General features: G+C 45.5%; 1 protein-coding gene across 1 annotated transcript; it reads right to left on the reverse strand.

Annotated features, from left to right (window-relative positions):
• Positions 1-24947: 24947 nt before the first annotated feature.
• On the reverse strand, positions 24948-38073 carry LOC123116086 (probable LRR receptor-like protein kinase At1g51890). Its single transcript, XM_044537089.1, has 12 exons — positions 37998-38073; positions 37306-37846; positions 31900-32369; positions 29899-30037; positions 29741-29812; positions 29300-29377; positions 29022-29179; positions 28661-28923; positions 28399-28525; positions 26518-26586; positions 26221-26410; positions 24948-25716 (listed from the first exon to the last, which is right to left on the reverse strand). The coding sequence occupies exons 1-12, from the start codon at positions 38071-38073 to the stop codon at positions 25323-25325; spliced, it is 2577 nt and encodes an 858-aa protein (XP_044393024.1). The 3' UTR covers positions 24948-25322.
• Between the last annotated feature and the right edge of the window lie 34016 nt (positions 38074-72089).

The following is a 72089-nucleotide window of genomic DNA, read 5'->3' on the forward strand; positions in this document are numbered from 1 at the left end:
ATTTTGGGGGAGCTATGATCCTATTTTGTGCACTTTGTATTCAAATACAAATATTCTTATGTGTGCACAAATCATGGGGAGCTTCTCTAGTTTCTTTAGAACACCCCTTTGCGCTTTTCTTATCTTTTCTTGTGGCTCGTAGGATTATTGGTCTAGTTGCTTCAATTGGTATCTTTTGATTGCTTGTGTCTCTCTTTGTTATGTCTTTGTGGCATATCTTTCTGTTGCAATCTTTGGGCCTCAATATAGTTTGTGTTCCTCCAAGTATTTACCGCTGGATATGTGTATTGCATTCCACCCTCTTGTGAGGAAATACACAATTTATGGAGAACCACAATTTATATTGGTCTTCTTAGCTTTTCGCCCATTTTGGCAATCGATGCCAATGGGGGAGAAGTTTCAGAGAGTTTTGTGGAGAAGTTTAGAGATTTATCTCTTCTTGCTTTGGTTTTGTTCCTTAGCATTTGCATCTCATATGCATGCACTATTGGTTGTTGCATTGCATAGTGAAGCATAATTCCTTAAACTCTCTTGAAAGTGATTGTCAACAGTTACCAAAATGGGGGAGATTGAAAGAACATGCGGTGCCCCCATGTTTGGTTTTGGTAATTGATGACAATCTCTGTGGACTAATGGTTGCCTTGAGTTATATTTGAAGGTTTTTGTCCATAGGTTTTTCTTGAAGTCCATGTGTTGGTTTCAAGGAGTTTATGAGTTAACCAAGGTGCTATTTAGGAATTATCCAAAGATTGGTCATGTGAGTATTGAGCTTATTGCAAGCATGTCTTGAAGAAGAAGATTGTGTGATCATTCATGTTTACCTTCAAGACATCATCCAAATGAAGAGAGTTGGAAAGATTCAAGGTTGATCAAGACTAAGTCAAGAGTGAATCAAGTTGATCAACTCACAAAGCGTAGAAGATGTACCGAGAGGGATCAAGTGATCCCATGGTATGGTAAGCATTGTCCATTGCACTTTGTGTACTAACCCATGGTCTATGTTAGAGTTCTATGTGGGGTTAGGTACGCGTCCATGGGCTTGCTTCAAGGAGAAGATATCATACAACCCATGGAAAGAATGACATCAAGTGGTGATCGTCATCAAGATTGCCGTGTGCAAGTTCAAGTGGAGCATCATGAAGAGATCAAGTGCTTGAATCTTGCCATCCATTGTGGTGTCAATGGACTTGTGAAGATGTGCCTAAGAGTGGCTCGCCCATAGTGGACTATGGGGGAGAAATCATCTAGTCTTCATCGAGCCATCGCAATCAAGAAAGGTGGTCCAACTTGAGGGAGTCAAGATCCTCTTCATCTAGCTCAAGTGGACCATGTGAAAGGCAAAGGTTTGCCCTTGATAGGTTGTCTATTTTACCGGTCTCATGGTGGTAGTTGGGAGACCGGGTTATAGGATAATTTGTCGTACTATCAAGGGGGGCTCTCAAGTTGGTAGCTTGATCGTATCGTTAGTAAAGAGCTCAAACCATTGCATCCTTGCATCATGTTTCTTGGTTCTTGTTTGGTTATCTTTGTGAGTCTTAGAGCTTATGTTCATCTTGATGACAAGCTTGAGTTCATCGAAAACGGAGTTCGCATGCGTCTTCTATGATGTTTTCGGTGTTGGAGGTTTTACCGGTCTTATCCGAGGAAGGGTTCTCACCTTTTTCTTATGGGCCTTTTCTCATTTGCTTATTCTTGATATTTCTATCAATATTGTGTTAGCCCATGTTGTTAGCTTTCCAACAAACTTGGTTTCGTTGAATTCGGAGTCAGTTTGCAAAAGTTGTGGATGTTTTGGTAAAGGTTGCAGCGGTACTACCGCGACTAGAGCGGATGTAATTTTTTACTACCGCTCCAGAGCGGTACTACCGCGGCTCCTGAGCGGTAGTACCACTCCAGAGCAGTACTACTGCGGCTCCTAAGCGGTAGTACCGCTCCGGACCAAAATCCCATGTTTTGCTCAGCGGAAGTAGGCACGGAAGTATTTTTTTAGTACCGCTCGCAAGCAGTAGTACCGCTACCATTTGCTGTAGTACCGTGAGGTCAAGCGGTAGTACCGCTTTGGCGGTTCTTTACTGGCTTTTTGCCTCTTCGCTGTTGTTTTTCAAAGGGGTACTACCGCCCTAGCGGTAGTACCGCTCCTTGGAGCGGTAGTACCGCTCTGTGCAGGCTGTGAGCATAACGGTTGGATTTTTTCCCACCTATAAAAGGGGGTCTTCTTACCCATTTAACCTTATCCTTTGAGCTCGTGTTCTTCCCCCATTGTTGACCTTCTCCGAGCTTGCTATCTCTCAATCCCTCCATGGATTCTTGCTAGTTTTTGAGGGAAAAGAGAGAGGAGATCTAGATCCACGTTTCCACCAATCACTTTCTCCTCTATGTGAGGGGAACCCCTTGGATCTAGATCTTAGAGTTCTTGGTGTTCTCCTTCTTGTTCTTCCTCTCATTTTCCTCCCTAGCATTAGTTGCTTCGGTGGGATTTGGGAGAGAAGGACTTGGGCACTCCGTGTTCCCTTGCCATTGCATTTGGTGCATCGGTTTGAGTTCTCCACTGTGATACGTGGAAGTTTCAAGTTGAGAAGCTTATTACTCTTGGGTGCTTGGTGCCCTTGAGCTTGTTCCTCTTGGGTGCTTTGGCGCCCTAGACGGTTGGTGGTGCTTGGAGCTCAATCATTGTGGTGTAAAGCTCCGGGCAAGCGTCGGGGTCTCCAATTAGGTTGTGTAGATCGCCCCGAGAAATTTGACGGGTACCGGTGACCGCCCTCAAGGGTTGCCAAAGTGTACGGGTTCGGTGACCACCCCCAAGGGTCGCCATTTGTACGGGTTCGGTGACCTCCCTCAAGGGTCCCTTAGTGGAATCACGGCATCTTGCATTGTGCAAGGGCATGAGGAGATTACAGTGGCCCTAGTGGCTTCTTGGGGAGCATCGTGCCTCCACACCGCTCCAAACGGAGATTAGCATCCGCAAGGGTGTGAACTTCGGGATACATCGTCGTCTCCACGTGCATCGGTTATCTCTTACCCGAGCCCTTTACTTATGCACTTTACTTTGTGATAGCCATATTGTTCTTTGTCATATATCTTGCTATCACATAGTTACTTATCTTGCTTAGCATAAGTTGTTGGTGCACATAGGTGAGCCTAGTTGTTTTAGGTTTTGTGCTTGACAAATTAACCGCTAGGTTTATTCCGCATTTGTTCAAGCCTAAACCTTAATTATTTTAAAGCGCCTATTCACCCCCCTCTAGGCCACATCCACGATCTTTCAACGGGGGAGGGGGGAACCCCATAGACACAAGAATTGATCTCTTGATCTCTTAGCCGTGTGCGGTGCCCCCCTCCACCATAGTCCTCCTCGATAATATTATAGCGGTGCTTAGGCGAAGCCCTGTGACGGTAGAACATCAAGATCGTCACCACACCGTCGTGCTGATGGAACTCTCCCTCGACACTCGGCTGGATTGGAGTTCGAGTGACGTCATTGAGCTGAACGTGTGCTAGAACTCGGAGGTGCCATAGTTTCGGTGCTTGATCGGTCGGGCCGTGAAGACGTATGACTACATCAACCACGTTGTTCTAACGCTTCCGCTTTCGGTCTACGAGGGTACGTGGACATCACTCTCCCCTCTCGTTGCTATGCATCACCATGATCTTGCGTGTGCGTAGGAAAATTTTGAAATTACTATGTTCCCTAACAGTCTTTTGCTAGCCTTCACCTGGACTAAACGGGAATACTTCTTGTGCATCCAAACTCCATGAACCCCAAAGTTATTCCATATGAGTCCACCATACCTTCCTATATGCGGTATTTACCTGCTGTTCCAAGTAAATTTGTATGTGTCAAACTCCAAACCTTCAAATGAAATTCTGTTTTGTATGCTCGAGAAGCTCATGTATCAACTAGGGCTCTCTGCATCTTCCATGCTAGGTGGGTTATTCTCAAGGGGAGTGGACTCCGCACCTCATTCACGAGAAAATGGCTGGTAACCGGGATGCCCAGTCCCATGCTCAAATCAAATCAAAATAACTAAACAAAACTCACCCAGGATTGTTGCTAGTTGGAGGCACCCATTGTTTCGGGCAAGCCATGGATTGATGCTTGTTGGTGGTGGGGGAGTATAAAGTTTACCATTCTGTTTGGGAACCGCCTATAATGTGTGTAGCATGGAAGATATCGAGATCTCATAGTTGTTATGTTGACAGTGAAAGTATACCGCTCAAAATGTTATTCATCTCTATTTCAAATCGAGCTCTGGCACCTCTACAAATCCCTGCTTCCCTCTGCGAAGAGCCTATCTATTTACTTTTATGTTGAGTCATCACCCTCTTATTAAAAAGCACCCACTGGAGAGCACCGCTGTCATTTGCATGCATTACTGTTAGTTTATATTGGGTATGACTTGACTGGATCTCTTTTACCATGAATTACAATGTTTAGTCAGTCCTTAATCTTTAAAGGTGCTCTGCATTTATGTTTTGCGGTCTCAGAAAGGGTTAGCGAGATACCATCTTGTTATATCATATTATGATTATTTTGAGAAAGTGTTGTCATCCGAGATTTATTATTATTGCTCGCTAGTTGATTATGCCATTGATATGAGTAAACTGAGACCTGAGTGTTATTGTGAATATGGTTAGTTCATAATCTTTGCTGAAAACTTGAATGCTGGCTTTACATATTTACAATAACAAGAGCAAACAGAGTTTGTAAAAGTTTTTCTTTATCACTTTCAGTTTGTCAACTGAATTGCTTGAGGACAGGCAAAGGTTTAAGCTTGGGGGAGTTGATACGTCTCCGTCGTATCTACTTTTCCAAACACTTTTTCCCTTGTTTTGGACTCTAACTTGCATGATTTGAATGGAACTAACCCGGACTGACGTTGTTTTCAGCAGAACTGCCATGGTGTTATTTTTGTGCAGAAATAAAAGTTCTCGGAATGACATGAAAATCCACGGAGCAACTTTTCATAATTAATAAAAGATACTGGTGAAAGAATCAACGTCAGGGGTCCCACACCCTGTCCACGAGGGTGGGGGCGCGCCCCCTCCCCCTGGGCGCGCCCCCTGCCTCGTGGGCCCCCTGGACATCCACCGCAACTCCAACTCCATATATTTGCTTCCGCGGAGAAAAAAATCAGAGAGAAAGTTTTATCGTGTTTTACGATATAGAGCCACCGCCAAGCCCTAATCTCCCTCCGGAGGGCTGATCTGGAGTCCGTTTGGGGCTCCGGAGAGCGGGATTCGTCGCCGTCGTCATCATCAACCATCCTCCATCACCAATTTCATGATGCTCACTGTCGTGCGTGAGTAATTCCATCGTAGGCTTGCTGGACGGTGATGGGTTGGATGAAATTTACCATGTAATCAAGTTGGTTTTGTTAGGGTTTGATCCCTAGTATCCACTATGTTCTGAGATTGATGTTGCTATGACTTTGCTATGCTTAATACTTGTCACTAGGGCCCGAGTGCCATGATTTCAGATCTGAACCTATTTTGTTTTCATGAATATGTGTGAGTTCTTGATCCTATCTTGCAAGTCTATAGTCACCTATTATGTGTTATGATCCGACAACCCCGAAGTGATAATAATCGGGATACTTCTCGGTGATGACCGTAGTTTGAGGAGTTCATGTATTCACTATGTGTTAATGCTTTGGTATGGTACTCTATTAAAAGGAGACCTTAATGTCCCTTAGTTTCCACTAGGACCCCGCTGCCACGGGAGGGTAGGACAAAAGATGCCATGCAAGTTCTTTTCCATAAGCACGTATGACTATATTCAGAATACATGCCTACGTTACATTGATGAACTGAAGTTAGTTCTGTGTCACCCTATGTTATAACTATTACATGAGGAATCACATCTGACATAATTATCCATCACTGATTCAATGCCTACGAGCTTTTCACATATTGTGCTTTGCTTATTTACTTTACCGTTGCTACTGTTACAATTACTACAAAACTGCTACCGTTACTTTTGCCACTGTTACCATTACTTTCATACTACTTCGCTACTAAATACTTTGCTGCAGATACTAAGTTATCCAGGTGTGGTTAAATTGACAACTCAACTGCTAATACTTGAGAATATTCTTTGACTCCCCTTGTGTCGAATCAATAAATTTGGGTTGAATACTCTACACTCGAAAACAGTTGCGATCCCCTATACTTGTGGGTTATCAATGGACTAGCAAAAGAGCCCGTGTGTTGCAACGGGAGAAAAAACATAACGCATGCTCTTAACCCAACAACCATCACTCAAGACCACAATAGGTCCATCTCCTTTATTTTAGTGAGGCATCATATTTGTGTTGCCGCTTATCCTGCTTCTCACCCTCGCCGGCGATGGCCTCAGTGTTCACATAAATCAAAACGTGTTTGAATATGCTTAATCCTAAGGCGTCTCTCTCTCCCTCTCTCCTCCCTCTCCCTCTCTCTATCTCGCTTTCTCTCACTCTCACAACGAGAAATCTGTTATTTCTCGCTGTGACATTTTTCAGAGGTATACATGTGTTGTTATCGATGTTTTTCCCTATATGGTTATAGTGGGGTGTTTATTTGCAATTCAGATCGCCGCCAGTACAAAAAATTGGATTGTGCGCTATAAATTATAAGTTTACTTCCAAAACAATATTTTAAAAAATATTTAACAGGTAAAATTAACATCATATTTAGATTCCACACATTTTTCTAATCAAATTTCGTATATAACATGTTAAAATCAGAGTTACGGTCTAAAAGATATGGATAATTTAGAAAATCATTTGTTTGACTTAAATATCTTCCAAAATAATATTTAAAAATACTTAATAGGTAAAATTAATCTCATATTCATATTTTACATATTTTTCTAATCAAATTTCATATATAACATGTTCAAATCGGAGTTACGGTTTGAAAGATATGAATAATTTAGAAAAGCATTTGTTTGATTTAAATATGATGCGCGGATGAATTACCTAAAAGGTTAGGAGGGTTTTCAAAAAATGTAAAATAACGGTTCTGGTGTGACTTAAATCCGGACAGCGGGTTGATTTCAAGAAAACATAGGGGCTTTTGTGTAAAATAAGAAAAAAACGATTTGTTCTTACTAAAAACAGGACTGCAAGTTGAATTCTCTGAAACAGAAGGACTTCTCTGCAAAATCCATGACGGACGACCAGAAACTCAATTTTCTTTATTATTAGGTAAAGATTAGTTAAGGTTGTACAAATTTGCATACTTATGGTGATATTGACTCTTATTTTTCTAACTACTTCTCTAATGACAGGGGATGAAAAATGAATGCCACATTTGATAATATATAATCGCACTGGGCCGGGATCGGCCGGCCAAGTTCTGTATTATTAGTTGACGATGCAATTCGTTGGATCAAACTAATGCGATGGTAGGATTGGCCTGGAGCCCATAGAGACTCCTGGCTGGTTTTGGATTTGACCGAGTGTCCCTCAGCTCTATGGGCTTAGGGCAACGCAAGTGCGGATCACCAAATTGCCCTTTAAATGTTCAGACCAAATGGTTTAGATATTATTTGTCACGGAAATAATTAAAATTGTTTAGTCCGGATGTCTAAAATCCTACAAACAAGAACCGAACTAAGGGGCGTTTTGAAGGAATTCGGACGCCTGTCACACGTATCCAACAACGCAGACCCTTCCAAGAACACCGCCCTTCCCTCGGTCTCGAACCATCAATCCACTCTCCGCACTGCATTCATACCGGTCAAAATGGACATGACATGACATTGGCTGCCGCGTACCGTATTGGCGTTGATTGACCGGCGTGGCGTCCGAGAAACTAACTCTGGTCACTGGCCACATTGAAGCCACGTCGATTCGCCTTTCTCGACTATTTAAGCTGCCCGGTTACTGCTGAGAAATCCTACACCCTACCTTACCCCCTCGCCTCGCATCTCCACTCGTCCCCACACCGCGGTGATGGGCAAGTCCTACGGCAACAAGTGGCGCCTCTCTGGATCCAGGGAAGCTCCAGATCATGGCGCCGCCGCCCATGGAGTCTGGGCCTGTCGACGTCCACCGTTCCCTCCTCTATGAAGCTAGAGCCCATTTCGTCCATGACGAGGAGCATCAGCAGCCGCCCCTTCTGGTTGAGGCCGCACTGACAGACGAGGATTTGGGCAGAAGGTGGAGCCGCTGCTCGAGCAGTCCCGCTATTACCGCGGTCCGATGCCGCCCTCGCTACCGCTCTCGAGCAACCACAACGTTCAAATCGGATACTGCATCAAGGAGGAGCTGACGTCCCGGCCTCACAGCCATCTCCGCCGCGACAAGGAGGTGTCGTCACCAAAAATCGCCCCTTCGGTAGTCCAGGAGCGAGTGGCGCCTGGTCTCTATGAAGGAGGAGCCGCCCTCTGCGGCGATCGCCAACGCGCACGGCCGCCTTGCCGTCTTTCTGTTGGAAAATGTTGCATGGAAAACAAAAAAAATTCTACGCATACTCAAGATCTATCGTGGAGATGCATAGCAACGAGAGGGAAGAGTGTGTCTACATACCCTCATAGACCGTAAGTGAAAGCGTTTAACAACGCGGTTGATGTAGTCGAATTTCTTCGCGATCCAACCGATCAAGTACCGAACGTACGACACCTTTGCGTTCAGCACACATTCAGCTCTGTGACGTCCTCCGCCTTCTTGATCCAGCAAGACGACGAGGTAGTAGATGAGTTCCGGCAGCACGATGGCATGGTAACGATGATGGTGAAGCTATCTCCGCAGGACTTCGCCTAAGCACTTCGAAAATATGACCGAGGGTGTAAATGGTGGAGGGGGGCGCCACACACGGCTAATATAATGTTCTGGTGTGCTAGGCGCCCCCTCCAACATATATATAGGTGGGGAGTGGAGGGAGCAGCCAGGAGGCGCCCCCAAGTAGGCCGAATCCTACTTGGGGTCCTCCCACAAGTGGCGCCCCCTTACTTATTTGGAGTGTGGGAGGAAGGAAGGAGGAGGTGGCGCCCTCCCTTTCCCTTCTCTCCTCAGGAGGGAAAGGCAGGAGGGGCCACCCCCCTTTCCTTCCCATAGGGCCGGCCAGCCAAGGTAGGGGGCGCACCAGCCCCCTTGTGGGCTGGTTTGCCCCCCCCTTTGGCCCATAAGGCCCATACACTTGTCGGAGGTGCTCAGAACCCCTTCCCGTGACCCGATGAGTACCCGGTGTACTCCGAAAATATTTCGGTGTCCGAATACTATCGTTCTACATATCAATCTTTATCTCTCAACTATTTCGAGACTCCTCGTCATGTCCGTGATCTCATCCGGCACTCCGAACAACATTTGGTCACCAAATCATATAACTCATATAACACTATATCGTCAATGAACGTTAAGCGTGCGGACCCTACGGGTTCGAGAACTATGTAGACATGACTGAGACACCTCTCCGGTCAATAACCAATAGCGGGACCTGGATGCTCATATTGGCTCCTACATATTCTATGAAGATCTTTATCGGTCGAACCATTATGACAACATATGTAATTCCCTTTGTCCATCGGTTTGTTACTTGTCCGAGATTCGATCGTCGGTATGTTCATACCTAGTTCATTCTCATTACTGGCAAGTCTCTTTACTCATTCCGTAATACATCATCCTGCAACTAACTCATTAGTCACTTTGCTGGCAAGGCTTCTTATGATGTGTATTACCGAGAGGGACCAAAGATACCTCTTCGATACTCGGAGTGACAAATCTTAATCTCGATCTATGCCAACTCAACAAACACCTTCGGAGATACCTGTAGATCATCTTTACGATCACCCAGTTACATTGTGACGTTTAGTGCACACAAGGTATTTCTCCGGTATCCGGGAGTTGCATAATCTCATAGTCGGAGGAATATGTGACATTAAGAAAGCAATAGCAATAAACTGAACGATCAATATGCTAAGATAATAGAAGGATCTTGTCCATCACATCATTCTCCTAATGATGTGATCCCATTATCAACTCATGTCTATGGTTACGAAACCTTAACCATCTTTGATCAACAAGATAGTCTAGTAGAGGCTCACTAGGGACATGGTATTTGTTTATGTATCCACATGTATTTAAGTTTCCGGTCAATACATTTCGAGCATGAATAATAAACCCTTATGATGATTTAGGAAATATAATAATAACCATTTTATTATTGCCTCTAGGGCAATTTCCATCACTTCCATGGTGGGAGTGGTGGTCGCTCATCCTCCACCGCCACGACGCGCTAGGTGGTGTTCACGTGGTCGGATGTCGCCCTGGCCTAGGTCCTCCTTGACCTCGCAGAGGCCTACGCCACTGATCGGTCTAGGACTGCCGCGGAGATCTCTGCTTGTCATCATTGCTCGATAAGCGACCAGGTCCTCAAAGTTGGGCTTACCGAGTCCGAGCAATTGGTTTGGCTCAAATGCGAGCCGCGGCGCAAGCCGGCCTCGATTGCCGACAATTGCTGCAAGGCAGAGGCACCCCGAGTTTATGCATCACATAGAGCCAGCCCAACAGCTACGTCGCGAGCGCGTAGCGGGGGCCAATCATGGTTGCCGCGACACCTGGCGGGCCTTCCACCACAATAAGGATGACGACAGCTCGGACATCAGTGGTGACGGCGGCGCGGAAGACTATGAAGGTGCCGGCGGCCTCAGAAGCGATGCCTACGAGGTCACTGTCCGATACCTCGCGTAGTTTGCTTCTTTTAGTTTGGTAAAAAAATCCAGAGAGGGCTTTGGTGCGAGAGCTTTTCGTGAGGGGGTTTACAACATAACAAACAACACTCTCTCTCTCAGTAATCATTTCATAAACACCACGTCTGCGCAAGCAAGGACCTCGAGTTGGCTCCGAGCTGCTCGACCGACGTCACCCGCGGCGAGCGCGCGTGGCTAAGCTGGAAATGGGAAATGTAGCATGACGATGGTGTCTCAGACCCGCAGGACCTGGCCAGCTGGCCTGGCTCCAAGTATCCAAACGCGTGCAGCTGCTGACAGGATGAGCCGCTTGATGCGTGGAGCCTTTACCACAGGGATGTTCTCCATTTTCGAGCAGCTGATTTGCGCTCACCGTAGGCTGTGGCTGTCCAAGTGTCGAGGCGTAGAGCAACCCATGCATGCATCCCAGGAGGTCGAGCATCTCAAGGGCGGGGCTTCTGGCGACAGGGACGACCACACGCCGTGCTCCATTTCAACGCCACAGACGCCGAGCTCAAAAAGGTGGGGAAAGAAGGCGCCACGTAGGGCGGCCGTGCCGGGTAACTTCCACGTGCCAACGAAGAGGCGGGTGAGGGGTGGTGATGGCGAAGAGCGTGGACTGGAGGGGCACGTCGCGTGGCCACAAGCGGTTGACGAGGACGAGGTCTTGGACACGGCGGCCAGCACGGTGAGTTCAGCGTCGTTTCGTCAAACACCTTGAACGCAGGGGTAGGCGGCTAAGACAACGTGCGTCGGGAAAGGGCCAAGCTCTGATGATGCATCAGGTGCGTGGGCGGTGGGCGTCTGCTGCTAGCAGGGCATTGCCTGGGTGGGTGCCTATAAACTGGATGCGCGGCAGCAGACCACTACGGGGTACCGAGGTTCTTTGCCCCGACCCCGCCGGTAGTACAGACCACTACTCTGTTAGAGCAATTTTAACTGGCCGACCGAAATAAAAGATAATTTTATTCATATTTTATTCATTTGGGTCGTCCAGCAGGCACCCGACAGGCACGCCTAGTACGCCGCCTCCTCCTCCTCCGCCTTGCACCGCTCTTCCTCCTCGCTTTCACAGAGAACAGCCGCCAGCGCCGCCTGGTAGGCGGCCTCCTCCTCCCGGTCCTCGTCACGCATGACGAGGGGCGGCAGGGTGCCAGCCCGCACGTGTTGGACACCGAACCGGCGTTGCTCCTCGTGCTCGAGGGCAAACCAGAGCTCTCAATCAGGAGAGTCTGCTGCGTAGACAAGGTTGAGGCGCTACTCTGGCGTCAGCTGCTGCCGCTGGCGCCGCACCTCCTGCGCTTGCGCCTGTCTTGTCCGCAGCAGCGTCGGCACTGGGATCCGATCCGGATCCCAATGTCAGTCATGTGGCAGGCTGATGTCGGGGTACGGGAGGGGGATGCGGTGCTCCTACTGCCACCTCGCCTGGTGCACTTGGACGCTTATCCGCTGCCCCGTTGGGCGGGCAGACGCCAGCGGAGGCGGGGGGGGGGGGGGGGGGGCGCACGTGAAGAGCCCGGCTCCCGGCCTTCACTAGTGCAGAACCGGCCTTTAGTGCCGGTTCGCCGACCGGCACTAAAGAGTGGGGACTAAAGGTCCCCCCCTTTAGTACCGGTTCGTCACGAACCGGCGCTAAAGTGCAAACACGTGGCACGAGTCAGAGTCGGGTGCGTGTAGGACATTAGTACCGGTTGGTAACACCAATCGGTACTAAATGTTTGTTTGTTTTAAATTTTTGCTTTAATTTTGTGTTTTCAATTTGGTTTTATTTTCCATTTAATTCTTTTTTGTTTGCTGGTATTTCACGATACTACAAATTGTACACGTTATGCATATATATAAATAGATTTTCTCGTACGTAGAACCATATATATATATATATATATATATATATATATATATATAAATCATCGATATCGAATGTTTCACAGCCAACACAATTAACTATTCACACATATACACATGTATATATATATACAATTTCTCCTACATGTTGCCTTGGTGCCTTCGGAGCACGATGACAAGTGGTTCATGGGGGCGGTAGCGGGTAATAGTATTCTCCTTTGGGATCTATGACCTGGTCGAGCAAAAATCCGGCTATTTCCTCTTGAAGTGCTAGTATGCGGTCCGCTGGTAGGAGCTTATCCCGCACCTCTCTGAACTGTTAAGAAGGAGATCAATATGCATGTGTATTAGTTGTGTGACTAGATATCGATAATGGTGTGAATAGTGTTCTGACAAATGTACCCAGTCCTGTCTATCAGATATGCTCCTTTCGGACGCCATCATGCGAATGTTCTCGCAAACATAGAATGCACACAGATTATTCCCCGACGCCTGCTTCAGGGCCTTTACGAGAATGGAATTGAATCAGAAAATGATTAATCAAGCATGATAATTAATTAATGATGTTGAAACAAGAATTAAAGAGATGGTAGCTAGCTAGTACTACTTAATTACTTACCTTTGGTCGATGCCAAAACAATTTTTTTGCCCATTTGCCTGGAGTCACCTTGATGAACTTTGCCCATGCCCTGCCCGCCGGGAAAGAAAATTAATAAAGGGGCTATTAAATAGTTCATATCAGGAAATGACGAACTAATAATAGGCCGAGATATAGTTAATAATGATTGAAATTACCTGTTGACTATCCCCTTCACGATGGTGTAGTCTTTATCTTCTTTAAGTAGTGAGTCCAGTAATTCAACTCTTTCTTCCTCAACTTTAATGTCTAACAAGATCCAATGCCAACTGCATGCGCACACGTTTGCATGTCTTAATTAAGCCGGCAAAGAAAAATAGAATTTGTAGTACAAGACAGTGTGACTCACGGGAAGTTGTAAGAAAGTAGTATATCTTCATTGGTATTGAGGCGCTTCAAGAACTCTAGCATGCTTTCCTCTACATTTGCTTGATAAACTGAAAGCTTCCATATGTACTCATTAATGATATTTGGGTCAATGAACCCAATGCCATAGCGTCCAGATTTTTTCATTTCATACATCTTCATCCTGCATATAATACCACAGAAAAGAATATAGTGAGGATAATTAATGTAATGATTGATCACAATTATCACTACATAACTAGCTTGAGACTTAAATTACAGAAAGAAATCACTTACACACAATAGCAACTGACGATAGACTTGTCGAGTGCGTCTTGATTGTATAACTGAAATAGTTCTGAATACTCAACGGCCAGAGTTTTCTCATGGTAATAATGCTCATGCTTGACATTCACCATGAGGGACTCTCGATTGGAAATCTTGGTAATGTTCATGTACCATTGATGCAATTCATACATTCTCGTTGGGAGGTCCTTGACCTTGTCTGGATGGACCAAAGGTTGGCCCCGGACATATTTCCGTATTATTTCCGATTCTCTAAGCGGAGACATGGGCTCGATTTCAAGGAGTTGTCCAACAGAGATCTTGAGCATTTCAGCCTGCATTATATGCTCCTCCGTTATTACCACATCGCCCTGCTGGGGAACGCTAACGGTTTGCCCACAATAATATGTGGCGCGCGTACTCCTCTCATGTGTTGTTGGCACAACAAGCGGGGGGATCGCTTGCGCCGCCTGTTCTCCCAGTTGGGGAACGGTTTTCCCGCATTTTTTGCCAGTTGCTTGTTGGCTTGAGTTCGACCTCGCTTCCTTCTGTAGCCGTGCTCGATGTAGCTTCCTGATTTGATGCTCATAGTCTGAGTCAACAGGCTTGGGAGCTGGTGCTCTAGCCATACGAATAAAGTGGTCAATCGTTTTCTCAGGCACTTTCTCCTTTGGCGGCGGTGCCGGTTTCGGTCCAAATGGGCGTCCACTTGGGCCTGCACTATGGCTGCGTTTTGCTCCTCGGTCATGTCGTAAGGCCTCTGGGGAAGAAGAGCGAGGCTTGGACCATATTTATATCGCTTGTCTCCGCCTGTACTTCCTGAACTACCTCGACTCGTACCGCTACGCACCATAGCTGCAGCATGTCTCTTCTGCGATTGCTGAGACGGCGGAGACGGCTGACGTGGCTGAGTTGGACCAGAAGAAGTGGCCTGACGATGTGCCGGACTTGAAGCAGGAGGTGTGGCCTGACACGGTGCCGGACTTGAAACCGGAGAAGTGGCATGACGTTGTGCCGGACTTGAAACCGGAGGAGTCAGCTCACGCGTTCGGGGACTTGGAGGAGGTGGCGGACTTCGAGGAGGAGTCGGCTCACGCGTTCATGGACTTGGAGGAGCGGGAGTCTGCTGACTCGGTGGCGGACTTCGAGAAGGAGTCGGCAGACGACGCGGTGTCGGTGGACTTCGAAAAATGATGCAATCCTTTCTCCATAGGATGATATGATGTATGGCCTCTCCAAGTGTGCGCTCGTCTTCACCTCCACGAATGTCAAGCTGTAGCCCCGAATATGGGTCCACCACTTCATCAACCATGACACGAGCATAGCCCTCTGGAATGGGGATGCAATGGAAGGTTGCTTCGGGGGTAACTGGAAAAGCAACGCCATCTGCCACCTTCATGGATATGTTCTTCATTTTAGAGTGTAGCTCAGAGTTAGTGTTCTCTATGATTGCATCCACGGGGTATGTATCCAGCAGTGTGTCGCCCGGGGCAGAACCAACGCTGCTTCTCGGCATGGATGGGACGGTGCTATCCTATGCTGGACGATCATCCGCTTGCTGCTGCCGCTGGTGAGACCCCCTTTCCTGGCTAAGTGAGTCGATCTGCTGCTGCTGCTAGAATTTGAGTGTCAGGTCTGCATGCCTTGCTTCTAGGCCTTGAAGGCGTTCTGCGTCCTGCTTCCTCTGCTCCTCCTCCAGCTTCCTTTTCTTCTCCTCCTCCATCTTCCTTCTTGTACGGGTCCTGTAGTCCTCGTTCCATTCTGAAAAGCCCTCATACCAGGGAATAACGCCCTTGCCTCGTGTTCTTCCCGGGTGTTCAGGATTTCCCAGGGCGCGCGTAAGCTCGTAGTTCTCTTAGTTGGGCGTGAACACCCCTCTTCGAGCTTCTTCTATTGCGTCAATTATCTTTTGTTCGGCTCCTTTTAGATTTGCCTTCCATGAAACTTCGCCTGTCTTCGGGTCCAACGCCCCCCCCCCATGCACATAGAACCAAGTTCTGCACCTGGGGGGCCAGTTCCTAGTAACCGGAGTGACCCCTGCATCCTCCATCGCTTGCTCATACTTATCCCACTTAGGCAATCCCACCGCGTAGCCACCTGGACCCAGCCTATGGAACTGCGTCTTTTTTGCGGCATTTGCCTTGTTTTTCATCGACCGTTCCTTAGATAATTCTGAATCCTTGAAGGTCACGAAATCGTCCCAGTGTTCTCTTTGCTTCTCCAGTTTTCCCGTGAAATCTGGAGTCTTACTTTCATTAGCGAGGTAGTTGGCCCATACAGTTTTCTTGTGGGTGTTGAATGCAATTGCCATCTTCTTAAGAGCAGCGGCCTTAACTTTCTCCACATCTGCTTCAGTGAAATGATCTGGTAGGGTGAAATGTTCCATCAGAGATTTCAAAAGGTCTTTTTTGGCTCTGTCGTCGAGCCAAGTAACACCTGGACGTTTAGTCTTTGGCTCTTTCCATTCTTGAATGGAGATCGGGAGTTTGTCCTTCACAAGAACTCCGCACTGACGAGTCCACTTGTCTGCAACGTTCTTAGGCGTGAGGGGTTCGCCACTAAGTTTGGTGGATTCGATGTGGTACTTTACAACATCCTTCAACAACCTGCCCGGGCCTCGCTTTGTCTTGCTGCCTGTAGAAGCAGATTTGCTCGATCCGGAGGGCTGAAAGAAGAAAGATCAATTCGTTAATATATCTTCAATAAAAAAACATGTGATGATCACCATGATGCATGCTTATATAAATATATACCTCGCCGATAGTCTTTGTTATTTGAAGATCAGCATTGTCTGTGTCATCACAAACATTGTCTGTGTCATCATAATCATAATCATAGTTCATGACTTCATCAGCTCGGTCGTCGAGATCGAATATCTTTTCATCATCCTCTCCGGTATTGTTCAGATATTGGGAGCCATCATCTGCTTCATTCAGATCATCTAGCCTGTGAGGGTTGCGTATGATGTCGAACAATTCCTCTTCTCTCTCTCTGCCGGTATTGTCCGCCATAGCTTTTACTTTACTAATACAAAAGAAATATAAAACAATTTAGTATTCAAATTACAATGCATGGATGCAATCAATAAGGAAAAACTGAATCATATAGTACATAATATATATGCATAATCTCGATTAATATATAATGTCGAATACATCATCGTCTTGAATAATATATATAATCTCAAATACATCGTCTTGAATATTATATATCGAATACATCACTGGCTAGGTACCTAATAAAGATCGAGTACTATAGAAGAATCTAGGGCGCCACTCGCGGTTCTTGGGGCGCGGGCGGTGGACACCCAAAGAGAAGGAACCATCACAGGATCATATCTCCGGTCATCTGCCTAAAGAACCTGCCAAGTAGTGGAGAACCTGACGTCGTCCATAGCAGCCATGTAGCGATGGACGTGCTCGTCTTCCTCCCTGACACGGCGACGCATCACCTCCGGCGGGGTCGACTGCCTCTGCACCGAATGTGGTCCACGCGAACGCCACCAAAGGAGATCAGGGTCGACGATGGGACCCGAGGCCGGGTTCCTCAGCAAGCGGCGTGCCCCTCCAGGTAGCACCTCCCAGTGCCAGCCCGGTGGAGTCCAGTCCCGGACATGGATCCTTTGAAGCATGACGTGGTCACGAACGGGTCGGCGGCGAGGATGCGGGCCAGGCATATCGTCGAGAATAAATACTATATGCCTGCAAAAAGTAACATTAATCTAACATTCTATATATGCAAATTCTAACAATTTGACATTAATCTAATTCATCTAACTAAAACTAATTCTAAAATTTCTAACATTTCTGATTATATAACTAACATTTCTAATATTTCTATAACTAAAAAACAGAAAAATTGCTAACATTTCTATAAATATTTCTATAACTAAAAAAATATTTCTATATAACTAACAATTCTAAAAATATTTCTATAACTACAAAACAGAACAATTTCTAACATTTCTATAACTAAAAAATAGAAAAAATTCTATAACTAAAGTTCTATAATGTGTGTGTGTGTGTGTAGTGTGTACATGTGTGTGCGTGTGAACATGGCGGCTGGGGTGAGCTCACCGGCGAGGCGACGACGGGGCGGGGATGACGGGGCGACGGGACGGGGCAGCGACGACGGGACGGGCCGGCGACGGGGCGGGGCGCGGCGACGGGGCGGGGCACAGCGACGGGGCGGCCAGGGCGCGGCGACGGGGACGACGGGGACGGCCGGGGCGGCGACATCGACGGGGACGTCGACGAGGGCAGGGACGGCCGGGGTCGGCGACGAGCGGCGGGGACGGCCGGGGTCGGCGACGAGGGGCGGGGACGGCGTCGATCGGGGCAGGGCGGCGCGACGGAGAGGAAAGAAACACAGAGTGAAGTGAAATTTTTTCAACTGTTGTATATATAGGATGGACCTTTAGTACCGGTTGGTGCCACCAACCGGTACTAAAGGTCTGTTTTGGCCAGGCCAAGCGGCGGGAAGCGCCCCCCTTTAGTACCGGATCGTGGCACCAACCGGTACTAAAGACCCCCTCTTTAGTACGAGTTGCAGCCACCACCCGGTACTAAAGGGGGTGCGCTGGCGCAGTGCGGTGCGCAAGTTTAGTCCCACCTCGCTAGTCGAGGGGCTACCGCACTGGTTTATAAGCCCCAGTGCGGTAGCTCTCTCGAGCTCCTCTCCTAAGCAGGCCTACTGGGCCTACCTGTTCAGTGCTACCCTGTGGGCCTACTGGGCCTTTGCGGGCCTGCATCCTGGCCCAACAAAAGGTTGGGTTCCTAGTCGTATGCAGGCCGCTTTGGCCCAGTAGGCGGGCTTTTTTATTTTCTTAATTTTTTTCGCTTTATTTATTTTTGTTTTATTTATTTTTGAGTTGTATTTTCCTGTATTTAGAGTTTCTTTGTGAATATTTTTGCTTTAGGTACAAAAAATTACAAACTTTCTGTTAGTGCCGGTAGTTTTCAAATTTGAATAGTTTAAATTTTGAATTATTTGAAATTTGTGTGAATCACTATATTGTGAATAACTTAACTTTGAAAAAAGATTTTTCAGTGATTCTTTTTTTTATGTTTAATATTAGTGTGTTTTATCATTATATTCAATTTGGTAATACTTAGGTTATTTAAAAAATGAAATGCCTTGTTAACAGTTGAGTTTTCGTCGGAAACCCTGATACTTCGAAAGAGATTGTCCATTTGTACACGAAGTGCATCCAGTTTTTGCCGTAACCCTCTCTACTTTTTTGCACATGCTATTTGGATGAAATTATGATACCATGCCAAGTTTCAACCTTTTCTGAGTTCATTTGAAATGCTTTTCAATTTCATGGTCATTTAGCTGGGAAAAAAATCAGTAAATGCATGAAAAGAATTTGTTTGCACATAAAATTTCTTCGTGTTTCAAATGCCAAAACACATAACTACCCTAACTATTACAGAGATTCCCTCCTGGGTGTGAAACACAGAAAAAAGTGATGATAGTGAAGCCAATCACATCCCAGATCTTTGGGTGTGAAACTTTTTCTTCGCGTGTGTCCCTTTGCGCCATAGCCATGGAAAAGCTTCATCATTTAACTGGATGCTCGGGTCAATATTCACTGTGAATAGAGCAATTTCATCAAACTTTTCATAATCTTCTGACATGTCTGTCTTGTCATCCACTCCCACGATGTTTCTTTTTCCTGAAAGAACTATGTGGGGCTTTGGCTCGTTGTATGATCCATTCGCTTCCTTATATTTTCTTTTTCTCGGCCTGGTAGACATGTCTTTCACATAAAAAACCTGCGCCACATCATTGTCTAGGACGAATGGTTCGTCTGCATACGCAAGATTGTTGAGATCCACTGTTGTCATTCCGTACTGCGGGTCTTCCGTTACCCCGCCTCGTGTCATATTGACCCATTTGCACCGAAACAAAGGGACCTTCAAATCACCTCCATAGTTAAGTTCCCATATGTCCTCTATGTAACCATAATATGTTTCCTTTCCCGTGTTGGTTGTTGCATCAAAGCGGACACCACTGTTTTGGTTGGTGCTCTTCTTATCTTGGGCGATCGTGTAAAATGTATTTCCATTTATCTGGTACCCTTTGAAAGTCATTATATTCGAAGATGGTAACTGGGACAGCGAGTACATGTCATTTTGAATATCGCCATCATTCAGGGCACGTTTCTGCAACCAACCGGCGAAAGTCCTCGTTTGTTCGCATGTTAATCCAGTCGTCAGACTTCTCTGGGTGTTTGGAGTGTAGAAAATTCATGTGTTTCTCCATATACAGAGCCACCAAGGTGGAATTCTGTAGAACTGTGTAGTGTGCTTTAGTGAGAGAATGCCCGTCCATACATATTATTTGATCCCCTCCTAGCGTGCCTTTTCCATCCAGTCTGCCCTTATGCCGCGATTCAGGAACACCAATGGCTTAAGGTCAGGAATAAAGTCAATACAAAACTCGATGACCTCCTCATTTTCATGGCCCTTCGAGATGCTTCCTTCTGGCCTAGCACGGTTATGAACATATTTCTTCAAGACTCCCATGAACCTCTCAAAGGGGAACATATTGTGTAGAAATACAGGACCCAAAACATTAATCTCTTCGCAAAGGTGAACTAGGACGTGCGTCATGATGTTGAAGAAGGATGGTGGGAACACCAACTCGAAACTGACAAGACATTGCACCAAATCATTCTGTAACCTTGGTATGATTTCTGGATCGATTACCTTCTGAGAGATTGCATTGAGGAATGCACATAGCTTCACAATGGCTAATCGAACGTTTTCCGGTAGAAGCCCCCTCAATGCAACCGGAAGGAGTTGCGTCATAATCACGTGGCAGTCATGAGACTTTAGGTTCTGGAACTTTTTCTCTGCCATATTTATTAGTCCCTTTATATTCAACAAGAAGCCAGACGGTACCTTCATGCTGAGCAGGCATTCGAAGAAGATTTCCTTCTCTTCTTTGGTAAGAGCGTAGCTGGCCTGACCCTGATGTATGCCGTCTTTTCCGTGCATACGTTGCTGGTCCTCCCATGCCTCTGATGTATCTTTTGTCTTCCCATACACGCCCAAAAAGCCAAGCAGGGTCACGCAAAGATTCTTCGTCACGTGCATCACGTCGATTGCGGAGCGGACCTCTAGGTCTTTCCAATATGGCAGGTCCCAAAATATAGATTTCTTCTTCCATATGGGTGCGCATCCGTCAGCGTCCTTCGGAACAGGTTGTCCGCCAGGACCCTTTCCAAAGATTACCTTCAAATCCTTGACCATATCATGTACATCAGCACCAGTACGGTGGCGAGGCTTCGTCCGGTGATCCGCCTCACCTTTGAAATGCTTGCCTTTCTTTCTTACGGGATGCCTTCTCGGAAGAAATCGACGATGTCCCAGGTACACATTCTTCCTACAACTATCCAAATATATATTGTCGGTATCATCCAAACAGTGCGTGCATCCGCGGTATCCCTTATTTGTCTGTCCTGAATGGTTACTGAGAGCAGGCCAATCATTGATGATCACAAACAGCAACGCCTTTAGGTCAAATTCTTCCTGTCCGTGCTCATCCCACGCACGTACACCTGTTCCATTCCACAACTGTAACAGTTCTTCAACTAATGGCCTTAGGTACACATCAATGTCGTTGCCGGGTTGCTTAGGGCCTTGGATGAGCACTGACATCATAATGAATTTCCGCTTCATGCACAACCAAGGAGGAAGGTTATACAAACATAGAGTCACAGGCCACGTGCTATGGTTGCTGCTCTGCTCCCCAAAAGGATTAATGCCATCTGTGCTTAGACCAAACCATACGTTCCTTGGGTCACCTGCAAACTCCTCCCAGTACTTTCTCTCGATTTTTCTCCACTGCGAACCGTCAGCGGGTACTCTCAACTTTTCGTCTTTCTTATGGTCTTCTGCGTGCCACCGCATCGCCTTCGCATGCTCTTTGTTTTGAAACAAACGTTTCAACCGTGGTATTATAGGAGCATACCACATCACCTTGGCAGGAATCTTCTTCCTGGGGCGCTCGCCCTCGACATCACCAGGGTCATCGCAACTGATCTTATAACGCAATGCACCGCGTACCGGGCAAGTGTTCAAATCCTCGTACTCACCGCGATAGAGGATGCGGTCATTAGGGCATGCATGTATCTTCTGCACCTCTAACCCTAGAGGGCAGACAACCTTCTTTGCTTCATACGTACTCCCGGGCAATTCGTTGTCATTTGGAAGCATATTGTTTATCATTACCAGCAACTTTCCAAATCCCTTGTCAGATACACCATTCTCTGCCTTCCATTGCAGCAATTCAAGTGTGGTGTCCAACTTTTTTTTGTCACCTTCGCAATTCGGGTACAACAATTTCTTGTGATCCTCTAACATGCGCTGCAACTTCGTCCTCTCCAGATCAGTTGTGCAGTTTCTCTTTGCATCGGTAATGGCCCGACCTAGATCATCAGCAGGCTCATCTGATGCCTCTTCTTCAGCTTCTTCCCGCATTGCCGGCTCAACTTCTTCCCCTATTGTTGTATCATCGTATTCAGGGAACCCATGGCCAGGATAGCCGTCGTCGTCCTCTTCTTCTTCATTGTCTTCCATCATAACCCCTATTTCTCCGTGCTTGGTCCAAACGTTATAGTGGGGCATGAAACCGGACTCAAATAGGTGGACGTGAATGGTTCTTGACGTAGAGTAACTATGACCATTCTTACAGCCAACACATGGACAAGGCATAAAACCATCCGCCCGCTTGTTTGCCTCGGCGTCAAGCAGAAAAGTATGCACGCCATTAATGAACTCGGGAGAGCATCGGTCATCATACATCCATTGTCAACTCATCTTCATTACACAACACCGAATACACCAAATTAATACAAGTTCATACATAAAGTTCATACATAAAGTTCATACATAAAGTTCATATACATCACTTAATTAAATGCAACATACAAATAACTCTCTAGCTAAAGAATTTAAATGCAACAACAAATGCGATCAAGATCGCAACTAAGGTAACAATTGATCCAACAACATAATGATACCAAGCCACACTATCAATGGCATATTTTCTAATCTTTCTAATCTTCAACCTCATTTTCTCCATCTTGATCTTGTGATCATCGACGACATCGGCAACATGCAACTCCAATTCCATCTTCTCCCCCTCAATTCTTTTCAATTTTTCTTTCAAATACTCGTTTTCTCTTTGAACTAAATTTAACCTCTCGACAATAGGGTCGGTTGGAATTTCCGGTTCACATACCTCCTACATAAAAATTTCTATGTCAACTTGATGGGCATAATTTGTCATAAACACGAAATGCAACAACTAGTTTTAAAAGAGAATATACCACATCCGAATCATAACAAGGACGAGGGCTGACGGGGACGGATATCAAAACCATGGCACTATGTATAAGAAACAACGTACGGGTAAGATAATTATACGAGTAACTATATATCCAAATCACACAAACATCAATTTGGTAATGTAAAACATTCATGAACAAGAGCCTCACCACAAGGTGGTGCCGGCGACGGGATGGTGCGGGCGATCGACGGTGGTTACGACGGAGATTTAGAAGGCACTAAGTAAACCACACCTACATATGCAAACTAAGTGTTATTTTTGACCTCAAATTGCATATAAATCAAATACTAGCAAATATAATTCCTCCCAAATTAATCACTATACAAAGCATTGCAAGAGCTAATCTAGCAATGAGAGTTGAAAGGACAAAGTTGCTAACCTTTGTGATTATTTGAATGGATGGGGGCCTTCAAATCTTGACAAATTTTGGGCAAAATTTGTGAGGAGCTCGAGGAAGAGAGGGAAAGAACAGAGGAAGTGAGGGGAAATGAGAAGAACAGAGTGGCTCGGGTGGACGAAGGGTTTATGTACGTTGACCTTTAGTACCGGTTCGTGCCACGAACCGGTACTAAAGGTGTTGGACGGGCCCTAGACTGACAACACCCTGCCACCACTCTCTTTAGCACCGGTTCGTGAAACGAACCGGTGCTAAAGGTTAGCCACGAACCGGTACTAATGAGAACGACCGGCTAGCCGTTGGAACCGGCACTAATGGACACATTAGTGCCGGCTCAAAATCAAACCGGCACTAATGTGTCTCAGATTTGCCCCTTTTTCTACTAGTGCTTGCCTTATTCTTGCCGGTGAAGAAGCCCATGGTGGCTAGGTTGTCGCCGATGGGGGAGCAGAAGGGTGGCTAGATGGGGACGGGAGGCTGGAAGAGGATGAGGATGCCCCTCCCCCCCCCCCCCCCCCCCCCCCCCCCCCCCCGCCCCTGCATGCTCGGATTAAACAAGGCTGCGGCCACCATGTGAGACGCGGGAGGTAGCTGACCGGCCACCATGTGAGAACACGACGGACACCGAGAGAACACGATGCATTTCAGACCCAAATTTGGGCCGAAAATGGATCCCACGGAAGCGAAGAGGACGTGTTTTAGGAACGGATCGACGCGTTGAGCCAGCACTTTTTTTCCGCCGTGATCCAAACAGAAGGCGGCGGACCAAATAGGTCGCCGCGTTGGAGTTGCTCTTAATGCCTCAACTTGCTGAGCAAGCGATGAACTCTTGCCATTTTGATTTGCTGGTTATACTCCCGAGACCTCATAACTAAGCAAGTTGTGTCTCTTCATCGTTGTAAATATTTAATGAAAACTTAGTTCGAAGGTTGCCACAAAAAACAGATTCTCCGTTTTATGTTGAAGGTGCAGGTTCATTCGTAGTGATCTGAACCAAAGAAAACAGGTTGCTTCCTAGGTGGGTGCGTTGACATATTTAAACAATACTAAAAAATATTACTAGTAATATTGATGTTACTGTACAAGGGCTGTCAACAGAATGACAGCCTACAATAATATTTTTCAACCAATACAAATGCAACAACTTGTAGTCACAAAACTCAAAATGAACAAAATGCTACTTCCTCCGTCCGGAAATACTTGTCATCAAAATTAATAAAAGGAAATGTGTGTAGATGCATTTTAGTTTTAGATACATCTTTTTTTTATTCATTTTAATGAAAGTATTTTCGGATGGAGGGAGTACGTGCTCGCGAAAGCAGCAGATCAAAGCAAAAAACAGTACTGCATTTGAAAGGTAGCAACACTGAAGCAAGTTAATGGATCACCACATTCCCAACTGATTCGACTACTAACCAAGCCGTAGGTTGTTATATTACAATCATATATTGGGAATTAGCTCCACACCTGTTCACAGCTCACCCACCTTATTGCGTGCAAACATATGGTCAAATTTCACATATCACAACACAAGATAAATATTAGCTTGCCCTAGCATTACATATACTTCCTCCACCCGAAAATATTTGTCATCAAAATGAATAAAAGGTGATGTATCCAGATGTATAATAGTTCTAGATATATCCCTTTTTGTCCATTTTGATGACAAGTACTTTTGGACCGAGTGAGTAGTTCAGAATAAACCGTTGTAATAAAGACCTTGCAATCCCATAAAAAGAGACTAGAGACCCATCAACGATGTGAAGAAACACATCAGTGATTCATCTTGCCGATGGACCGAACGCCGACATCGGAGCAGCAGTTGTACTGGTGATGCTTCCCCTGGCACTACTGTCCTCACGACCTTCCTCCAACGCAAGGCTCTCTTTCAGCTGCGCCACAACGGTGGCCATTGTTGGCCTTCGGACAGCAGCATCCGCTGTGCACGCCATGGCGGTGTCGACCAGTTTCCACATGGAGTTGACATCATATTCACCTCCAAGATGGGCATCAGCCACGGTGGTGATGTTGCCAGTGGCAATCTTTTGCTTCACACGCTGAACGATGTGGCCATGGCCCGCCAATACTGGAGGCTCACCGGTTGCTACCTCAAGTAGAACAACCCCGAAGCTATACACATCGCTGCTCTCAGTGAGCCAGCCAGTGTGATAGTACCTGAAAAACAACAGGTTAACCTCATGGGTTGCAGGTCAACTGGGGATGTACATGCAGCCGTACTAAGTGTAGCACTGCTATATGGCTACGAAGAGGACACTTATTTATTACCTTTTAACTATAATACCCCCCCCCCCCCCCCCCCCCCCCCGAAAAAACCCACATCTTAGTAAACCTAATTTGGATTAAAGCAACAATGCCATCTGTGAGGAACAGGTACGTAATTTTATAATATAGTCCCTTCGTTTTTTTAGTTCGCATATGAGAATTGGTCAAAGTCAAACTTTGTAAAGTTTGACTCGCTTTGTAGGAAAAGATATCAACATTCACGATATGAAATTAACATTATCAAATGAATGATGAAATTAATTTTCATGACATATAACTTTAGTATTGTAGATGATGATATTTTTTTCTATAATGTTAGTCAAACTTTCTAAAGTTTGACTTTGACCAAATCTTATATGCAGACTAAAAAAAGGAGGAAGTAGAAAAAAGACATACTCGGGGTCCATGTATCCTGCTGTCCCAGCCGCATTAGTTGATATGTGGGTCTGCATGTCGCTAAGATAGGTCTTGCATAGTCCAAAATCAGCTATTTTAGCCTTTAGATTTTGACCTAGGAGAATGTTGTTGGTTTTCACATCCCGGTGGATTATTGGCAAGCTACATCCCTTATGAAGATAATCCAGGCCTACACATATCATAGCAAGTCCTTCAAAACTTGACTGAACAGAAGTGCAAACCATCTATAACACATTCACTTGAGAGAGCTATATATATCTTTCCATTACACTATACCTTGTGCTGCTTCGAGCATGACTCGTACACGTATCGCCCAGCTCAAGGGTTCACCAACACCATTTTTCCCTTCATACATGAGCATGGTAACAGTTAGAGCAGAATTGTATCAACAGTTTTACATGTCAATGTTCATATATTTATGCAATATTTCTTTGTTCGCAATTCCTTTACACAGTCTTCTGTGTAGGAAAATTGAATAAAATAGATGCATTAAGGTTGTAACTTTGTCAGCCAACAGTTAGCAAAATGGATTTGTTTTTGGATGAGAAAAAGCAATATAAGAAAACATTAGAGAATCTCTAACCGAACTCATAATAGGGCTTAACTTCTCAAAAGATCGCATCCAGCCGAACTCCTATTTGTGTTAAATCGATGTTCAAGATTCTTAGGAGAACCATCCAAGCTTTCAAATCTGAGTATTTGTCGCAACAACGTCGACAGGAGCTCTAACGTCCTCCGTCCGTCAACTGTTCAGCGAATAGCCTATGTGATTTTTTTTCTTTATTCAATGTTTTCTTTCATTTTTGCAATCAAATTCATCATTGAAGATTGCAATTAGTAGATGAAGAGGTTAAGGGATATGTTCTTCAACAACTCTTCATCCAAGCAAGAGGAAGAGGAGGATGATTTTGAGATGGCCATTGTCGGGACAGTTCACGAGGATATGAAGAGGCCAATACTAGGATGACAGTTTAGCCATTTGTATGTCAATCGTGATAGGGCAGAAGGCCATGCCAAACTTGTCAAGGATTACTTTGCGCCCAATGCAACATATCCAGAGAAATGTTTTCGGCGGAGATTTTGAATGCACTGAAGTCTATTCAACACCACTGAAAAAACTTGTTGAGGATCATGATCCCTTGTCTAAACTTAGAAGGAGTGCATCGGGAGAAATAAGTGTGAGTCAATTGATGAAGTGTGTCGTGGCTCTTCTACTGCTTCCTTTGGGTGTTCGGCCGACGCCATTGATGAGTATGTCCGCATTGAGGAAGATACAATCCTGGAGGTGGTTCGAAGATTCACACAAGCCGTGATTGAGGACGGCGGGCCGGAGTACTCAAGGGCACCTAGTGATGAAGACATGCATAGAGAGACTCCTGGGTTGATTAAAGAACGAGGATGGGTAGGGGTGCTTGGATCAATTGATTGCATGCACTGGACATGGAGGAATTGTCATGCGGAATGGAAAGGTCAGTACAATGGGCATTCCAAAAAATCCAGCCATCATTCTTGAGTCTGTTAGATCAGAGGACCAATGTAGTCACCATTCATTCTTTGGGTTGCATGACTGTCATAATGAACTGAATGCTTCAAGAAGCGAGGCAGCTTCAAGATGATCTTGTTGAGCGGTTGTGGACACTTTATAACCTTGATTGTTGTGCTTTTATCATGCTTTCTTTAGATTATTACTTCACTCGGACCCTATTGTGTGTTTGAATCTGAATAATTAAAATTCTAAACTTTTAATTTATAGTGTTCTTGAATTGCGTGAACCTAAATATCAAGTTTGGACTTAATATATGTGCATATCTAGTTGAAATAGAGTATGTAAACCAAAAGATAGAAGAATTAGCAAAGAAATTTTCTAGGGGCTTAAGCTCGGAACACTACTTTTTAACTCCTTAAATTTGAGGAGTTAAGAATTGAGGAGGCATTTGAGGGGCTAGATTATAGGTGTTTTGCTAGAGATACCCTTACTAGCTGTTACTGATGATTACAAGAACTTCAAAGGAATAGACAACCTCAAACGATTTTAGATAAATAAATTGAAGGCACTCAAGATATATATGCCTTAAGTTCAAACAATGCATATATATTTTGTATGGAATTTTAAGGCAGCAACAAATTTTCTACCACTTAGTTTGCTAACGGACAAACCTCTCAGATGATCACAAAGATTGCCCTCGGACATGTACTCATAAACAAGTGCCAAATGTTCCTTCTCGCAGCAGTAACCAACCAAAGAAACTAGATTCCTGTGATGCACCTTTGTCAAGCTATTGACCTATATATGTAACGAGACATAGCACAAAGGAAAAAATATCTTAGTTTGCGCATGTAAGCTTACTGTGATAGAAAATAGTTACTTGGCAAACTTTCATTTCAATTAAAAAAAATTATGAACCAGGGGAAGAAGTACCTCTGCTAAGAACTCGTCAAGACCATGCGACGATGATTCAGAACGAATCTTGACAGCAACTTCAGTATTGTCTTCTAAGCGGCCGTAGTATACGAGCCCAAAACCTCCTTTACCAATGGACCGTTGGAATTTATTTGTAAACTTCTCGAGCTCCCTGTATGTGAATCGTCGATTCTCGGTATTTTGCAGGTGATCACCCTGAATTTTTGTACTTCCAAGGGCACTCTCAAGTTCTTGCTCTCTAGGAGCATCCTGTACGGAAACTGGATGCCCAAATGCCAGTTATATTACAAAAATATTGAATATAGTAAACCTTAATAATCAATGGATGTAGTGTTATTAAAAGAAAAGAGCAACGCACATTTAGGCTTTCTCTTCCCTCTCCAGATAAAATATGAAAGAACAAGTACAACCACTACCAGCAAGGGAACCACTATTGAAATACTTATTATAACTGTTCTATTTTTTGATGGAGTCGAACTTATTGTTTTGTTGCACATATCTTCACCAGACTCGTACCTAAAAACAGTGAAATCACATCAGACAACCAATTCAGTGTTACTTTAGTACAACAAGCAATCTTAAGTAGTCAGCTTCCTAAAGATCACAAAAACTGAACCTGGGGAAGAAAATCCAAACCTTAAAACGAGCGATCCTGCATTCACTTTACAAAGGGAATATGGAATTGGTCCATTCAGAGTGTTGCCAGATAAATCTCTGCAGAAAGTGATATGTGCTAGTTTAGAAACTCAACAATGCTCTTAGTATCGTAAACATTGCAACTAAATCTATCCAAGAATTCCAAACAGAAGTCATCTTAAGTAGATCATGTTGGTTTTCTGCACTCATCACTATAGGTAGAAAGGGATCCAAATTCATGATAAATGGAAATGTCAGATAAGAGTTGTATGGATTGTCGATAAGGAAAATATTTGTGCACTTTTATACGCTTCCCCACCGTCCACTAATTATCTATCAGGATGGAGTGCTTAGTAGTGGAAACATGTTGGTTATGAAGAAGCCTAACTTTTCTGTAAGAAATATGTATATACATAGTTATACACATTATCTAATACTTACAGAAATTGGAGTTCTGTGAGAAGTGTGAAGTTATCAGATACCAACCCACTCATGTTATTATTGGACAAGTCTCTGCATGAAGATTAACATTCCAACATATGAGGGAAAGCTTGCATATTAGCACACGAAACATGAATAACCACCAAAATAATACTTACAGAGATATTATCCTCGTCGTGTTATCAGTTACATCGCTACACTTAACGCCATTCCACCGATATTTTGCTGGAAAACATGGATCACCCATCCAATTTTTCTTTACTCCATACTCTTGTTTGATAGCCATCATTGCTTCAACTACCATCGCAAAGTGAAAAAAAGGACTAAAATTTTGATCATCCATGTGAAGAATTGTTTGATCACCGAATACAAACAACGCAATTTGATGATGGTTCGTTAGGTCAACTACATCCAGATTTTATTTTATTTTACAAAACTCGGACACATGCATCAAGAAAGTATAGGTCTAGGAAAAAATTAAGATCCCCACAGAAACTTCGACAGAACATTTTGAGTGCCCCACCGCGCCTCATCGACTTTATGCACATTTCAGTGTGAACTAACAATATTGTTGCATGCTTTTCCAAGACGTTCGGATGGGGTCTCATTTTCCTATGTGCACTGGGTGCACAAACGAACACATGTCTTTCGTTACCACTTTGTCCTCACTCATGCGCATCCGCGAACAAACTTTTCGGCCACTCCTCATCAAATTACCCGAGGCCAATCATGCTTAACTTGGAGGTACTTTGGAGATTAGCTTCCAGAAAAGAAGGTGCATCTTGTTGATATCAGTGGTCCATCAAGGTCTAGATGTCACACCTGCCGTATCGGAAAGTGATATAGAAGCAAGTTTGGATAATGTTAGGCTACTCACTGGTCGTAATATAAAAATGTAAGGGTAACATTAGGCTACTTGGTCATCGGTAGCCAACTTACGATAGCATTAGACCAACTAACATCATGGAAGGTGAAGCTAGCAGGGGGTTGTTTCTCGTAGCACTAAAGTCCACAAAAAAATCGTCAAAACATGTTGTTATGTGGTCAAGTTTTGCAGAGCTCGTCACCACAGGTCCAATGGTGAAATCGAACCTTAATTCCAATATGCGTTTGAGAGTTACAACATTTACAAAATATAAAGAACACTGTTAAATCAGATGAAATCATCATGTGCATGTGGATGAATCAAAATGTCCACACCGTGCATGTGTTCGTTGGCTATGCATAGAGACTAGTTTCCCTTTTCAAGTGTCCATGTAATAAGATAAGTAGAACTTTTTCCTTTTCTTTTATGGGTATGTGCTTGAATGTCCTAATTAGCAAATGGTTGCTTTCTTGACATGTCCATACTTTCATTGTAATCCAAAACAAAAAAACAGCGACACTAAAAAGAATATTTGCGAAACTTTCCTTCAGATCCGTACATTTATTGGTAAATTATTTTTGTTAATTTCCCATGCCTAGATATACATTGAAAATGAAATGTCAATTAATTAGTATCAACTAATCGTACACTCTCTCCAAAGAAATGGTAAACAAATTCAGAAACAAAGTTCAGCTCAAGGAAGATCTTATGCCGTTGGAGCAAAACATTTGAATAGTTTGAAACAATGGATTGGTGCTCATCTATGATGCTAGTATGTTAAGAATTATGTTTAATAGATGATCTCATGATCCCAAGAACAGGAATTGGTTGAGCTATTATTTATCATTTTTCAGTGGCAGTCTTTGTTGTAAATATTGTACTTTTTTGTTTCTTATTAATGACTAAATACTGTAGAACAATTTTTCTACAGTCTGTGGTTAAAAAAAAGTACACTGCCCTAAATATGATGTTCTATGCGCTAACACATTTTTTTGATAAAATGACATTTTTATCATCTCAAAATATGGCGTCAAAGGGATAAACCGACACAATTAAGAAAAACATTCTATTCCAACCTTTTTATTTCTACATTTTAATAAAAGACTATGAAAACACATATTATTTTGGAAAAATTAGTGATGGTGAAGCTAAAGAGGTGAAAAGTAGAGTAGTGTACCAATCGGTTGATCGGAGTAAACAATATGTTTTCGAGAAGGAACCAATGCCCAACATTGTCTAGAATGACGACAAGCGAGTTAAGTAGGGAACTATAGGTAGAGGGGAGTTATCTCACAGTCTTTGAAGAATGTCCTCGGAGTGTCGTGGGGGATGTGTGTGTATCCCTCATATGCATTGATCATCGGAGGCATCATGGATGTATTGGTGGCTGCAAGAGTGAAATTGTACTCGCCGCCCGTAGTCTTATACCATTTAGAACTACGCACATGATCAGCTACCAGGTATGGGGGGCTGTAATTCGTGTACCAGTCCTCGTTGTTCATGTATATGTTGAATCGCCGACGTTGGGTGTTTTGGATGTCGGCGAAATGGAAGATGAACTTAAACTCCAATGATGTTTTGTATGATATCCATGTATTGACATATAGCACCGTGGCATTGTTGATAGGAGCTACGGCTGTCTGAAGAACCAGACTGGGCACCGCGAAGACGTTGTCCTGCTCGATGGTGTCTTTGGTGGAAAGCTTTGCCCATGACAACCTGGTTCTCGAACTCCAGTAGCGGTCGTAAGGATCCTCAGGAAACCTTCATGGAAATGAAAACCCATCAGTGAGACAATGGAGTGATTTTTTTTGCGTTTGTGAGATTTATTACAGTGTATGAAACGTAAAATAGTTCTGCATTAATTATTACAGCTTTAACGGAACTTGTGCTGTCAGAATCTGCTACTACCTTCATCCAAATATATAAGATCCAATACGTATTTTACGGTTGACTTTGATCATTGACAAGATTATATATGAGATGTATAATATAAATAATAGGTCAGTGTAAACTCATTTTAAGTACGAATTTGATGGTTTATGTATCATTCACATCATATATTTTTGGTGTAACTGATGACCGAAGGCAACCTCAAAAGACATATTATGCCCTATATATTTAGATGGAGGGAGTTCATCGTCTCTGGTCAGAAAGGCATGCGATATCCCTTTTTTTGCAGGTGACATGTGTTATCCTCAGTAATAATTTTACCAAGATAACATGAGTTGTATGTCCCCAAAATATAACACTAGAACTTCAAATGTTTCATTTTAAATGATATATTACTAGTGCCGAATGGTGTTATTAAGACACCCTATCACACTCGCTTTGCAAAAATTGTGTGTGATGTACACATCGTACACACCTTTTAGCCGAAACGTGTGCAATGTGTTAAAAAGAATGTGCGATGTCGCAATATTACACACAGGTCAGAAACGCAACAATGTGTGATGCGCTGCACACAATTTTCACAACAAATGTGTGTATGATGTCTTGCACACAATTTTTATGGAAAACGTGTGCGCGATGTGACCTATCATTGCACATGGTTTAAAAATGTAACCATGTGTGATGCATTGCACACGATTCTTGCAAAAAAATGTGTTTGCGATGTAGCCTATTATCACACACCTTTTAAAAATTCAACCATGTGTGATACATTGCACACGGTTTTTGCAAAAACAATGTGTACGATGTATTCTATTGTTGCACATAATTTTAGGAAATCAACAGTCTGCCATAAGAAGCACACAATTTTGCAAGCATATGTGAGGCCTTACAAAAGTTTTTTTTTTCGAGAAAATTGGTTTTCGTGATATGTTTGAAAGCAAATTTTTCCTTCATCACTTGACATTGTTTTTGTTTTCTTCTAAACTCAACATACAACCTAACATCCTTCATGTCCAAAGTTGGTACTTTTTGGGGCTTATTTTCTATATTTAAGCCATTAAGTGCATTTCTAAGCTTTAGATTGATATAAGTCAAATTTGAACTACGGGTACATGAAAAGATGCACAAAAATGATTTAGAAAAATCATATTTAGGGTCTTTAGTATATTTTTGTGCCTTGTACAAGACAATAAAACAAATTTTACAGATCTATGGGGCAAAAGTCAACCACACACATGGAGTTTACTCGTTTTAAAATTTTAGAAAATGTAAATAAAGTATGAAAAATATGAAACTTGGCATGGTGTATATGATATGACCTCAGTATTCTGTTGTAAAAACTCGAGAAGGTTTCACAAAAGTTTTGATGTACACTCTTTAGAAACCAAACCGATACCTCGTGGTTTCGAGGGTGAATGCGTCAAGTTTGTAGACAAATTGACATTTCCTTCATCATTTGACCTTAAACTTTTATCTACACTAAACATAACCATAGAACCCTCTATGTTCAGATTTGGAAATTTTAAAAGCTCATTTACTATATTTAAATCATCAAGTGCACTTCTTGGCATTTAATGGATATAATTCATATTTTCACTACGATTACATGAAACTGCACAAAAATGGTTTGTAAACTTATATTTGGGATCTTGAGAATATTTATATGACTTATACAAGAAATGGAAAATAGATTCAAAGATCTCTATGGTTAGAGTCAACCACAAACATGGAGTTTATTGGTTTTTAATTCTAGAAATATAAATGAAGTCCCAAAAACATGAACTTGGTATGGTGTCATGATATGACCTCGGTGTGGTAAAAGTTTGAGAAGATTTCACAAACTTTGATGTACACTCTTTAGAAATCAAGCTATCTCCTAGGACGAATTGTGACTTCCATAGTGAATGTGTCAAGTTTGAAGGCGAATTGACATTTCATTCATTGTTTGACCTTGAATTTTTTTGTACATTCAACATACACTATAGAATCCTTCATGTTCAAATTTGGCAATTTTCAGATCTCATTTACTATATTTAAGTCATTAAGTGTGTTTCTAGGCATTTAATCAATATAACTCAAATTTGAACCACGAGTGCATGTAAAAATGGACAAAAATTGTTTGAAAAATCATATTTAGGTTTGAGTATAATTGTATGCCTTATGAAAGAAATGAAAAGTATGTATAGTTGATGAAAAAAGGGCAACATATAGTACTCCTACGCGAAACGAAAAATTGCGCGTTTCCGGTAGGTACCGGCAACCAGCTAGCCTATCAACTGGTGACACTTCATACCATATATTAACTCTTGTGTTGTATAAAAGGTTCTCATTGTTTAAGAAATATTGGTATTTCAGTAGTTGGTCCACCACCATAGTACTACTTTTGTCAGTCTAGCAGTCCTGGAGTACTACTTTTTGTCAGAGAAGGAGGTGCATGCATCAGTCATTTCTCTCTCCCTTGCAAACAAATCCATAGACTTTATTTCATATTAGTAAATTAAAAACACTAATATATTTTGAACCATAAGTTCGTATTTGAACTAATTTATATATTTAAATTCTTGACGCCAAGACCTTTAAAACTAGACCAATCTTGGATACATTTCAAACACATTTAAATTTCAACATTTCACATTTGGTGTGTGGACTAACACATTTCACTTCAGAACATGTGAAACAAGCCAATAACATATTTTAGAATTGTGAAATAATAACTACATAAATTGTAATTGTAATATACGATTGTAAAACTGATTATTTGAAAATGTGAACAATGAATTTCACTTTTTGTGCTTACTATTTCACAATTTAGAACCAACATTTCACTTTCCACTCGCTTCTTTCGAAAAAATAAGACCTATTTCAATTGCACATTTCTCAAATAACCTATTTCACTCTTTTGTAATAAATTGTTTCAGATTTTCAAATAATCTGTTTCACAATGATATATTATAATTTCACTTTTTATGGTTACTAGTTCACAATTCAGAACCTACATTTCACTTTACACTGGCTTGTTTCACAAAAAACGTATATTTTCAGCTGTACATTTCTCACATAAACTATTTCACTATTTTGAAATAAATTGTTTCACATTTTAGAATAATCAGTTTCACAAATGATACATTATAATTCACTTTCTGTGGTTGCTATTTCATAATTCAGAAGCTATATTTTTCTTTTCACCGGCTTGTGTCATAAAAAGCACATCTATTTCAGTTGATCATTTTTTAAATAACATATTTCACTCTTTTGAAATAAAACTATTACACATTTTCAAATAATCAGTTTCACAAGTTGACATTTCAGTTTCATATTTTTTTTTCACTTTCAAAAACCAATATTTCACTTCCGCTGTCTTGCTTCACAAAAAACACATTTTTCAAGTGAAATAGGTTTGTTTCACATACAAAATGTGTGAAACATTGAAATTTAAACGTGTTTAAAATATATCCAAAATTTTTATTTTCAAATAATCTCTTTCACAATGATATATTATAATTTCACTTTTTGTGGTTACTATTTCATAACTCAGAACCTACATCTCACTTTACACCGGCTTGTTTCACAAAAACATATATTTCAACTGCACATTTCTAAGATAAACTATTTCACTATTTGAAATAAAGTGTTTCACATTTTATTATAATCAGTTTCACAAATGATACATTATAATTCACTTTCTATGGTTGCTATTTCAAAATTCAGAAGCTATATATTTCTTTTCACTGGCTTGTTTCATAAAAAGCACATCTATTTCAGTTGCTCATTTTTTAAATAACATATTTCACTCTTTTGAAATAAAACTATTATACATTTCCAAGTAATCAGTTTCACAAGTTGACATTTCGGTTTCATAATTTTTTTCACTTTCAAAAACCAATATTTCACTTTCGCTGTCTTGTTTCACAAAAAACATATCTTTTAAGTGAAATAGGTTTGTTTCACATACGAAATGTGAAATGTTGAAATTTCAACGTGTTTGAAATATATTCAAAAATTTTATTTTCAAATAATCTGTTTCACAATGATATATTATAATTTCACATTTTGTGGTTACTACTTCATAATGCATAAACTACGTTTCCATTTACACTGGCTTGTGTCACAGAAAAACATATATTTCAACTACACATTTCTCAGATAAACTATTTCACTATTTTGAAAAAACATATTTCACTCTTTTCAAATTAAACTATTACATATTTTCAAATAATCAGTTCCACAAGTTGACATTTCAGTTTCAATTTTTTTTCACTTTCAAAACCAATATTTCAGTTCTGTTGTCTTGTTTCACAAAAAACACATTTTTCAAGTGAAATAGGTTTGCTTCACATACGAAATGTGAAACGTTAAATTTAAATGTGTTGCAAATATATCCAAAATTGGTTTACTTCTCAAGGTCTTGGCGCTAGGAGTTCAAATATATAAATTATTTCACAAACAAACTTATGTTTTAAAATATATAAATGTTCTAAATTGGTCAAGATGAAAAAATGTCTATGAATTTATTTGCAAGAGAGAGAGAGAAGAGACAGATGCATATGTGTGTGAAAAAAGACAGAGAGAGTGAAGTATCAGATACATGCATGCGAGGTAAGGACAAAAGGAGTGGGCCAATAGCTGTATTTGATCTAGTATTTATTTTGTATAGCAAAATGAGATGAATAATTGCTCCTCATGGACCGCATCTTAAAGCAGCTGTTGAGTGGTGAGATGGTTGCCGGCGCATGCCGGAACCGCGAAAAAGACTTTGCGTACTCCTAAGTAGCATTAGATTAGAAGAAAGCCAGAGTTTCATACATACCGAGTAAAGTTTCCCCCTGTGTTTATCCTTTGATACGTGGACATGGACTCATCGATGGTGACGTCCGGGTAAAGCGAGGCACTGAGCGGCCTCAGCTCCACCGTGCTGACGAACGGCGTACCACTGCCGGTGTTCACCAGGCACACCGGCACCCAGCTCGCCCAGGCGACGAAGATCGCCTCGGACCACGAGTAGCGGTCGTCGGTCGTGTTTCCGACCGACATCGTATCCCAGTAGTTGGTGCCAAGGTGTAGGTCGAAATCGACCGTCTTGCCGTCGTAGTTCCCGTGGAAGAACAACATCCGGACAAGGTACTTGGCGCCGCTCTTGGTTGGGAGCGTGTAACAGTTTCGTAGGCCGGACGGGAAACTCCTGAGCGTGCGGAGGTCCTCGTTTGTGTCAGTAGTATCGAGCTCGGCGGCTACCCTGTGGTTCTCCCCGCCGTCGACGTACGGACCGTCGGAGACGTAAGCGATATCTGTGTACGTGTCCCTGCGGCCGCTGAATTTGGCATCCAGGCCGCAATCGATGCTCAAGAAACCTGATTGTTGATGGCACAAATTACACAACCAGGATGAAAAGAGTTAGAATACGATCAAAAGCCGGGTATTTGGATTTATAATAATAATGAAATATCTACAGAACGTTTTAGTATATGGATCTGATCCATGCACTTGAGTTGAGGAATCAACCTTCTTGCTGACCGGCGACATGAACTGCGGTGGCTGCCATTACGAATGCACCGAAGAAAACCCACAACGGCCCCATTGAGCTAGAGAGAGTAAACAACTCAGTTCATCAATGGCGCTGAGAACTGGGATATGCCTCACGTATATATATTGCGCGCCAACTTGAGATGGGAGTCGTATGTTTGATGCTTCCATCAGCATTGCTACATTACTTGCTAAATATCCAATTAATGCCTTGCAAGCTGGATAACACAAAGCAGACTATTCAAAACTGTTGAGTATATTGAGTACGTGTATATTTGTGTGTAGGGCCGTTTTCTCTGTATAGTTGAGGTTGTGGCCCACCTCTGTACTTATATATACGTGTCTGGTGCACCGATCAATACATCACGATTGCACAGCCCACATCTTGTCCTTCTACATGGTATATATCGCAGCACGATCCTAAAACCCTAAGCCGCCGCCGCCGCGCCTCTACGCGCCGCCGCCGCCGCCGCTACTCCCCGCCGCCGCCACCGTCCTCTCGGTCGCCGTCGCCGCCGCTGGTCGCCGCCGCCTCTCCCCACCACCTCGCCTTCCGCCGCCGCCGCCGATGGCCACCAGCTTCCGCCCACGCCCTCTCTCCCGAACCCTAACCTCCCACCCGCGCCGCAACCCGCACCACCCCAGCCCTCCTCCCACCCGCGCCGCCACACCTCCCAACCCGCGCCGCGTCCCAAACCTTAACCCTAGCCATGAGCTCCTCCTCCTCCACCGTCTCAAACTCGTTCGCCGGTCCCGATGTCACCCTCGTCCGCGACCTCAACATCCATGAGCTTGTCCCGGTGAAGCTTGATCAAAACACCGCGTCCTACTCCGCTTGGAAGCGGTATTTTTTGCTTGTGTTCCGTGAGTACCTCCTGCACGGCCACGTGGACGGCACCGTGGACTCGGCGCTCATGATCAACGATGAGGAGTGGATGATCCTCGACGCCACCATCATCCGCTGGTTCTACCTCACCATCTCCAGCGACCTCTTCCACACTGTGGTGGATGACGACGACGACGCCTACGCGGTCTGGACCAAGCTCAACGGCCTCTTCACCGACAACCGGCTGCAGCGCAAGGTCCTTCTCCACGGCGAGTTCTACGGGTGCCAGCAGCTTGACTCGTCCATTGATGAATTTTGCATGCGCCTCAAGAAGCTTGCCGATGAGCTCCGTGATCTCAGGGAGACGATCGGCGACGAGCTCCTCATCAGCACCCTCACCGCCGGCCTCAACGAGGATTTTGGGAACGCCGCCTCCAACCTTACCCTCATCCCGGAGCCTACCTTCGCTAAGGTGGTCGCGTACCTCAAGTTGAAGGAGCGCCGGATGCGGATGGCGCGGACTCGCGCGACCCACACCGCCCTCGTCGCTGGCACCCGCGGGGGTCAAGCCCCGCCACCGCCGCGCCCGACGCCGCCACAGCTGGCGGCGCCCGCCTTCCCTCCAGGTTTCCCGCCCGCCTCGGCCGCTCCCTTCCCGCCGCCCCAGCCGGCGGCAAATGCGGGGGAGGGGTCGTCGCGGCGGCCGTCGCGGCGGCCGCAAGCAGGGGGCGCAGGCGCTCAGGGAGGAGCACCCCGCCCGCCGCAGCAGGCTTATCAGCCGGCCCCATGGTATGCCGGCCAGAACCCATGGACCGGCGTTGTGCACGCCTACTCCATGCTGGTTCCTCGGGCCCCTGCCCCAGGCATTCTCGGCGCCTGGCCACCGTCACACCAGGAGTTCTACACCGCGCCGCAGCCCTATGAGGCGCCCTATGCGGCGCCCTACGCGGCGCCCTACGGCCAGCAGCCGCAGCCAGGTGGGCTGCCGCTACTGCCCCTGATGGCCCCGCCGCAGCCTCTCCCGCCAGCGCCGTGGGACCCGGCCCTTCTGGCGGCTCATCACACCGCCCCTTCCCCGTCCAGCTACACCGGCGGCGGCGACTGGTACATGGACACCGGAGCCATCGCTCACATGGCGGCTTATCCCGGTAACCTCCACACCTCCTATCCTGTCATACTTCCAACCGCATCACCGTCGGTGACGGCTCTTCTCTTCCTATCACCCACATAGGTCATGCATATTTTCCGTCTAACTCCACTCCAATATCCATGTCTAATGTCTTAGTTTCTCCTGAACTTATTAGAAATCTTGTTTCTGTTCATTCTCTTACACGTGAAAATCCTGTTACCGTTGAATTTGACGAATGTGGTTTTTCTGTTAAGGACGCTCGCACGCGGATGGTGCTCCACCGATGTGACAGCCCCGACGAGCTCTACCTGGTTCACTCCGCCACCTCCACCACTTCCGCCGCCCCTGTCGCTCTCGCCACCGGAGTGGATCTTTGGCACGCTCGCTTGGGTCATCCTAATCCTGCCACCCTTCGCCGTATACTTTGGAGTTTTTCTTTCACGTGTAATAAGAACGAGGATCACTCGTGTCATGCATGTCGCCTCGGCAAACATGCTCGTCTCCCGTTTAGGGCTTCTTCTCATGTTGCATCGTACCCGTTTGAGTTAATTCATAGTGATGTTTGGACCTCTCCTGTTGCCAGTAATACAGGCTTTCTTTATTATCTTGTCATACTTGATGATTTCTCGCATTATGTGTGGACCTTCCCGTTGCGCCGTAAGTCGGACGTTATATCCACTCTCGCCGCCTTCTACTCCTATGTTCTCACGCAGTTTGGTCGTCCCATTCTCGCGTTGCAGCCAGATAACGGGAAGGAGTTCGACAACCTCGTTGTTCGTACTCTCCTCACCACACATGGCACGACTTTTCGTCTTACTTGCCCGTACACCTCGCAGCATAACGGTCGCCATGAGCGTATCCTTCGCACTCTCAATGACTGTGTTCGGACTCTTCTCTTTCATGCCAATGTGCCTCCGCGCTTTTGGCCTGACGCTCTCGCCACCGCTTCCCTCCTCATCAACATTCGTCCATGTCGTACTCGTGAGAACTTTGCACCTCATCACCTTCTCTTCGGTGCACCACCCTCTTATGATGAGCTTCGCATCTTTGGCTGCCTTTGCTACCCTAGCATCGCCTCTACTGCGCCTCATAAGCTTGCACCCCGCTCCCTCGCCTGCATCTTTCTTGGCTACCCACCTAACACTAAGGACTACCGCTGCTATGATCCCGTCTCCCATCGTGTTTTCACCTCCTGACATGTTTACTTTGATGAGATGGTATTTCCGTTTCAGCAGCAGGTACCCCTTGTTGCCTCGTCACCGCCGGCCACCGGCGGCCCTTCGGCGACTTTGTCAGGTGGACGGCCCCGTTCGGCCCATGGACCGCCTCTGGGCTTTGGCGGTCCTCGCGCCCTCACGCCAGCGCCTGCATACTCGACCTCCTCGGCTGACCTCGATGGCGCGGCTTGCGCTCCCCCTTCACCCGCCGCTCCCGACTCGGGCGCTGCGGGATCGGGCGTTGCTGGCTCGGCCGCCCCATCGGCCGCCTCGACGCTGGCCGCCTCGCCGGCCCCGACGCCGGCCACCTCACCGGCCCTGACGCCGGACCCCTCACCGGCCGCCTTGCCGGTGGCTCCGATGGCGCCGACTGGCCCTGTTACACGGGCTCATACCGGTGTTCATCGTCCGAGCCTCCAGTACTCGAGCGATGAGTATGTCCTCGCCGCCTCCACCGCGGAGCCGTCTCCTCTTCCCGCGTCCGCTCGCGCAGCCCTCCGTGATCCTCACTGGCTTGCGGCGATGTAGGAAGAGTTCGACGCTCTTCAGCAGAACCGTACCTGGACACTGGTTCCCTGGCCTCCTCGCGCCAACGTCATCACCGGCAAGTGGGTCTTTCACCATAAGACCCGCTTGGATGGTACTCTTGAGCGCTACAAGGCTCGCTGGGTGGTTCGTGGTTTCCATCAGCACGCTGGAGTGGACTTCACTGAGATGTTTGCCCCGGTTGTAAAACCGGGCACGATCCGCACCGTCCTCCAGCTCGCAGTGTCCCGAGGCTGGCCTGTTCATCAGATGGATGTCTCCAACGCCTTTCTCCATGACCATCTTGAGGAGCAGGTGTATTGTGAGAAACCCACCGGTTTCGTCGACGCCTCACTTCCTGGCCATGTGTGTCTGATGTCCCGCTCTCTCTACGGGCTCAAGCAAGCACCCCGCGCCTGGTACCAGCGGATCGCCAGGTTTCTTCAGACACTGGGCTTCAGCGTCACTCGCTCGGACGCCTTATTGTTTGTCTATCGCCATGGTGACACGATTGCATATTTGCTCCTTTACATCGACGACATCATCCTAACGGCCTCCTCCGCAGCTCTTCTTCAGCAGATTACTCTCCGGCTGCATGACAAGTTTGCCATCAAGGACTTGGGTGCTCTACATTATTTCCTTGGCATTGAGGTCGTTCGGCGCCCGGACGGTTTCTTTCTTCATCAGCAGAAGTATGCGCACGAGCTTATTGAGCGTGCTGGCATGCTCAACTGTCACCCTGTTGCTACTCATGTTGACACGAAGGCCAAGGTTTCTGCTCTTGAGGCCTCGCCAGCGTCGGATGCTCCTTTCTACCGGTCTATCATCGGTGCTCTTCAGTATTTGACTCTCACCAGACCGGATCTTCAGTATGCTGTTCAGCAGGTGTGTCTCCACATGCATGCCCCTCGTGACTCCCATTGGACTCTCGTGAAGCAGATCCTCCGTTACATCCGCGGCATGATGACCCTCGGGCTGACACTCATGGCGTCCACTTCTCTGGAGATGATGGCCTACTCCGATGCGGACTGGGCTGGTTGCCCAGATACTTGTCGGTCCACCTCTGGCTACTGCGTCTACCTCAGTCCTTCACTCGTCTCGTGGTCGTCCAAGAGACAACCCACGGTTTCGCGCTCCAGTGCGGAGGCTGAGTACCGAGCCATGGCCAACGCTGTTGCTGAGTGCACCTGGCTACAACAGTTACTTCAGGAGCTGCATCATGACGTCTCCCAGGCTACGGTTGTCTACTGTGACAACGTTTCTGCGGTGTACCTCTCCGCCAACCCCGTTCGTCATCGCCGGACTAAACACATTGAGCTGGACATTCATTTTGTGCGCGAGCAGGTGGCTCTTGGACGCATTCAAGTTCTCCATGTGCCGACTGCACAACAGTTCACCGATGTGATGACGAAGGGACTGCCGACTTCCACCTTCGAGGAGTTTCGTTCCAGTCTTTGTGTCACTGGCGCCGCTTCGACTGCGGGGGGGGGGGGGTGTTGAGTATATTTAGTACATGTATATTTGTGTGTAGGGCGCACCTCATGTTTCCTCTGTGTAGTTGAGGTTGTGGCCCACCTCTGTACTTATATATACGTGCCTGGTGCACTGATCAATACATCGCGATTGCACATCCCACATTTTGTCCTTCTACAAAAACCACAAGTTCTTCCAAGCTTTGGCTACATGCGACACACTCATTCGTCTGCTATTGTTATATGTTAGTGACATTTGCAAGTAATTTTATTGAGACTTGTTATGTGGCAAACACAACAACCATCCCAGACATTTTCAAATAATCTCACTTTAGGAGGGAGGTTAGTTGACTTTGACATCCTAGTTGTGCCTTGGCGCCGTCCTCTGTAAAAAAATGGGATAAAAAATGCTGGTTTTCGAAATATTCTGGCACCACCAAAATTCCAGTTATTTCGGTTTTCAGATTAAAAAAATGACTAAAATGTCTGGTTGACTTGCAAAAATCCTACCATAGTTTGAGGACATTTGCAAAAAAAAAGAACACTCAAATTCATGCCACTAAAGGAAAAACATATGTTGCAATTGCCTTGTATTTCTCCATAAGTTACCGAAAAAGGCTTTCGCCCCGCTTTATATATAAAGCACCGATCATCAAGCATCCAGTATAAACACACGCCACCGTAACACAAGCACACACCCACAACAGGATACATAGGCGCTGAGCGCAGCAACACCACCCCTAGCACTACCACAACGAGGAGATGAAGCTACATATGACGGACCATGAGCTCCAAGGCGGCGCCTTCAGGAAGGACACGACACCGGAGTGCTGCCACTGCCCGATCCGAGGATAAGAGTTCCCCTTGGAGCCGCATGCCGGGCAGTGAGAACCGCGACAATGCCTTCAAGAAGGGAACGGTCTTCGCCGCCGCTGGTCCGTCCGAAGATAGAACAAGTTTTCACCTCGGCCAACACCCACTGCCACCGACCGCCACACCCCGGCCACCACGCCGCCCACACGGCCATGGTGACTGGGCAGTACCAAGGCACGGACTCCGCCCAAGAGCACCGCGCTACCACCACCAGGGCCGCCACCCCGGCATCCACGGCCTTGACACCACCTCACCCGAGACCCGCCGCACCCCAGCAAAAGAGACGAGCAGAAAGGTCCCACCTTTCGCACCCCTAGGCGACCCGCAACGACGAGACCCAATAGGTTGGCCAAAACTGGCATCCACCGATCCATCCTCCTGCCCCGGGCACGAGACAAGCTCGGTCCTGCAGCACAGAGAGGGGGACGAGGTCAATCCTGCTGCACCGTGCGCGAGACAAGCTCGGTACTGCAGCACCGGGCGCGAGACAAGCGGTTGACCGCGACTGGGAGAGGACCAACCCTTTGATGGGAGTCGCGCGCGGGCACCGAGGAGATGGGTCGAGGATCGAGACGGTCTGAACGCATATGAGCCGATGCCGGAGAAGCCGTCTGCTGTCGCGAGCAGAACCGTCGAGCCACCGTGAAGCCGGCACGCCGCCGGGAGGCCACCACCGCCGGACCTCCCCACGCCGCCGCCCATGGCCGGAGCAGTGGCCATGCCCGGCCGATGCCCTACCCGCGTCGCCCGGCGAGCTCCAAGCGCCAGAGCTACCGGTCACGCACCACCGGTGCCACGGGCCGTCGGCCAACCCCCAACGCCAGATCTGGTCGGATCCAGTAAGAGACCGGCCGGCCCCGCCGCCACCACCAACCAGAGCCACCTCCACCCCCGCACCCCGCCGTCGAGTCCAATCGCTGCGCCGCGACCACACCGACAACCAGCGCCACCACCAAAGCTGCCCCCACCTCGAGGACCAGCCGGAGCACCACCAACCCAAGCCAGCCACCGCCACCGAGGGCAGCCACGCGCCACCCAAGACGCCGACGACCAGATCTGGCCGCGCTAGGTCAAGGGCCGCGGGCATCATGGGCACGCCCGCGTGTGAGACGTCTCCAACATATCTATAATTTTTGATTGTTCCATGCTATTATATTACTCGTTTTGGATGTTTATGGGCTTTACTTTACACTTTTACATCATTTCTAGGACTAACCTACTAATCGTAGGCCCAGCCCGTATTGTTGTTTTTTTGCCTATTTTAGTGTTTCGAAGAAAAGGAATATCAAACGGAGTCCAAACAGAATGAAACCTTTGGGAGCGTGATTTTTGTAACAAACGTGATCCAGAGGACTTGGAGTGCAAGTCAAGAAGCTGCCGACGCGGCCACGAGGGTGGAGGGCCCCCCCCCACGAGGGTGGAGGCCCCCCCTACTGGGCGCACCCCCCTATCTCATGGGCCCCTCGGGCATCCACCGACGTACTTCTTCCTCCTATATATACCTACGTACCCCGAAAACATCAGGGGAGACGACGAAAAGCTATTTCCACCACCGTAACCTTCTGTATCCGCGAGATCCCATCTTGGAGCCTTCGCCAGTGCTCTGTCAGAGGGGGAACCGACCACGGAGGGCTTCTACATCAACACCATATCCCCTCCGATGAGTTGTGAGTAGTTTACCCCAGACCTCCGGGTCCATAGTTATTAGCTAGATGGCTTCTTCTCTCTCTTTGAATCTCAATACAATGTTCTCCTTGATCTTCTTGGAGATCTATTTGATGTAACTCTTTTTGTGGCGTGTTTGTCGAGATCCGATGAATTATGGGTTTATGATCAAGTTTATCTATAAGAAATATTTGAATCTCCTCTGAATTCTTTTATGTACGATTGAGTTATCTTTGCAAGTCTCTTCGAATTATCAGTTTGGTTTGGCCTACTAGATTGATCTTTCTTGCAATGGGAGAAGTGCTTATCTTTGGGTTCAATCTTGTGGTGTCCTTTCCCAGTGACAGCAGGGGCAGCAAGGCACGTATTGTATTGTTGCCATCGAAAATAAGAAGATGGGGTTTATATCATATTACATGAGTTTATCCCTCTACATCATGTCATCTTTCTTAATGTGTTACTCTGTTCTTATGAACTTAATACTCTAGATGCATGCTGGAAAGCGGTCGATGTGTGGAGTAATAGTAGTAGATGCAGGCAAGAGTCGGTCTACTTGTCACGGACGTGATGCCTATATACATGATCATGCCTAGATAATCTCATAATTATTCGTTTTTTTATCAATTGCTCGACAGTAATTTGTTCACCCACCGTAATACTTATGCTATCTCGAGAGAAGCCACTAGTGAAACCTATGGCCCCCGGGTCTATCTTTTATCATATAAGCTTTCAATCTACTTTTATTTGCATCTTTACTTTTCCAATCTATATTATAAAATACCAAAAAAATATTTTATCATACTATCTCTATCAGATCTCACTTTCACAAGTGGGCGTGAAGGGATTGACAACCCCTTTATTGCGTTGGTTGCGAGTTCTTTGTTTGTTTGTGTAGGTGTGTGGGTCTTGTGAGGAGCCTCCTACTGGATTGATACCTTGGTTCTCGAAAACTGAGGGAAATACTTACGCTACTATTGCTGCATCACCCTTTCCTCTTCAAGGAAAACCAACGCAAGCTCAAGACGTAGCAAGAAGGATTTCTGGCGCCGTTGCCGGGGAGGTCTTTGCTCAAGTCAAGACATACCAAGTACGCATCACAAACTCATCTCCCTCTCATTTACTTTATTTGTCATTTGCCTCTCGTTTTCCTCTCCCCCACTTCACCCTTGTCGTTTTATTCGCCATCTCTTTCCCAATCTCCTCTCCTCTCTCTTTCACTTGCCTTTTTATGTTTGCTTGTGTGTTGGATTACTTGTCGCCATGGCGCAAGATAATACTAAATTGTGTGATTTCTTCAATACCAATAATAATGATTTCCTTAGTACTCCGATTGCTCCTCTTAATGATGTTGAGTCTTGTGAAATCAATGCTGCTTTGCTGAATCTTGTTATGAAAGATCAATTCTCCGGCCTTCCTAGTGAAGATGCCGCTACCCATCTAAACAACTTTGTTGATTTGTGTGAGATGCAAAAGAAAAATGATATGGATAATGATATAGTTAAATTAAAGTTATTTCCGTTACTTAGAGATCGAGCTAAAGTTTGGTTTTCGTCTTTGCCTAAAAATAATATTGATTCTTGGAACAAGTGCAAAGATGCTTTTATCTCTAAGTATTTTCCTCCCGCTAAGACCAACACTCTTAGGAACAATATTATGAATTTTAAACAACTTGATCAGGAGCATGTTGCCCAATCTTGGAAAAGAATGAAATTGATAATTCACAATTGCCCTACTCATGGTTTGAATTTATGGATCATCATACAAAATTTTTATGCCGGATTGAATTTTGCTTCTAGAAATCTTTTAGATTCGACCGCGGGAGGCACGCTTATGGAAATCACCATAGGAGAAGCTACAAAACTCCTTGATAATATCATGGCTAATTATTCTCAATGGCACACCGAACGATCTATTAGTAAAAAAGTGCATGCTATAGAAGAAATTAATGTTTTGAGTGGAAAGATGGATGAACTTATGAGATTGTTTGCCACTAAGAGTGCTTCTATTGATCCCAATGATAGGCCTTTATCTACCTTGATTGAGAATAATAATGAATCTATGGATGTAAATTTTGTTGGTAGGAATAATTTTGGAAACAATGCTTATAGAGGAAACTTTAATCCTAGACCGTTCCCTAGTAATTCCTCTAATAATTATGGAAATTCCTACAATAATTCTTATGGTAATTTTAATAAATTGCCCTCTGATTTTGAGAATATCATGAAAGAATTTATGGTCTCTCAAAATAATTTTAATGCCTTGCTTGAAGAAAAATTGCTCAAAGTTGATGATTTGACTAGGAACGTTGATAGGCTTTCGCTTGATGTTGATTCTCTGAAACTTAGATCTACTCCTCCCAAGCATGATATCAATGAGTCTCTCAAAGTTATGAGAAGTTCCATTGACGAGTGCGAAGAAAGAACCGCTAGATTGCGTGCTAAGAAAGATTGCTTTATAAAGGCGTGTTCTTCAAGTTTCCATGAAAATAATGATGAAGATCTTAAAGTTATCGACGTATCCCCTATTAGATCTTTGTTTTGCAATATGAATCTTAATAATGATGGGACTGGAGATGAGTCAACTTTAGTTAAACGGCGTCCCAATAATTCATTGTTTTTAGATCTTGATGTTAAATTTGGTAAAAGTGGGATTGGAGAGGTCATGACTTTAAATAGAGTTGAACCCACTATCTTGGATTTCAAGGAATTTGATTATGATAATTGTTATTTATAAGGTTGTATTTCCTTGTTGCAATCCGTTGTGAATTCTCCTCATGCTTATAGTCAAAATAAAGCTTTTACCAAACATATTGTTGATGCCTTGATGCAATCTTTTGATGAAAAACTTAATTTGGAAGTTTCTATACCTAGAAAACTTAATGATGAGTGGGAACCTACTATAAAGATTAAAATTAAAGATCATGAGTGTTATGCTTTATGTGATTTGGGTGCTAGTGTTTCCACAATTCCGAAAACTTTATGTGATATTCTAGGTTTCCATGATCTTGATGATTGCTCTTTAAATTTGCACCTTGCGGATTCCACCATTAAAAAGACAATGGGAAGGATCAATGATGTTCTCCATTGTTGCAAATAGAAATTTGGTGCCCGTAGATTTTATCATTCTTGATATAGATTGCAATCTTTCTTGTCCTATTATTCTTGGTAGACCTTTCCTTAGAACGATTGGCGCGATTATTGATATGAAGGAAGGGAATATTATATTCTAATTTCCATTAAGGAAAGGCATGGAGCAATTTCCAAGAAAGAAAATTAAATTACCTTATGAATCTATCATACGAGCTGCTTATGAATTGAGTGCCAAAGATGCCACTACTTAGATCTATCCTCGCTTTTATGCCTAGCTAGGGGCGTTAAACGATAGCGCTAGTTGGGAGGCAACCCAATTTTATTTTTGTTTTTTGTTTTTGTTCCTGTTTAGTAATAAATTTTGCATCTACCTTCTGTTTATATGTTTTTTCATGTTTTATTTAGTGTTTGTGCCAAGTAGAACCTATAGGATAACCTATGGTGATAGTTAATTTGATTCTGCTGAAAAACAGAAACTTTGCGCTCACGAGAAAAAATTCAATAAATCACAGAAACGTGCTTTTGCATTGAATCTTTTTGTTGTAGATCAATAGACAAATTGTCCAGGACTTCCTATTTTGGTAGGATTTTTAGAGTTCCAGAAGTATTCGAAAGTTACAGATTGCTACATACTGTTCTGTTTTTGGCAGATTCTGCCTTTCGTGTGTTGTTTGCTTATTTTGATGCATCTATGGCTAGTATGTAAGGGTATGAACCATAGAGAACTTGGAATACATTAGGTTTAACACCAATATAAATAAATAATGAGTTCATTACAGTACCTTATGTGGTGGTTTTTCTTTCTTTCACTAACGGAGCTTATGACATTTCCTGTTGAGTTTTGTGTTGTGAAGTTTTCAAGTTTTGGGTAAAGATTTGATGGACTATGGAATAAGGAGTGGCAAGAGCCTAAGCTTGGGAATGCCCATGGCACCCCAAGATATTCAAGAATATACAAAAGCCTAACCCTGGGGATGCCCCGGGAAGGCATCCCCTCTTTCGTCTTCGTTCATTGGTAACTTTACTTGGAGCTATATTTTTATTTGCCACATGATATGTGTTTTGCTTGGAGCGTCTTGTAAGATATTAGTCTTTGCCTTTTAGTTTACCACAATCATCCTTTCTGTACACACATTTTGGGATAAGCCTACTTGATGGAATTTATTAGAATTCTCTATGTGCTTCACTTATATCTTTTGAGCTAGATAGTTTTTGCTCTAGTGCTTCACTTATATCTTTTAGAGCACGACGGTGGCTTAATTTTGAAGAAATTGTTGATCTATCATGCTTCACTTATATTATTTTGAGAGTCTCTTAGAACAGCATGGTATTTTCTATGGTTATAAAATTGGTCCTAGAATGGTAGGCATCCAAGTTGGGTATAATAAAAACTATCATAGGAAGTGAATTGGATGCTATGATCAATTTGATGCTTGATAATTATTTTGAGATATGGAGGTAGTAATATTAGAGTCATGCTAGTTGGGTGATTATGAATTTAAAGAATGCTTGTGTTGAAGTTAGCAAGTCCCATAGCATGCACGTATGGTTAAAGTTGTGTAACAAATTTGAAACATGAGGTGTTCTTAGATTGTGCATCCTTATGAGTGGCGGTCGGGGACGAGCGATGGTATTTTCCTACCAATCTATCCCCCTAGGAGCATGTGCGTAGTGCTTGGTTTTTGATGACTTGTATATTTTTGAAATAAGTATATTAGTTCTTTTGACTAATGTTGATTCCATGGATTATACGCACTTTTAACTTTCCATCATTGCTAGCCTCTTCGGTACCGTGCATTGCCCTTTCTCACCTTGGGAGTTGGTGCAAACTTCGCCAGTGCATCCAAACCCCGTGATATGATTCGCTCTATAACACATAAACCTCCTTATATCTTCCTCAAAACAGCCACCATACCTACCTATTATGGCATTTTCATAACCATTCCGAGATATATTGCCATGAACCTTTCCACCGTTCCGTTTATCATCATGACACACATCATTATTGTCATATTTGCCTTGCATGATCATGTAGTTGACATCGTACTTGTGGCAAAGCCACCATGCATAAATTTTCATACATGTCACTCTTGATTCATTGCTCATCCCGGTACACCGCCGGAGGCATTCATATAGAGTCATATCTTGTTCTAGTTTTGAGTTGTAATTCATGAGTTGTAAATATATATAGAAGTGTGATGATCATCATTATTAGAGCATTGTCCCTAAATAAAAAAAGGGAAAGGCTAAAAAAAGAAAGGCCAAAAAAAAGAAAAAAGAAAAGAAAGTCCAAAAAAAGGCCCAAAAAAAGAAAGAAAAAGAAAAAAGGGATAAAAAAGGGGGGCAATGTTACTATCTCTTTTTCCACACTTGTGCTTCAAAGTAGCACCATATTCTTCATATAGCGAGTCTCATATGTTATCACTTTCATATACTAATGGGAATTTTTCATTATAGAACTTGGCTTGTATATTCCTATGATGGGCTTCCTCAAATTCCCTAGGTCTTCGTGAGAAAGCAAGTTGGGTGCACACCCACTAGTTTATTTTGTTGAACTTTCATACATTTATAGCTCTAGTGCATCCGTTGCATGGCAATCCCTACTCCTCATGTTGACATCAGTTGATGGGCATTTCCATAGCCTGTTGATTATCCTCATCAATGTGAGACTTTATTTTTTTGTCTTCTCCACACAATCCCCATCATCATATTCTATTCCACCCATAGTGCTATATCCATGGCTCACGTTCATGTATTGCGTGAAAGTTGAAAAAGTTTGAGATTATTTAAGTACGAAACAATTGCTTGGCTTGTCATCGGGGGTGTATAAGATGGGAGCATTTTTGTGTGACGAAAATGAAGCATAGCCTAACTATATGATTTTGTAGGGATGAACTTTCTTTAGCCATGTTATTTTGAGAAGACATGATTGCTTTGATTAGTATGCTTGAAGTATTACTATTCCTTATGTCAATATGAACTTTTATTTTGAATCATTTGGATCTGAACATTCATGCCACAATAAAGAAAATTACATTGAGAAATATGCTAGGTAGCATTCCACATCAAAAATTCTGTTTTTATCATTTACCTACTCGAGGACGAGTAGGAATTAAGCTTGGGGATGCTTGATATGTCTCCAACGTATCTATAATTTTTGATTGTTCCATGCTATTACATTACCTGTTTCGGATGTTTATGGGCTTTACTTTACACTTTTATATCATTTTTGGGACTAACCTACTAATCGGAGGCCCAGCCCGTATTGCTGTTTTTTACCTATTTCAGTGTTCCGAAGAAAAGAAATATCAAACAGAGTCCAAACGGAATGAAACCTTCGGGAGCGATCTTTTTGGAACGAACGTGATCCAGAGGACTTGGAGTGCAAGTCAAGAAGCTGCCGACGCGGCCATGAGGGTGGAGGGCTCCCCCCCCCTACTGGGCGCGCCCCCCTATCTCATGGGCCCCTCGGGCGTCCATCGACATACTTCTTCCTCCTATATATACCTACGTACCCCAAAAACATCAGGGGAGACGACAAAAAGCTATTTCCACCACCATAACCTTCTGTATCCGCGAGATCCCATCTTGGAGCCTTTGTTGGTGCTCCGTTGGAGGGGGAATCGACCATGGAGGGCTTCTACATCAACACCATTGCCCCTTCGATGAGTTGTGAGTAGTTTACCCCAGACCTTCGGGTCCATAGTTATTAGCTAGATGGCTTCTTCTCTCTCTTTGAATCTCAATACAATGTTCTCCTTGATCTTCTTGGAGATCTATTTGATGTAACTCCTTTTGCGGTGTGTTTGTCGAGATCCGATGAATTGTGGGTTTATGATCAAGTTTATCTATGATAAATATTTGAATCTCCTCTGAATTCTTTTATGTATGATTGAGTTATCTTTGCAAGCCTCTTTGAATTATCAGTTTGGTTTGGCCTACTAGATTGATCTTTCTTGCAATGGGAGAAGTGCTTAGCTTTGGGTTCAATCTTGCGGTGTTCTTTCCCAGTGACAGCAGGGGCAGCAAGGCACGTATTGTATTGTTGCCATCGAGGATAAAAAGATGGGGTTTATATCATATTGCATGAGTTTATCCCTCTACATCATGTCATCTTTCTTAATGCGTTACTCTGTTCTTATGAACTTAATACTCTAGATGCATGCTGGATAGCGGTCGATGTGTGGAGTAATAGTAGTAGATGCAGGTAGTAGTCGGTCTACATGTCACGGACGTGATGCCCATATACATGATCATGCCTAGATAATCTCATAATTATTCGCTTTTTTATCAATTGTTCGACAGTAATTTGTTCACCCACCGTAATACTTATGCTATCTCGAGAGAAGCCACTAGTGAAAACTATGGCCCCCGGGTCTATCTTTTATCATATAAGCTTTCAATCTACTTTTATTTGCATCTTTACTTTTCCAATCTATATTATAAAATACCAAAAATATATTTTATCATACTATCTCTATCAGATCTCACTTTCGCAAGTGGCCGTGAAGGGATTGACAACCCCTTTATTGTGTTGGTTGCGAGTTCTTTGTTTGTTTGTGTAGGTGCGTGGGACTTGTGAGGAGCCTCCTACTGGATTGATACCTTTCGCAAAACTGAGGGAAATACTTATGCTACTATTGCTGCATCACCCTTTCCTCTTCAAGGAAAACCAACGCAAGCTCAAGACGTAGCAGCGTGCAGCCATCCCCGTGATCCCCAGGGGCCAGAGCGGCCATGGGCCGCGCATAGGAGCCCGCCGTCGCCGCCCGAGATCACGCCAACGCGCCCCGCCGCCAGTGCGCCGCCACCCGCCGAGAAGACCGCCCGCGACGAGCCCACCAGTAGAGGGAAGAGAGGTTCCCGCCACCGCCGACGCCGACCGGGATTTGCCCGGCAGCGCGCCCCGGCGGGGTGAGGAGGAGAGGAGGGGGGAGAGGCGCGGGGCCGGCGGCACTAGGTTTTCTCCCTCGGCCACCGCGGGAGCAATGCAAGAGGGACGAGAGTGGGATCAGTTCCATAAGTAAAGAGATGTAAGCCGAGAGCCAACCCTAAAACTCACGGCAAACGCAAAGCCCTCGCCTTACACCACCGTACGCCGAGAAGTGCTATAAAACACTCAGCTTAGAGAAGGAACTCAGCATAACCCATAGCAAACACTCGACTTATACGATGTGCTCTGTAAACTGTCCTGCCACGTGGCTTTCCTCTCACATTTGATGGCTTAGTCACAGCGGCCGCTATAAGCCGGGTGCTCTCTAATGGCTTACTAGGCTTACCTATAGCCTTTTTGAAAATGACGAAAAATGTAAATCAAGGGCCCAACAGAAAACTCTCGGCTTACACTTTTTGATTTATATGCCATGTATTCTTCCATTAGATAATACACATTTTTCATTTGTATTTTCTTTCCTTCCCCTTCCTTTCTCACCATTCTCTCGCCATTTTGTCGCCACAATTTCTACACCCCCATTATTTCGGGGGCACCGGAAGGTGGGAGGTTCACACAGAAGCCCTAATACTTTGGTGTGGGCACGCAACAGCTCACATCTGCATCGCTGCCCCTTTGGATGTCTCCTTGGAGGCCTATTATCCCTTCCACGCTTTCTTGAAGTTGGGTGCACACGACATCGAGGTCTGCAAGTGGCACCCAGGCGATGTCGGTGTGGATGTTGAGACGGTGGCCTCACTTTCAGTGGTGTTGTGACTTGTGTGGAAATGATGACGGTGGCAAGAGGAGCTCTATCCTAGTAAGTCCTTCGTTGTCGAAAATTATGTTCGGCCAGTAGCGTCGCAGCAAGGTGCATCACCAACAATTACACGTGATGGGCATGTCAGACTATGGTGGTGCAAGGCTTGTTTCCTCATAGGCCGTTTTCATTCGGGTTTTCATATATTAACCGAGCAACTCTCTTCTAACATTTTTTTTATTTTTTTGAAAAGGAGGTTGAATCCTCCAACCTCGGCATCCAAGGATGTACACAACCATCTATATTACTATCGCTACACCTACAAGTTTGACGATGTGCCCTGACCTCACACCAACACACACCATCTAATCCACTGGTCTCACCAAGCCGCCCCATAGCGAGTCGAGAGCACAAACCGGTTTGGTAGACCCTTAGCGCGCACCACATGCGCATGCTCTAGAATCCAGCTCTACCATCTTTCTCTGTCTCATGTTCAGGAGGGATTAACGCATTGACCTTGCCAGGTCCAACTGTCATCGACACCACCACGACGCCAAACAGCGCCATCACCATGCACTCGGTCATCTAGACATATCTGTCGTCGAGACTCCGCTTCGCCATGCTGCCGAGACCCGTCATCGACGCGGTAGAAACACTATCGCTCCATCTCTCGACCTCTTTAGCCAGCACTTTCTCCAAGAACGCCATCGCCCGATCCAGAAGACCGAGATCAAGGGTTTCCCCTGGAGCAGGCGCCCTTCCAGCCGAGTCCTCGTGGTGGTCCAACGCCGCCACGCCTACAAGACTGTTAGGGCATCTTCTACCCTAAGGTTTTGGTGATGATGACAACACTCGTGTGGACTAATCATGCGTCCTAGTTTTCTCAGGTACACATTGTGCGGCGCAAGACGGTTAGGCCTTCCCTCTATGCGGAAAAGATTACAGACGGAGTTTCTGACGTTTTATTCCTTAGGTAGGTCGTAGGATATCCGTACTTTTAAGAGGGAATCCGCATTGGATGGTATTGGGTAAATCTCTTCACGTACACGTTGTCTGCACCCACCGACACCCTCCATTCGAGAAGAGAGGGGTTCCCCAAAGTTCTCTGTTCTGTGCAGTTTTGCCCATGGCGATAGTACCGCTCCTTTGGGCGGTTGTACCGGTGGCCGGTAGTTCCGGTCTTACCACCGCCCCAAGTACCGCTCAGCGGTGACTCCCTTCTGTACCAGGTACGGTGGTAGACCGGTAGTGGAATGGAAGTTCAAGTTTTTCTTGAAAAAATGGTACTACCGGTGTTCAGGGCGGTAGTACCGCCTCGGACTCCACTACTCATGAGTTGCTGGCCCTGCGGTAGCTCCGGCCCAACCACCGCTCTAACTACCGGCCTGGGGTGATTTCCTTCTGTGGTGAGGCGGTAGTCGGGCAGTGGTGGGACGGTAGTTCCGGTATGTTTTGATATACCGGTACTACCGGCTCTTCCACTAGAAGTACCACCCTGGTGCCCTAGCATGGGTTTCCCGCATTCACCGGTTGTACCGGTGACTCATGCGGAAGTACCGCTCCTATGTATTTCTGCGCATAACGGTTGGATCTGAGGGTACCCTATTTAAGGAAGTGCTTCTCCTTCCTCCCACCTACCTCTTGCCCCTCTCTCTCCTCCATTAGTGCCCTCAAAGCTTTCTTGCCCGAGATCTCTCTCTAGCCACTCAAACTTGTTGATGTGCTAGGGAGTGAAGGAGGAGACCTAGATCTACACTCTCACCAAAGGAAAATTGATTCCCCCATACCTTCTTGTGTGGATTTTGTTACTCTTAGGTGCTTGGGCACCCTTGTTGGAAGAGGTCACTTCGGAGCCACATTCCATTGTGGTGAAGCTCCGGGGTTTCGTTGGGAGCCTCCAATTAAGTTGTGGAGAGAGCCCCAACCTTGTTTGTAAAGGTCCGGTTGCCGCCTTCAAGGGCACCAATAGTGGAATCACGGCATCTCGCATTGTGTGAGGGCGTGAGGAGAATACGGTGGCCCTAGTGGCTTCTTGGGGAGCATTGTGCCTCCACACCGCTCCAATGAAGACGTACTTCCCCTCAAAGGGAAGGAACTTCGGTAACACATCCTCGTCTTCATCGGTTCCACTCTTGGTTATCTCTTACCTTTACTTGTTCAAGTTTTATTGTGGTATATCCCTTGCTTGCTTGTGTGCTTATTGTTGTTGCATCATATAGGTTGCTCACCTAGTTGCATATCTAGACAACCTACTTTGATGCAAAATTTAATTTGGTAAAGAAAAGCTAAAAATTGACAGTTGCCTATTCACACCCCCCTCTAGTCAACTATATCGATCCTTTCAATTGGTATCAGAGCCTCGTCTCTTTATTAAGGACTTTGTCATCCGAAGAGTATGGTTGACACCGTAGACAGTGGGGAGGAGCACTCCGGTGTGAATCTGGTCTCGTCTACGGTTGATGGGGGAACCGCGGCCTCTCGTGAGGAATTCAATGCGGCTTTGGACACATTGAAAACCTCCGTGACGACCGAGGTTGAAAGCATGTTTAATAAATTCTTAGAAGGGCTTAAACTATCTACTGCACCGATGAAAATGGGTGATCCCACTAACAAGGTGACGGATGCTAACTCCGGCAAGGGGGAAGCTACTAGTGAAAAGGCTCCTTGTCGGTGTCAAAACCAGCGGATCTCTGGTAGGGGGTCCCGAACTGTGCGTCTAGGCGGATGGTAACAGGAGACGAGGGACACGATGTTTTACCCAGGTTCGGGCCCTCTTGATGGAGGTAAAACCCTACGTCATGCTTGATTAATATTGATGATGTATGTTACAAGAGTAGATCTACCACGAGATCAAGGAGGCTAAACCCTAGAAGCTAGCCTATGGTATGATTGTTGTTCGTCCTACGGACTAAAGCCATCCGGTTTATATAGACACCGAAGAGGGCTAGGGTTACACCGAGTCGGTTACAATGGTAGGAGATCTACATATCCGTATCGCCAAGCTTGCCTTCCACGCCAAGGAAAGTCCCATCCGGACACGGGACGAAGTCTTCAATCTTGTATCTTCATAGTCTTGGAGTCCGGCCGATGATGATAGTTCGGCTATCCGGACACCCCCTAGTCCAGAACTCCCTTAGTAGCCCGTGAACCAGGCTTCAATGACGACGAGTCCGGCGTGCATGTTGTCTTCGGCATTGCAAGGCGGGTTCTCCCTCCGAATAATTCATAGAAGATTGTGAACACCAGGATAGTGTCCGGCTCTGCAAAATAATTTCCACATACCACCGTAGAGAGAATAATATTTACACAAGTTCAATCTGCTGACGTATTTGATGGCGTGACGTCACACCACTACCAAGCCTTTACTTAAATTGTTTTTATTGTACCACCTCAGCGCGTTTAGCGAAGCGGTTTCCTTGGCACATCTTGTCGAAGCAGAGATCGTGTTCCCCTTATTCCGGGATTCCCATCAATACGGACGTGGGTAACCCAACCGCTCCATTGATTGCGGCGCTTGGGGGATAAGCGAGTTTTATCAGGCCGGTGGGGACGCCTGTTTCCGTCTGCCCATATAAGGGGATAAAGATCCAACCCTTTTACCTGTGCCTTCTTCCTCCTTGGCTTATCCATCTCTGCGAACTCGAGCTCCAGCGCCGAAGCCCGCATATCTCACCTCAACCTTCTCCAACTATGTCCGGAGCAGGAGGCAAGTGGATGGCCTCCTCCATCATGGAGGGGCAGATCCAGAAGCTGTGCAACACTGGATACTTGTCCAGCGACATCGCGCACCGGCTCCCCATCGAGGGAGAGCTCGTCCCCACCCCCAAGCCCCATGAGAGGGTAGTATTCCTTCCCCATTTCCTCCGCGGACTGGGCTTCCCACTCCATCCCTTTGTCCGGGGGCTCATGTTCTACTACGGCTTGGATTTCCATAATTTGGCCCCGAATTTCATCCTCAACATCTCGGCGTTTATCGTCGTGTGTGAGGCCTTCCTCTGCATCCAGCCCCACTTCGGCTTGTGGCTCAAGACCTTCAATGTCAAGACGAAGGTTGTGAAGGGCACCCAAGCGGAGTGCGGAGGCGCCATGGTGGGCAGAATGTCCCACATTACGTGGCTGGAGGGCACTTTTGTGGAAACCATCAAGGGGTGGCAATCGGGGTGGTTCTACATCACCGAGCCGCGTGACCCTGATTGGGCAGCGGCCCCCTAATTCAGATCCGGCATTCCCACACGGCTCACCTCCTGGAAAGAGAGCAGCCGGATTTGGGGTGATTCGGAGGAGCTGACCGGACTCCAAGCCTGCATCCAAAAGCTGGTGGACAAGAAGCTCAAGCTTGTCAACGTAGTCCAAGCCATGCTCATCCGCCAGATTCTCCCGTGCCAACGACGGGGCTTCAACATGTGGGAGTTTGATCCGGCGCAGCATCAGACTCTGAATGGGCTCTTCGACACTACGTACGAAGATGTCTGGAAGGTGTTGTTCAAGGGCGCCGAGGCTCCCGCATCCGCTACCGAAGATCGCGGATTCAGCTTGGAGCGTCTAGCTGATGAGGTAAGTGATTTTGTCCTTTAAGGGACGCGTGTTTTCCATAGTTTGACTCTATGCGGGATCTAAACTCCCTTTCCTTTGACAGGACTGGCTGAAGAAGGCCGCACAGGCTATCTGTCCGGACCCATTGCCAGAGGACCCAGCGGACGCCCGTTTGACGGGGCTGCTGGCTCCGGCACCCCACGTGGTGCCAGAGAAGAAGGCCAAGAAGAAGGCCACAGGGACTCGGAAGAGTTCCCGTTTTCAGGTGCTATCGGATGATGAATCCAAGGCCAACTCCTCCCACCAAGGCGAGGAGGAGAAGAAGAAAGCCTCTCCCCCAGCGGGGGGAGGGAAGAAAAGGAAGGCCTCCCCAACAAGGGAGGCCGAAGGGTCCAAGAAGGGAAAAACTCTTCCCCCGGACTGCTCTGCCAACGACAGTGATGACGACGAGGACTGGCCTCCAAGGGCCAAGCCTCTGGCGAGATCGTAAGTATCCGAACTCCCGAATAACTTCAAGGTTTTTATTTTCCGCCACATAATGTCTTTCTAATGCCGCATACAACCCTGCAGTCCGCCCAAGGACGATCTCCCCGCTTCGTCGAGCGGGTCCTTAGGTGCGTCGGATATGGATTCTCTTCCGACCGCCTCCACCCCCCGTGACACGGACGACGCCGAGGTGGGATCCCAGGAAGGGACCCGCGAGGAGGAGGCCCCGGAGGTGTCGCAGGACAACCTCCCGGACTTTGCACCAGACTCGGCTCCGGATCCCATAGTGGCTCTCGAGTATGGCGGGCGGCCCCTTCGTAAGAAGGGCCAGACCATGACACCGGCAGCCTCCGTCCAACCGGAGGCGCCGGATAGTTTGCTGGAGGCGCTCAACGGCGCCTCTATTGAAGAGGGACACCGCACTGTTATGAGTGCGGTGATTCAGAAGGTGCAGCTCGATGAGAGCGGGCTGACCGAAGCCTGCCGCAGCCTTCTAACAGGCTTTGAGGTAAGAATTTCAATATGTATAAAATGGTACCGCATAGACAGTAGCCCCTGATGCTCGGTTCGGTGTTCAGAAAGAAAAGCAGGACTGAGGATCGAAAAAAGATATACGCAGGAGTCATAAAAAATATGTCAATATGGGATTGCAGGCTGCGCTGCTGACCTCTGCGGCACTGACTGTGGAGGTCAATACTTTGAAGGAAAACCTCGAGCGGTCCGAGAACGAGCTCCGCTATGCCAAGAAGCAGCTCGAGGACAAGGAAGGTGAGTAGCACCTTATTAAAATTGTACCTTACAGAAAAGGATTTTGGTTGCAAAAAGAATGACGAGGATAACGTGGGTATTGCAGGGGCCACTAACAAGGTGGCGACCCTAAAAGAGGCGGTGGCCGCGACCGAACGTGATGCGGCTGCGGAGCACACCGAGCGAGAGAAGCAGGAGGCGCGGGTGGCGGAGGTACAGCAAGAGCTCCAGGATCTCGTGCAGAAACATGAGAGCCCGGAGCGTGACTCGAAGACTCGAGAGTCTGAGCTTGCGACGGCTCTTGAAAGTGCCAAAGCCGCTAAGGCCGAAGCCTACAAGGCCCTCCAGGAGATCGAGGCGGTAAAGAAAATAGCAGCGGGTAAGGCATTTTTCATGCAAAGTAAGCATGTGAGTGTTAATTACCTGTCGCTTACCCGAATACGGAGCTCTCCAGGAGCGTTCACAAATCTTCCTCGCAGCGTGTCCGATGCTGCCGCATTCTACCGGGCCGAGGAGGGGAGCTCGACGGAGAAGGTCTTCGGGTCTCAGTATGCTGAGGCCGGACATCCGGTGCCCCTTAGCGACGAGCTGAAGCAGCTGGTCGAGCTCCACAAGGCGTCCGAACAGGCCATGAAGGGCCTCATAGTTCGGCTGTGGCCTAAGGAGGCCATGCCTGGGAGCTACTTCGGCCTGGTGCGGCGGCTGGTGGATGCGTGCCCGTGGGTTGAAGTCATCAAGCACTCCGCCTGTATTGAGGGTGCCCGTCGGGCCCTTGCCCGCGCAAAGGTGCACTGGGGCAAGATGGATGCCCAGAAGCTTGTGACGGACCCACCACCAGAGGGCAAGGAGCATCGCATGCCCGAGATGTATTATAGGAGTGTGCTGAAGGGCGCCCGCACTATTGCGGGTGAGTGCTCCAAAGATGTAATATTTGAGTAGACTCGCATTTTGTTATCCTGTGCGCTGAAAACTTAGTTCATTTGCGCCAAGCAACGCTTTTTAATTTAAAATATTACCTTCTGTGCGGCTGTTTATCAAATCTGAGAGATGGCAAGTCGTCGGCTTCAGCCCCCATGCCACGAGTGCTGGGGTGTTCGGGATAAATTTGAGCGCTCTTGTTCCCATATTTGGGTCCATCTAGGGAGGCGCTCAGCACAACGAACAAGGCAACCGGACTTATAATGCTTGAGCACTCTCACTTAGCCATAGAATTCTATAATTTTAAATTTCGGCGAAGCCCCTAGTCTTCGGAAGGCCGAATTTGGGGCGCTATCCACGCCTGGGCCGGACAGAATCCGGCTCCTCGCTCTAAGCGGCATAAGTCTTTAAGGACTCGCAAAAACCTCTCGAACAACGACCAGCTCTCGCCTCATCATGATGGTCAGTTTTAGCTTTCTCCACTGAGGCGTTAACCCAGCTCAACTGGGGCGCAATCGCAGTGGTTCTCCCAGTGCTACCTTAGCCGATACAATGGAACGTAAGGTACCAAAACATGGGAGCCGGGCAAACCCAACTATTGACCCAAGACATGATTCAGAGCTGATGCATATAATGCTATAAGTTCGGGGTGCCGCACTTGTGAAAGTGTTCGGACTTATCACACCATGATGCGGGAAACATAAGCCCCTGGTGTATTTAGCCGTACCAAAACGTACGGATGCGTAATGTCATAAATGAACATATGCATAAAAGAGAAATGCAATTGGAAGCAAAAAGGGTGCTTTATTACTTATTCAGGAAAAACTGCTATAAGTGCATAACGATACAAATGGTGCGATAAGCAAGGGATGGGACTGTAAAATATGTCCCCCTCCAGGGGTAGGCTGCGGAATGGTGCATAAAACAGATTTAATGCTCGTAATGGAGACCACCTGGATATTCGCTGTAGCCTTTCTTCTTCCCTGGCTGTTGCATCGTGAGTTCGGCAGGTCTATTGCCGGACAGGGCCTCTGACGAATGGAGTCCTATGGGTAAAAAAAAAAGAAAAAAAAAAGAACGACACACTTGAGAGCCCCTGGTGTGGTTGAACCGCAGTCTGGGCCTATCGTGGTCGCGCCCCTCTCCCCATGCCCATGGTATCTTCAGAGCATAATGGTGTACGCGAAGGACCTGTCTTGACGTTTTACATGGGCTGGGGTTGGGGCCGCACTGCTACGCGTGCTCGGAATGTGCCAGGTGGTCTTGTTGTAGGTTACTCCGGGCGCGCTTAGCTATGTCCGGCCGCTTAACGGCCGGACTCGAGAATTGCCTTAAGAGGCTACTTTGTACTTCTGCCGCGAGAGCCGCTGTATGTTCCTCCGTTCGGAGGGAGCGTTCAGTGTTTCCGTTGACCATGATGACTCCTCGAGGGCCTGGCATCTTGAGCTTGAGGTATGCGTAGTGCGGCCCCATGTTGAATTTTGCGAACGCGGTACGTCCGAGCAGGGCATGATAGCCGCTGCGGAACGGGACTATGTCGAAGATTAACTCCTCGCTCCGGAAGTTATCCGGGGATCCGAAGACCACTTCCAGTGTAACTGAGCCTGTACAATTGGCTTCTACACCTGGTATGACGCCTTTAAAGGTCATCTTGGTAGGTTTAATCCTTGAGGGGTCGATGCCCATTTTGCGCACTGTGTCCTGATAAAGCAGGTTCAGGCTGCTGCCGCCGTCCATCAGGACTCTGGTGAGGTGAAATCCATCGACGATTGGGTCTAGAACTAATGCGGCGAATCCGCCATGGTGGATGCTGGTGGGATGGTCCCTTCGGTCAAAAGTGACCGGGCAGGAGGACCATGGATTGAACTTCGGGGCAACTGGCTCCATCGCGTATACATCCCTGAGTGCACGCTTCCGCTCCCTTTTGGGTATGTGTGTTGCGTATATCATGTTCACCGTCCGCACCTGTGGGGGGAAACCCTTCTGTCCTCTATTATTCGGCGGTCGGGTCTCTTCCTCGTCATCGCTATGCAGCCCCTTGTCATTGTTTTCAGCAATTAACTTGCCTGCCTGTTTGAATACCCAACAGTCCCTGTTGGTGTGGTTGGCTGGCTTTTCGGGGGTGCCATGTATCTGGCACAAGCGGTCGAGTATTCGGTCCAAATTGGACGGACCCGGAGTAGTTCTTTTGAATGGCTTTTTCCGCTGACCGGGTTTAGAGCCTCTGAATCCGGCATTGACTGTCGTATCTTCACTGTTGTCACCATTAATGCAGCATTTATTTTTGTTACGACGCGGCCTGCCATTACGGTCCTTGGTATCCGGACTGCCAGAGTGTTTGCTGAGGTTGTTGCTGCGTGCTAGCCAGCTGTCCTCTCCCGCACAGAAGCGGGTCATGAGTGATGTGAGGGCTGCCATGGATTTCGGCTTTTCCTGTCCCAGGTGCCGGGCAAGCCACTCGTCGCGGATATTATGCTTGAAGGCTGCAAGGGCCTCCACATCCGGACAGTCGACGATTTGGTTTTTCTTGGTTAAGAACCGTGTCCAGAATTGTTTGGCCGATTCGTCTGGCTGCTGAATTATGTGGCTTAGGTCATCAGCGTCTGGTGGTCGCACATACGTGCCTTGGAAGTTATCGAGAAATGCGGCTTCCAGGTCTTCCCAACTCCCAATTGACTCTACTGGCAGGCTGTTAAGCCAATGCCGGGCTGGTCCTTTAAGCTTGAGGGGGAGATATTTGATGGCGTGAAGATCGTCACCGCGGGCCATATGGATGTGAAGGAGATAGTCTTCGATCCAAACCGCGGGGTCTGTTGTGCCATCGTAAGATTCAATATTCATGGGTTTAAACCCTTCGGGGATTTGATGACCCATTACTTCATTTGTGAAGCATAGTGGGTGTGCGGCGCCTCTGTACTGGGCGATATTGCGATGGAGCTCAAAAGAGTTTTGTCTGTTTTGTTCGGCCTGGCCGGACTTACTGTGTTCGGTGCGACGGTTGTCGTCACGTATCTGTTGGGGAACGTAGTAATTTCAAAAAAATTCCTACGCACACGCAAGATCATGGTGATGATATAGCAACGAGAGGGGAGAGTGTTCGTCCACGTACCCTCGTAGACCGTAAGCGGAAGCGTTAGCACAACGCGGTTGATGTAATCGTATGTCTTCACGATCCGATCGATCCAAGCACCGAACGTACGGGGCCTCCGAGTTCAGCACACGTTCAGCTCGATGACGATCTCCGGCCCTCCGATCTAGCAAAGGCTCCGGAGATGAGTTCCGTCAGCACGACGGCATGGTGACGACGATGATGTTCTACCGGCGCAGGGCTTCGTGTAAACTCCGCGACGATATGACCGAGGTGGAATATGGTGGAAGGGGGCACCACACACGGCTAAGGAACGATCCGTAGATCAACTTGTGTGTTATGGGGTGCCCCCCTGCCCTCGTATATAAAGGAGCAAGGAGGAGGGGGCGGCCGGCCAAGGGAGGGCGCGCCAGGGAGGAGTCCTACTCCCACCGGGAGTAGGACTCCCTCCTTTCCTAGTCCAACTAGGAGACCTTCCATGTAGTAGGAGTAGGAGAGAAGGAAAGGGAAGAGAGAAGGGAAGGAAGGAGGGGGTGCGGCCCCTCCCCCTAGTCCAATTCGGACTAGGCCTTGGGGGGGGCGCGCGGCCTGCCCTAGGCAGCCCCTCTCTCTTTCCCGTATGGCCCAATAAGGCCCAATACTTCTCCCGGCGAATTCCCGTAACTCTCCGGTACTCCGAAAAATACCCGAATCACTCGGAACCTTTCCGAACTCCGAATATAGTCGTCCAATATATCGATCTTTACGTCTCGACCATTTCGAGACTCCTCGTCATGTCCCCGATCTCATCCGGGACTCCGAACTTCTTCGGTACATCAAAACTCATAAACTCATAATATAACTGTCATCGTAACGTTAAGCGTGCGGACCCTACGGGTTCGAGAACTATGTAGACATGACCTAGAACTATTCTCGGTCAATAACCAATAGCGGAACCTGGATGCCCATATTGGTTCCTACATATTCTACGAAGATCTTTATCGGTCAAACCGCATAACAACATACGTTGTTCCCTTTGTCATCGGTATGTTACTTGCCCGAGATTTGATCGTCGGTATCCAATACCTAGTTCAATCTCGTTACCGGCAAGTCTCTTTACTCGTTCCATAATGCATCATTCTGTAACCAACTCATTTGGTCACATTGCTTGCAAGGCTTATAAAGATGTGAATTACCGAGAGGGCCCAGAGATACCTCTCCGACAATCGGAGTGACAAAACCTAATCTCGAAATACGCCAACTCAACATGTACCTTCGGAGACACCTGTAGTACTCCTTTATAATCACCCAGTTACGTTGTGACGTTTGGTAGTACCCAAAGTGTTCCTCCGGTAAACGGGAGTTGCATAATTCGCATAGTTACAGGAACATGTATAAGTCATGAAGAAAGCAATAGCAACATACTAAACGATCAAGTGCTAGGCTAACGGAATGGGTCATGTCAATCACATCATTCTCCTAATGATGTGATCCCATTAATCAAATGACAACCCTTTTGTCCATGGCTAGGAAACATAACCATCTTTGATAAACGAGCTAGTCAAGTAGAGGCATACTAGTGACACTATGTTTGTCTATGTATTCACACATGTATTATGTTTCCGGTTAATACAATTCTAGCATGAATAATAAACATTTATCATGATATAAGGAAATAAATAATAACTTTATTATTGCCTCTAGGGCATATTTCCTTCAGTCTCCCACTTGCACTAGAGTCAATAATCTAGTTCACATCATTATGTGATTTAACACCAATATTCATATCTGTATATGATTAATACCCATAGTTCACATCGTCATGTGATCAACACCCAAAGGGTTTACTAGAGTCAATAATCTAGTTCACATCGCTATGTGATTAACACCCAAAGAGTACTAAGGTATGATCATGTTTTGCTTGTGAGAGAAGTTTAGTCAACGGGTCTGTCACATTCAGAGCCGTATGTATTTTGCAAACATTCTATGTTTTCAATGCTCTACATGGAGCTACTCTAGCTTAATTGCTCCCACTTTCAATATGTATCTAGTTTGAGACTTGGAGTCATCTGGATTAGTGTAAAAGTTTGCACCGATGTAACTTTTACAACGAACTCTTTTATCACCTCCATAATCGAGAAACATCTCCTTAGTCCTTACTAAGGATATTCTTGACCGCTGTCCAGTGATCTACTATTAGATCAAAATTGTATTCCTTTGCCAAACTCAGAGCAAGGTATACAATATGTCTGGTTCATAGCATAGCATACTTTATAGAACCTATGACTGAGGCATAGGGAATGACTTTTCATTCTCTTTCTATTTTCTGCCATGGTCGGCTCTTGAGTCTTACTCAACTTCACACCTTGCAACACAGGCAAAAACTCCTTCTTTGACTGTTCCATTTTGAACTATTTCAAAAATTTATCAAGGTATATATTCATTGAAAAATCTTATCAAGCGTCTTGATCTATCTATATAGATCTTGATGCTCAATGTGTAAGCAGCTATACCGAGGTCTTTCTTTTAAAGAACTCCTTTCAAACACTCCTTTATGCTTTGCAGAATAATTTTACATTATTTCCGATCAACAATATGTTATTCACATATACTTATCAGAAATGTTGTAGTGCTCCCACTCACTTTCTTGTAAATACAGGCTTCACCGTAAGTCTGTACAAAAACAATATGCTTTGATCAACTTATCAAAGCGTATATTCCAAGTCTGAGATGCTTGCACCAGTCCATAGATGGATTGCTGGAGCTTGCATATTTTGTTAGCACCTTTAGGATTGACAAAACCTTCTGGTTGCATCATATACAACTCTTATTTAAGAAAACCATTAAGGAATGCAATTTTGTTTATCCATTTGCCAGATTTCATAAAATGCGACAATTGCTAATATGATTCAGACAGACTTAAGCATAGATACGAGTGAAAAACTCTCATCATAGTCAACACCTTGAACTTGTCGAAAACCTTTTGCGACAATTCTAGCTTTGTAGATAGTAACACTATCAGCGTCCGTCTTCCTCTTGAAGATCCATTTAATCTCAATGTCTCGCCGATCATTGGGCAAGTCAATCAAAGTCCATACTTTGTTTTCATACATGGATCTTATCTCAGATCTCATGGCCTCAAGCCATTTTGCGGAATCTGGGCTCACCATCACTTCTTCATAGTTCGTAGGTTTGTCATGGTCTAGTAACATAACTTCCAGAACAGGATTACCGTACCACTCTGGTGCGGATCTTACTCTGTAAGACCTACGAGATTCTGTAGTAACTTAATATGAAGTTTCATGATCATCATCATTAACTTCCTCACTAATTGGTGTAGTAGTCACAGGAACAGATTTCTGTGATGAACTACTTTCAAATGAGGGAGTAGGTACAGTTACCTCATCAAGTTCTACTTTCTTCCCACTCACTTATTTCAAGAGAAACTCCTTCTCTAGAAAGGATCCGTTCTTAGCAATGAATGTTTTGCCTTCGGATCTGTGATAGAAGGTGTACCCAACAGCTTCCTTTGGGTATTCTATGAAGACGCACTTCTCCGATTTGGGTTCGAGCTTATCAGGTTGAAAACCTTTTTCATATAAGCATCGCAACTCCAAACTTTAAGAAACGACAACTTTCGTTTCTTGCCAAACCACAGTTCATAAGGCGTCATCTCAACGGATTTTGATGGTGCCCTTTTAACGTGAATGCAGCTGTCTCTAATGCATAACCCCAAAACAATATTGGTAAATCAGTAAGAGACATCATAGATCGCACCATATCCAATAAAGTGCGGTTACGACGTTCGGACACACCATAACGTTGTGGTGTTCCAGGTGCGTGAGCTGTGAAACTATTCCACATTGTTTTAATTGAAGACCAAACTCGTAACTCAAATATTTGTCTCCGTGATCAGATCGCAGAAACTTTATTTTCTTGTTACGTTGATTTTTCAACTTCACTCTAAAATTCTTTGAACCTTTCAACTATTTCAGACGTATGTTTCATCAAGTAGATATACCCATATCTGCTCAAATCATCTTGTGAAGGTCAGAAAATAACGATACTTGCCATGAGCATCAACACTCATTGGATCACATACATCGATATGTATTATTTCCAACAAGTCAGTAGCTCGTTCCATTGTTCCGAAGAACGGAGTTTTAGTCATCTTGCGCAAAAGGCACGGTTCGCAAGTATCAAATGATTCATAACCAAGTGATTCCAAAATCCATCTTTATGGAGTTTCTTCATGCGCTTTACACCGATATGACCCAAACGGCAGTGCCACAAATAAGTTGCACTATCATTATTAACTTTGCATCTTTTGGCATCAATATCATGAATATGTGTATCACTATGATCGAGATCCAACAAAGTATGTTCATTGGGTGTATGACCATCGAAGGTCTTATTCATGTAAACAGAACAACAATTATTCTCTGACTTTAAATGAATAACCGTATTGCAATAAACATGATCAAATCATATTCATGCTCAATGCAAACACCAAATAACATTTATTTAGGTTCAACACTAATCCCGAAAGTATAGGGAGTGTGCGATGATGATCATATCAACCTTGGAACCACTTCCAACACACATCGTCACTTCACCCTCAACTAGTTTCTGTTTATTCTGTAACTCCTGTTTCGAGTTACTAATCTTAGCAACCGAACAAGTATCAAATACTCAGGGGTTACTATAAACACTAGTAAGGTACACATCATTAACATGTATATCAAATATACCCTTGTTCACTTTGCCATCCTTCTTATCCATCAAATATTCAAGGCATTTCCGCTTCTAGTGACTATTTCCTTTGCAGTATAATCACTCAATTTCAGGCTTTGGTCCAGCTTTGGGCTTCTTCGCGGGACTGACAACTTGCTTGTCATTCTACTTGAAGTTCCCTTTCTTTCCCTTTGCCCTTTTCTTGAAACTAGTGATCTTGTCAATCATCAACACTTGATGCTCTTTCTTGATTTCTACCTTCGTCGATTTCAACATCATGAAGAGCTTGGGAATCACTTTCATCATCCCTTCATCCCTTGCATATTATAGTTCATCATGAAGTTCTACTAACTTGGTGGTGGTGACTAGAGAATTCAGTCAATCACTATCTTATCTGGAAGATTAACTCCCACTTGATTCAAGCGATTGTAGTACCCAGACAATCTGAGCACATGCTCACTAGTTGAGCGATTCTCCTCCATCTTTTAGCTATAGAACTTGTTGGAGACTTCATATCTCTCAACTTGGGTATTTGCTTGAAATATTGACTTCAATTCCTGGAACATCTCATATGGTCCATGACGTTCAAAACGTCTTTGAAGTCCCGATTCTAAGCCATTAAGCATGGTGCACTAAACTATCAAGTAGTCATCATATCGAGCTAGCCAAACGTTCATAACGTCTGCATCTGCTCCTGCAATATGTCTATCACCTAGCGGTGCATTAAGGACATAATTCTTCTGTGCAGCAATGACGATAAACCTCAGATCACGGATCCAATCCGCATCATTGCTACTAACATCTTTCAACACAATTTTCTCTAGGAACATATCGAAATAAACATATGAAAGCAACAACGCAAGCTATTGATCTACAACATAATTTGCAAAATACTACCAGGACTAAGTTCATGATAAATTAAAGTTCAATTAATCATATTACTTAAGAACTCCCACTTAGATAGACATCTCTCTAATCCTCTAAGTGATTACGTGATCCATATCAACTACACCATGTCCGATCATCACGTGAGATGGAGTAGTTTCAACGGTGAACATCAATATGTTGATCATATCTACTATATGATTCACGCTCGACCTTTCGGTCTCCGTGTTCCGAGGCCATATCTGTATATGCTAGGCTCGTCAAGTTTAACCCGAGTATTCCGCGTGTGCAACTGTTTTGCACCCGTTGTATTTGAACGTAGAGCCTATCACACCCGATCATCACGTGGTGTCTCAGCACGAAGAACTTTCGCAACGGTGCATACTCAGGGAAAATACTTCTTGATAATTAGTGAGAGATCATCTTAAAATGCTACCGTCAATCAAAGCAAGATAAGATGCATAAAGGATAAACATCACATGCAATCAATATAAGTGATATGATATGGCCATCATCATCTTGTGCTTGTGATCTCCATCTACGAAGCACCGTCGTGATCACCATCGTCACTGGCACGACACCTTGATCTCCATCGTAGCATCATTGTCGTTACACCATCTATTGCTTCTACGACTATCGCTACCACTTAGAGATAAAGTAAAGCAATTACAGGGCGTTTGCATTTCATACAATAAAGCGACAACCATATGGCTCCTGCCAGTTGCCGTAACTTCAGTTACAATACATGATCATCTCATACAATAAAATATAGCATCACGTCTTGACCATATCACATCACAACATGCCCTGCAAAAACAAGTTAGACGTCCTCTACTTTGTTGTTGCAAATTTTACGTGGCTGCTACGGGCTTTAGCAAGAACCGTTCTTACCTACGCATAAAAACCACAACGATAGTTCGTCAAGTTGGTGCTGTTTTAATCTTCGCAAGGACCGGGCGTAGCCACACTCGATTCAGCTAAAGTGAGAGAGACAGACACCCGCCAGCCACCTTTAAGCACGAGTGCTCGCAACGGTGAAACCAGTCTCGCGTAAGCGTATGCGTAATGTCGGTCCGGGCCGCTTCATCTCACAATACCGCCGAACCAAAATATGACATGCTGGTAAGCAGTATGACTTGTATCGCCCACAACTCACTTGTGTTCTACTCGTGCATATATCATCAACGCATAAAACCTAGGCTCTGATACAACTGTTGGGAAACGTAGTAATTTCAAAAAAATTCCTACGCACACGCAAGATCATGGTGATGATATAGCAACGAGAGGGGAGAGTGTTCGTCCACGTACCCTCGTAGACCGTACGTACGGGGCCTCCGAGTTCAGCACACGTTCAACTCGATGACGATCTCTGGCCCTCCGATCTAGCAAAGGCTCCGGAGATGAGTTCCGTCAGCACGACGGCATGGTGACGACGATGATGTTCTACCGGCGCAGGGCTTCGTCTAAACTCCGCGACGATATGACCGAGGTGGAATATGGTGGAAGGGGGCACCGCACACGGCTAAGGAACGATCCGTAGATCAACTTGTGTGTTATGGGGTGCCCCCCTGCCCTCGTATATAAAGGAGCAAGGAGGAGGGGGCGGCCGGCCAAGGGAGGGCGCGCCAGGGAGGAGTCCTACTCCCACCGGGAGTAGGACTCCCTCCTTTCCTAGTCCAACTAGGAGACCTTCCATGTAGTAGGAGTAGGAGAGAAGGAAAGGGAAGAGAGAAGGGAAGGAAGGAGGGGGTGCGGCCCCTCCCCCTAGTCCAATTCGGACTAGGCCTTGGGGGGCCGCGCGGCCTGCCCTAGGCAGCCCCTCTCTCTTTCCCGTATGGCCCAATAAGGCCCAATACTTCTCCCGGCGAATTCCCGTAACTCTCCGGTACTCCGAAAAATACCCGAATCACTCGGAACCTTTCCGAACTCTGAATATAGTCGTCCAATATATCGATCTTTACGTCTCGACCATTTCGAGACTCCTCGTCATGTCCCCGATCTCATCCGGGACTCCGAACTCCTTCGGTACATCAAAACTCATAAACTCATAATATAACTGTCATCGTAACGTTAAGCGTGCGGACCCTACGGGTTCGAGAACTATGTAGACATGACCTAGAACTATTCTCGGTCAATAACCAATAGCGGAACCTGGATGCCCATATTGGTTCCTACATATTCTACGAAGATCTTTATCGGTCAAACCGCATAACAA

This window comes from Triticum aestivum, chromosome 5B, assembly GCF_018294505.1.
Source record: "Triticum aestivum cultivar Chinese Spring chromosome 5B, IWGSC CS RefSeq v2.1, whole genome shotgun sequence".
NCBI classification, from domain to species: Eukaryota; Viridiplantae; Streptophyta; class Magnoliopsida; order Poales; family Poaceae; genus Triticum; species Triticum aestivum.

What these genes read in the sequence shown, in the direction of transcription:
- LOC123116086 (XM_044537089.1), bottom strand. Translation starts at nt 38,073, where the DNA reads ATGGGGCCGTTGTGGGTTTTCTTCGGTGCATTCGTAATGGCAGCCACC. An exon ending in TCTTTGTGATCATCTGAGAG is followed by an intron (nt 26,587 to 28,398) that starts GTTTGTCCGTTA and finishes TCATGTATGAAG; the next exon opens with GGAAAAATGGTGTTGGTGAA. An exon ending in GCAGGATACATGGACCCCGA is followed by an intron (nt 25,717 to 26,220) that starts GTATGTCTTTTT and finishes GTTGTTTTTCAG; the next exon opens with GTACTATCACACTGGCTGGC.